We start from the raw sequence: 69,730 nt of genomic DNA, 5'->3' as shown, positions 1-69,730 counted from the left end.
GGCGTCACATTCCCCCTTAGCAAAATGCAGACCGTCCGCGGGCTGCCCGTCCAACACCGGTTTTATTTTTCTGCAAAAAGATAAAAAGACACAAGACAAGTATAATAACTTCATCCCACAGCGGGAGGCACTTTTCTTAAACGTTACGGTAACATTTTAAAGGTTGCTGCTGCCACTCTCTCCCACCCAAGTAACCTGGCTCTGATGCTGCCTCTAAGAAACAGGCAGCACCCCTTGACCCCAGTCCTGAACCAGTTACCCGAGCGGGATCTGTCTTTCCCCTCCAGAGGGTAGCCACCGGTTCCTGTGGCTGGGCCTCAACCTGCTCCACTGCGGGCCCTCCCTCCAACCTGCCTCTCCGGAGGCGGTAACGGTTAGCTGCAACAAACATATTTTTATTTACATGCCACTAATGTTTGTGGTTGCCCTGCAAGTTCTTGGGCCTGTTCATAGAGAGTTCCCTATGCAACTTTTTGAAGGGTCCCCACGGGGACAGCAATGCCGGCAATGGCCGGTTCCAAATCACGGTGCTGACAATCAGGTTACTGTTCGGTAATCATTTACTTTCATTTTTCAAAACTTTTCAAACTTTCAAAACACACATACTTCTTCCCCCCCCTTTAAAGAACGGTTTCCCTGTACCTAAGTGGGGGCCTACCTAGGCTGGGACGGGTGGACCTCCGGGGTCCGGTGTCAGTGAGGCTAGGCAGTGGGGCAGAGGGAACAATCAGTTCCTCCTCCCTGCTATCGTGTGAGGCAGGCGGAGGCATAGGGGAGCTGGGTACAGGTTCATCCCTGGGCACTGGCACTGACTCACGGTTGACCGCCTCCATCACTTCTTCATCCACGGGTTGTGGGAACAGTATCACTGGAAGAATCACCGCGCCGTTCTGTGTAGGCCAGTCTGCTGGGAAGTCACCCATCACAGTGTGGATCACCTCTTTTGCCTTCTCTGCTGGTGGAGGAACCGGTACTTCAGCCGTCGCCCTTAATGCTGGTGGGCACCTTTTCAGATGGTCCCGGGAAACCGTGGCCAAAGTGCCCCCTTGGTCACGACTGATTTGGTAGGCCTTCCCATCTTTCCATCCTGTGGGCTGTATGACGTATGGGGTTTGTTCCCATTGATCATCCAGCTTGTGGGTTCTCCTCTTCCGCTTCAGTACTACATCTCCGGGCTGAAAAGGGCCAGCAGACGCCTTTTGATTGAAGCGCTGCTCCTGCAGTTCCCGACTTCGACTCAAGTTCTTCTCGACATAGTCTTGAATTTGCCGGTATTGTACCCTCCGCCGAGTTTCCCATTCAGCTGTCGAAGGGAGTGTTTCTGGGGCCTCCAATCCCATGTCCAGATCCACCGGTAGCCGGCCGGGCCGAGCCCTCATCAGGTATGCTGGGGTGCACTTCGTCGAACTGGAAGGGATATTGTTGTACATATCGACCAAGTCGGGTAGCTTCTCTGGCCACAGGTTCCGCTCTTCCAGCGGTAACGTCTTGAGGAGTCCCAGGACCAAGTGGTTCATCTTCTCACACATGCCGTTGGTCTGGGCATGGTAAGGGGTGGTCCGGATCTTCTTGCAGCCGTACAACTGGCAGAACTCATGGAACACCTCTGCTTCAAAAGCCGGGCCTTGGTCGGTAAGCACTTTCTCTGGGTATCCATGTGGTCGGCAGAAATAAGCCTGGAACGCTCTAGCGGCAGTACGACCAGTTAGGTCCTTGACTGGGACAACCACCATGAACCTTGAATAGTGGTCTACTATGGTCAACGCGTAGGCGTACCCACTTCGGCTGGGGGTGAGCTTGACATGGTCCAGGGCGACCAGCTCCAGCGGCTGATGTGTAATGATCGGGTGTAGGGGCGCCTTCTGGCTGGCCTCGTCCTTCCTCCTCAGCGTGCAAGGACCGCATTCTTGGCACCAGGCCTCTACAGACTCCCGCATCCCACTCCAATAGAACCGCTCTCTCAACAGCATCTCCAGCTTCTTCCATCCGAAGTGTCCGGCACCATCATGGTATGCCTGCAGAACAGTGGGCACATCAGCTTGGGGAATAACCCACTGGCGGATTTTCTCATGAGTCTTCGGGTTGATCAGCTCACGGTACAACTTCCCTTGATGTAGATACAGCCGGTTACGTTCCTTCCACAAGCGTTGAGCTTCAGCTGGGGCGGCAGGGTCTATTCCAGTAGCGCCTTGTTCCACCAGGGTCTTGACTAGGCGGACAGCGGGCGCCTGGTTTTGAGCTTCCTGCCACTCCTGACTCGGCAGTGGATCCAGGTTCACCCGTTGTTGGTGGACATGTACCCTCTCAGTTGGTGGCTGGTGAAATGCAAGCAACTCGATCTCTTCGAGGTCGTCATCCTCGCACCCTTCTTCTGACAAGTGGGGCATCCGAGAGAGTGCATCAGCATTAATGTTGACACGACCAGCCCTGTATTTGATTGTGAAGTCATAGTTGGCTAGCCTGGCCACCCACCGCTGCTCTAACGCGCCCAACTTGGCCGTGTCCAGGTGAGTCAACGGATTGTTATCCGTGAAAGCGGTGAATTTTGCTGCGGCCAAGTAGTGGCGGAACCGCTCGGTGATAGCCCACACCAGTGCCAGAAGCTCAAGCTTGAAGGAGCTGTAGTTCTCAGGGTTCCTTTCAGTCGGCCGGAGCTTTCGGCTAGCATAAGCAATTACTTTCTCCTTCCCGTCCTGGACCTGGGACAGGACTGCCCCCAAACCCACATTGCTGGCGTCTGTGTAGAGGGTGAATGGGCAGCCGTAGTCAGGGTACGCTAGAACCTCTTCTCCGGTCAAGGCCGCTTTCAGCTGGCGGAAGGATTCCTCATGCCTTTCTTCCCACACCAGTGGTGCTCCGATGGGTCTACCACCTTTGGTCTGTCCCACGAGGAGGTCTTGCATGGGGGCAGCCATCTTCGTGTACCCCTTGATGAAGCGTCGGTAGTACCCCACCAGACCCAGAAACTGCCTTACTTCCCTCACGGTGGTTGGTCTTGGCCAGTCCTGGATGGCAGTGATCTTCTCTGGGTCGGGAGCGACACCTTCCGCACTCACCACATGCCCCAGGTACTGCACTCTGGGTTTCAGCAGGTGACACTTAGAGGGCTTCAACTTCATCCCGTATTCGGCAAGGGACGCGAACACCTCGGCTAGGTGCTCCAGATGGGCTTCATACGTCTGAGAGTACACAATCACATCATCCAGGTATAACAGGACAGTCTCGAAGTTTAGCAGTCCCAGACAGCACTCCATCAGCCATTGGAAGGTTCCAGGGGCATTGCACAGCCCAAACGGCATACTATTGAATTCACAGAGCCCCATTGGGGTGGTGAAGGCGGTTTTCTCCCGGTCCTCCGGTGCCACTGCCACTTGCCAGTACCCACTGGTGAGGTCAAGGGTAGAGAAGTAATTTGCAGTCCTCAGTGCGGCCAAAGACTCTTCGATACGGGGCAGTGGGTAGGCATCTTTATGTGTTATCTGATTAATCCTCCGGTAGTCCACACACATCCGCATGGTGCCATCCTTTTTCTTGACCAGTACCAACGGGGCGGCCCAGGGACTACAGCTGTCCCGAATAACCCCTGCTTCTTTCATGTTCCTCAACATATCTTTGGCACATTGGTAATGTGCAGGGGGAATAGGCCTGTACCTCTCTTTGATAGGGGGGTGCTCACCGGTGGGGATGTGGTGTTGGACCCCTTTGATCTGCCCAAAGTCTAGTGGATGTTTGCTGAAAACTTGCTTATACTCCCGCACCACCCTGTATACCCCTTCTTTGTGATGTGTAGGGGTATTGTCAGTGCCCACGTGTAGCTGTTGGTGCCACTCATTTAACTCCCCTTGGGGCGGGCGAGTACTGGTAGTGGGTGGGGAAACTGGGGGAGCTGCCTCGTGGATGGTGTGGGGATCCAGGGTGAGCAACTTGGCAAGGGTGGCATACCGGGGGAGCCTGACTTCTTCCTCCTCACAGTTCAGCACCCTCACGGGCACTCTCTCCTTCTTTACATCTACCACCCCTCGGGCGGCCATTACGGTGGGCCAGTGCTCGGAGGGCATGGGCTCTATCATGGCCGGGTAGTCACGCCCCTGAGGCCCCACTGCTGCTCTACACCAAATCATCATCTCACTCCTAGGGGGTACAATCAACGGTGCAGCATCCATCACTCTCACTCCACCAATCTCTCCTCCTGTTGAGTTTACATGCTGGCGGTACATCAAGGCTCGGATCTCATGCTGCACAGCTCTCTGTCGGCTCCCCGCCGCCGTGGCGGCCAGCTGCTGCAGTAGGGCCAACACATCACCCATACAGTGCTCCATCACATTGGTTCCTAGCACTATCTTCGGGTTATGATCACTGGGTTCATTCATGATCACAATCATACCCTGGTGTTGCAGTTCAGCTCGCCCCACTGTCATAGCCACTTGTTTATACCCCACTTGGGTCAATGGGAGTCCATTAGCAGCAATCAGTGTTATACTAATATCTGGGGGTGCCAGCTCGTCTGTCCCCCAATACCGCTGGTACAATGTGTATGGTATGGTGGTTACCTGTGATCCAGTGTCCAAGAGAGCCATCACCGGTATGCCGTCCACAGCCACGGGGATGATTGGCTGGGCCCCGATATACTGGTCCCGCCAGTCTGGGGGGCCACGGGGTTCTACTCCTGAGGATTGGCCCGTGGCCCCAGGGGTTGCTCGTTTAACGGGCACTGTCGGAAGTAATGACCAGGCTTGCTGCACTTGTAGCAGGTTGGAGGTCTGCTCCGCGAGTTGTTAGCACTTCTCCGCTGCATCCAGGGAACATCCTCAGGGCTGTCGGCAAGCTGTATCTTTGCTGGAGGCTGGGATCTGGTCAAAGGTTGGAGTGCAGCGAGGATCTTGGCGAGGTCTCCGTCCATGCGGCGGACCTGGGCTGCCAGTTCTTCCATCGTGCTGCTTAGGGCTGTAGGTATTGGAGAGGTTGGTAGGGCAGGGGCCACCACGACGGGGGCCGTCTCAATGGGCCACGGGGCTGGCTCCAAGATTTCTGAAGCTGGGGGTTGCAGTGCTTTAATGGCCCGTTCCTTTAACACAGCGAAATCCACATCAGGGTGTTCCAGGGCCCACAGCCGGAGTTGTTTGCGATCCTCAGGGGACCTCATCCCCTGCACAAATTGCTCTACTAACATCTTGTTGCTGTCCGCCTCATTGATAGTGTCCACCCGCTTTAGTGTGCGGAGGGCGGTTTGCAGACGTAAAACATAGTCCCGAATGCTATCCACAAACCATTGCCGGCACTGGTAAAACTGCATCCTCAGCTCAGCTTCGGTACGGGTCTCAAAGGCAGTCTGTAGCTTCTCAAAGATGGTGGCTACAGAGAACCGGTCCCCCTCGGCCCAGGTCTCCGCCTCCTGCTCAGCTGTGCCGGTTAGCTGGCCTAGCACTACCGCTGCACGTTGCTTATCAGTCAGGGGGTACAGTTCTAGCAGCGGATTAAGCTTTCTCCGGAAGACCTGTAAAGCATCAGGTTTCCCGTCATACTGCGGTAGCCAGGTAGCTCCAGGCACATAGGGCAAGGAGAACGGCATCACCTGGGCGAGAGCGGGGGCCGCGGCACCTCCGGCCAGCACGGCCGGGACCTGGGCAGGCCCATTCCCATCCACGGGTGCCACTGCGGCTGCGACCACCGCTCCTCCAGCGGCTCCGTCGGGCGCAGACATCTTGTTTCCGTCCCCCTTAGCCTCTTTCCGGCTCCTCCTCTATCGGGGCGGGGTCTTGGCCTTCGCGCCTCCGCTACTCGAGAAGACGCTCGAGCGGGAACTTTTCGCGCCAAAGATGGCGGCTTCTGAGATTTTTCGGCCGGACACCTCCGGCGGTAACAAGGCGCACCTCTACCCAACGGCAGAGCGGTAAGATCCTGTTCGTGACGCCAAGTTGTCGCGGGCGGAGGAGGGGACGCCACGCTCTCCCACTGCTCGGGTCCAGCTGCCGCTGCTGCTGCGGCCTGCTACTGCTCGGTGGCTCGAGCGATGGGCCGGATCCCGGGGACTCGAGCGGCGCTCCTTGCCCGTGAGTGAAAAGGGATTGGTTTTTGGGATTGTTTATTGTCCGTGACGCCACCCACGGTTGTGGTGATTGTATGGACACCACCGCTGCTCTGTATGGGGATCCCGGGAGCGGTGACAGGGAGCAGCAAAGTTGTTGGTTCTCCCCTCCGTGGGTAGGGGGTGGTCGTCCCGGGGCCCAGTGATGAGTTGGGGGATGAGGGATGGCGGGGCCGGTGCAGGGCTTGGTGGGGTGCAGGGACGCGGGGGCAGCGCTGTGCCTCACGGCACTGTGGTACTCACTCAGCCTGAGATGGGGACACAGTTCTCGGTAAAACACACGGCTGGAAAGACGGTTCCCACGGACGGCTACTGTTGCTTTTCCCCAGTAGTTGACGGTGACGGTCCCTTTTCCTGCACCTAAGATGATGTTGGTAGCGATGGGTTCCCACCGGTAACCCGCTCCCCGGCTTGGATATGGGCCGGAGGAGCCCCTCTTTGCCCGCAGGCGCTGGCCCTGAGAAACTGGTGCCTTGGCGGTGGCGGTGTCTCTCTCTAACGGTTGGACTGTTGCCTTCAATCGGGACTTGGTTGTTGGGAGACCCAGAGGTCCCCTTCACTAACGGATTTGGCAAATTCACGGTGACTCCTAGCCTTGCCGGGGTCCGAAAGGCCCCTGCCAATGGTGCTGGCTTCTCTTCGTATACCGCTCCGGTACCGCCGGGCCACCACCCGTCCACGGTCCTTTCAGCAACCTCCAAGCAGCCTCTCCTGCAGACGGTCACCGCCGTCTGCTAACCTTGCTGTTCTCAGTCCGGGGCACACACCCGGACCAACTTCAGGCTTTTCAAACTGTCACTTTACTTCACCTCCTCCTACTTCTTCCTTACTCCTTTACTCTCCTAAACTGATCTCTATCTCTCCCTAGTCTGACTTCAACTGCCTGGTTTTCCCGCCTCCAGGGCTGTGAACTCCTTGGTGGGCGGAGCCCACCGCCTGGCCCACCCCCTGGTGTGGACATCAGCCCCTGGAGGACGGCAACAAGGATTTTTGGTGTAGCTTTGGTGTACCTATCCGGGGTGTAGGGTGTGGTGGTGTCATGATCTGTGACCCCTGGCTTGCCCAGGGCATCACACGGGGACTAACGATAGTGTGCCACGGGCAAACGACGGGGGCGGATGCTTTCACAAGCGACATCGCTAGCGATGTTGCTACGTGTAAAGCAGCCTTAAGGCTTAGCTCACATTTCTCTTGTGCTCTATGCTGAGCACTTACACCAGGGACTACGTGTAAATCTTTGAAAAACATGATTCAGACAAAATTGCTAATGGAAAATTCACTGTAATGAGGCAGATGGAGTCACTTTGAACTCCCGTCTGGCCTATGATCTGGCAGTGTCCAACCTTACGTGTCTTTTTAGGTGTGGACAAAAGTGCGGTCAACAACAGTTTTGTGTACCTGTGAAAAAAAATGGACACTGAGGAACAGAGGCCAGACAGAGTCCGAAGTAACTCTGCAGGCTCATTAGTGAATTGATCCATTGGAGGTTTCACCTAAATCACATATTTTGGAGGTGTAGATGGGAACTCTGATGCAAATGCTCAGCATAGAGCACAGGCTACATGTGAATTGATTAAAAATGTGTTACAACCGAAATTGCAATCAATACCATTAAAACCTCACAAAAACACAAGTCCCCATTCAAGGGCGTCATTTGACAATGGAAATATAGGGGGCTTCAAAGTTACTGGTAACACAAAGGTTCTGGAAATCCGCTATGGCTCAACCACCCAAAAGAGAAATCCAGCAAAATCTGTGATCCCAAATTCAAATGCCCCTTCTGAAAAACACAGGGTGCCTCAAGTTGACATACACGTTTGGCATTGTTGTAGTGAGGAGAGCCCGCTTAATTTACGGGTTGTGTGTCTCCAGAAGCACTAGCTGAGCACAATGTACGGGCACTACAATGTACTGTACATTACATGGGCTTATTTGCTATTTTTAACTCTGCACCATTCACTGCATTTGATTCAATGGGAGTTTTCTAGATACAAAATTGTCACTAGACCCATGAATAACTTCTCAAAGGTGTGTTATTTCCAAAATGTGGTCACTTTACGGGGTTGCTGCTTTTCTAATTATTAGGGTTGGGACTGTGCAAATGGATTCCGCAAACTATCCTAGGAAAATCTATTCCTCAAAAGTCAAATGGTGCTCCTTCCCTCCCGAGCCCTGCGGTATGGCCAAACAGTACTGTACAGTCACATATGGGGTATTGCCACATTCAGAAGAAGTTGTGTAACACATTATGGTGTCTCTTTAAATATATTTCCCTTGTGAAAATTGGAAGTCTGGAGCTCAAACAACATTTTAGTGGTAAAATGTAATTATTTTTTCTTCACCGCCCAATAGTGTAAAATTTTATGACACACCTGTGGTGATAATATGCTTACCTCACCCCTGGATGAATTCATTGAGGGGTGCAGTAAGTAAAATGGGGTCACTTGAGGGGGATTTCTGCTGTTCTTGCACCTCAGGGTCTCTGCTAATATGACATGGCACCCGCAAACCATTTCAGCAAATTCTGAAATCCAGTATGGCACTAGTTCCCATCTCAGATTGCACTGTACCTCAAAAATACCCTGAGGGTATGTGCGCACGTTGCTTTTTACCTGCTTTTTACCTGCTTTTTTGCTGCTTTTTCTTCTGCGCTGTTTAATGCCAAAATGGATGTGTTCTTCTATTCAAGCAAAGTCTATGGGAATTTGGGTTTCTTGTTCACACTATGTTGTTCAAAATGCTGCCTTTTTGTGGCAGAACTTTGGTCAAAAACTCAGCTTTTCAAAGAAGCAACATGTCAATTGTTTTTGCCATTTGGGTTTTGCACTGCAAAGCTGAGTTTTTGACCAAAGTTCTGCCACAAAAAGGCAGCATTTTGAACAACATAGTGTGAACAAGAAACCCAAATTCCCATAGACTTTGCTTGAATAGAAGAACACATCCATTTTGGCATTAAACAGCGCAGAAGAAAAAGCAGCAAAAAAGCAGGTAAAAAGCAGGTAAAAAGCAACGTGCGCACATACCCTTAGGCTATGTGTCCACGTTGCTTTTTACCTGCTTTTTACCTGCTTTTTTGCTGCTTTTTCAACTGCAGCGTTTAATGGCAAAATAGATGTGCTCTGCTTTTCAAGCAAAGTCTATGGGAATTTGGGTTTCTTGTGCCCACTATGCAGTTCAAACTGCAGCCTTTTTGTGGCAGAACTTTGGACAAAAACTCAGCTTTGCAGTGCAAAACCCAAATGGCAAAAACAATTGACATGTCAATTGTTTTTGCCATTTGCGTTTTGAACTGCAAAGCAGAGTTTTTGACCAGATTTCTGCTAGAAAAAGGCTGCAGTTTGAACTGCATAGTGGGCACAAGAAACCCAAATTCCCATAGACTTTGCTTGAAAAGCAGAGCACATCTATTTTGCCATTAAACGCTGCAGTTGAAAAAGCAGCAAAAAAGCAGGTAAAAAGCAGGTAAAAAGCAACGTGGACAAATAGCCTAACATGAATTCCTTGAAAGGTGTAGTTTTCAGAATGGGTTCACTTGTAGGGGGTTGCTGCTGTTTTGGCATATCAGGGGATCTTCAAATGTGACATGGCGTCTGCAATCTATTCCAGCCAAAATGCGCTCCAAAATTCAAATGGCACGCCTTCCCTTCTGAGCCTTACTGTGCGCCCAAACAGTAGTTTTCCACCAAACGTGGGTTATCTGTGTACCCAGGAGAAATTGCACAACATATTGTATAGTCAATTTTCTTGTCTTAGGCTATGTGCCCACGCTGCGGAAAATGCGCGGATTTTGCCGCGGATTTCTCGCGGAAAAGCCGCGGATTTTCCAGAAATCTGCAGCACAGCTACTCCCCAGCCATTTCTATGGCATTTGGGAAATGCTGTGCTCACGCTGCGGATTTTTCCGCAGCGGAAATCGTGCGGATTTTCGTGCGGAAAAATCTGCAGCATGTCAATTATTGTTGCGGATTTCTCCGCAGGGTCCCATATACTTACCTGCCTTGATAGACACCCGAGTCACTTTCTCCGTCCGGTGTACAGCAGCGCGGTGGATCCAGCCAGGTACAGGAAGGAAGAGGTGGGCGGGGCCTGCACGAGCTCCGGTCATGTGACAGCCGGAGCTAGTTCAGGCCCGCCCACCTCCAGCACAGTGCACCAGACCAGACGCTAACAGTGACCCGGCCGCCGGAAAGCGAGGTGCTGCATGATGGAGGTAAGTATGAGCACCCCGATCACTGCAGCACTTGTTCTGTATTGAGGATGCAGTGCCGAAGCCATGGTACTGTATCCTCAATGCAGAATGCCCGCACCATATCCGCAAGACATTCCGCTGTATATCCGCAGCATTGAAACAGAGAAAGTTCTGTTGCGGATTTCTGGGAGCACCTGCGGAATGTCTTGCGGATATATCCGCAGGACAATGTCCCCGTGGGCACATAGCCTTACCCTTGTAAAAATTAAAAATGTGGGGTTAATGCAACATTTATTTAGATAAAAATGTATTTTTTCATCTTCACGGCTCAAAATTCTGTGAAGCACCTGGGGGTTCAAGGTGCTCACCACACATCTAGAATTAATTCCTTGAGGGGTGTAGTTTTCCAAATATTGTGACTTGTGTTTTTTTTCCACTGTTTAAGCACCCCAGGAGCTATGCAAACACAACATATCCGCTATTTATTCCAGCCAATTTTGCCCTCCAAAATCCAAATTACGCTATTTCCATTGCAAGCCCTGCTGTGCGCCAAAGCAGTAGTTTTCCACCATATATGAGGTATCAGAAAACTAAGGGCAAATTGCATAGTCCATCTTCTCCTACAGTTTCAAAAAAATGTGGGCATAAAGCAATTTTTTGTTGGAAAAAGTGAAATTTTAACTTTTTCCTTCCACATTGCTTTAGCACCTATGAAACATCTAAAGGGTTAATGTGCCGCCCCCGTGCCAGCAGCCGGGATGCTCCGATCCGGATCCGCGGTGGCTCGAGGGGTCTCCGGACCCAGGGGTGGTGCGGCCACTCAAATGAAGGGGGTATTTACAGTGGATTGTGTTAGAGTTTGTGATGCCACCCGTGGTATGTGGTAATTTGGAGTACCACCGCTGCAGTTGGGAGTACCCGGGGGTGATGGAATGGGGCAGCCAGGTGTTAGAACCCTCCACGGGTAGGGGGGATGCCCCGGGACTCAATGATGGTGTTTGGGGAGTGCCGTGGGGAACGAAGGGGTCACTTGTGTACTCACTCAGTCCATTAAGCTGACATCGACAACTGGATAAACCAAAAGTTCTGGATACCGCTACCGCTGAGGGGAGCTAGTTCGGGTCCCGTCCCCAATGGTGCTGCCTGGTGATTCGTGACCTGCCTCCTGGCGCTAAGTTTACTTCTCTGTTGGTCCCGGTAGTATGAAACTTGCCGGGTCCCGCTCCCCAATATGGCTAAGTGTGGGAACTTGCTCTCAGGGTTCATGCTTGGGATTTTCTGGACGTTTGAGTGGAAAGTCCTATACCCCTCGTTGCGCTAGTACCCCAATTTTGGAGTGGGTGGAGAACGGATCTTGAAGGCTCCGTTCTCGTCGGGTAAATTGTCAGGTTACCTGAAGCTACTCCCTGCCCTAGGGTCCACGTACCCCATCGTGCCCTGGTCCCAGCCCGGTGATGGTGCAAGGCCGCCGGCTGTCCTTCTCGACAGATCCGTGCCCCTTGCCACGATCCCTTGCGACCGGGGGTCCAGCTCCTCTAGGCCCAGACCACCGTCTGCCACCTAGATAGCTTCCTAGGAGCCCTGCTCCTGACCTCCTCTCTCCTTCACTTCCAACACACTTCTCCCTCACTCCTGACCTCCCCTAACCAACTCCCCAAATGGGCGACCTTATTCCACTCAGGCCGTCCACTGGTTTGCTTGGTGGGTGTGGTGCAAAGTGTACCTATGATTTAATTTTAACTGATGTAGGCAACACCATGTAGTTGAGGACCCATAACCAAGAAGGAGGTGGATATTGCACAGGAGGGTAGATCGTGCAATACCCTGTGATGACCTGATAGTCCAGGGGCGTCACATTAATAATCTTCTTGAAAGTGGTTTTGAGCACTTTGAGGGGTGGAGTTTTTAAAATGGTGTCAGTTTTTGGGTATTTTCTGTCACATAGGTCCCTCAAAGTCACTACAAATGTGATGTGGTCCCTACATTTTTTTTTACATTTTGGTTGGAAAAATTAGAAATTACTTATAAACTTTTAACCCTTCTAACTTTTTAACAAAAAAAAAAAGTTTTAAAAAATGGTGCTTGTGTAAAGTAGACATGAGACAAATGTGCGATACAACTATCTGGTTTAAGGGCATAAAAATTCAGAGTTCAAAAATTGAAAAATATTTCCCTTTTTTGTAAGATTTTTGTTATTTTGAGATAGAAATGCAAATTATATCGACCAAAATTTACCACTAATATGAAGTACAATGTGGCACAAAAAAACAGTCTCAGAAATATTGAAGTGTTCCAATGTTAAAACCTCATAAAGTGACGTTGGTTAGAATTGTAACATTTGGTCTAGTCAGGAATGTGAAAAGAGGCTGGGGTGAAGGGGTTAACTTACGAAATTACCATACTTTAGAAAGTTGAATTTTGGCAAAAACGTAAATGATCAAAAATAGATTTATTGGCATAATCATCTGTATTCCATTTTTTCGATTATAAAGTATTTAGTAAGAAATGGCACAGACCTCTGAGTGTAAAGTTTTCTTTCTCATCACATGGCTCCAGCTGATTAGTTAATTTGTAACTCCTGCAAGTAGGACAACAAGCAAGAAACCAAATAGCTTCACAGAGAGCCGGCCAGCGAGCTTTCAGTGAAGGAGCAGGTGACTGCTAGTGAGAAGATGTCCAAACTTGTGGAATGTGTCCCGAATTTCTCAGAAGGAAGAAACAAAGAGGTAATTGTGTTAGCGCTGCAGCAATGTTTATGAAGGCATGTGCTGTGATATGTGAACGGTTCGGCTGAGGCCACACGGGGATTAGTGTGAGTCCTCGTATCACACTCAGCACATGCTCGCAGCACAGCGGGAGCCGAGTGTCATGCGACTGTCGTCCGATCAGACCACAGCTGCGGGGGGGAGGACCGGCGCTGCGGAGGATAGGGAGGGATTTATATCTCTATCTCCTCCGTTGGCGGCTATTGCCATTCTCGCCCTGCACTCGCATTACACCGGTGTACCGCGAGTGCAGTGCCATGTTTCATAGACTTGAATGGGTGCAAGTGAAACAGGATTACATTGGACCCGCAGCATGCTGCGATTGTTTTCTCGGTCTGATTAGGGCTTTCTTTTCTTGTTTCACCAGACGTCATGCCCTTTTATGAAGTAGACAGAAAAATGTTTTATACTTTTTTTTTTTTTTTTTCCTTTCCCTTGAGACTGAAATATATTTATTTATTTATTTATATATATATATATATATATATAATGTGTGTATATGTATGTATATATATATATATATATATATATATATATATATATTTGCAGTATAACCCTTCATTCAGCTTTTTTTTTTTTTTTTTTTACCACTGTGGAAAGCATTGGTGAAATGCAACCCCCCCAACGGTTTTGGTGACTAAATCCCAATTTTTATTGAACATGCTGCAGACAAATGTCCCATAATATGCAGGAAAACCTGCTTTTTGTTAGCAGCTTCTTTACTGCCAAGACAGTAGGGACCTCCTGCAGTCCAAAAAAAAAAAAAGGTGCGGACAAGGCCTAAGGCCATGTGCACACGTTGAGTATTTGGTGAGATTTTAACATCAGTGTTTGTTCCACTCCTGGTTTTGGCTACAATCAGAGGAAAAGTATAATAGAAAAAACGGGCACCACTCCTGTATTCGTCACCCACCCCAGCTTTTAGCTACAAATACTGAGGTAAAAACTCTCCAGATACTCAATGTGCGCATGTTCCTGTATACAGCGGTCACCGGCCTCTTAGGCCTTGTGCACACAATGAATATTTGGTGAGTTTTTTACCTCAGTATTTGTAGCCAAAACCAGGAGTGGAACAATCAGAGGAAAAGTATAATAGAAACACGGCACCACTTCTGCTTTTATTACCACTCATGGTTTTGGCTACAAATACTGAGTTAACAAAAGTCAATGTGTGCACGTGACCCAAAGCTATTTTTACACATTTGGTGGGTGTGGTGTGTGTTGTTTTTGTTTTTTTTTCTATTCCATTCACAGAAAACAAAGTTGAGATGGAAACAAACAAAAAAAAGAGGTGGGGGGAATGCTAATTCAGTCATAGACGAAAAAATAATTGTGTGCAGGCTGAAATCTCAGAGCTTTTGCTGCTACTTTAGAGCAGCTCCTAATTTGCATAATCAAACCTGCTGCATAAAAAAAGCATGTGAACACGGCCTTAAAATAGAAGACTGCTCACGTCTGAGTTGCTTGCGTTCCGTCGGGCAAGAATTTCACAGCTTGTACTAATAATGTTCCTGCTGTTAGAAACCTGACTGGTTATGTATAAATTAATAAAATGATGATTTTGTTGGTATTTGTTTGCGGTGATCTAATCCGCTCTTATTATATCCCTGTTTCCCAGATTATTGATGCACTGGCAGCAGCTATTTTTCAGACTGATGGATGTCGCCTATTGGATGTGGACCCTGGATTATCCACCAACAGAACAGTGTTCACCTTTGTGGGTTCACCAGAGGCAGTCGTTGAAGGGGCTCTGAACGCGGCACGAGTTGCTTTTGGAATGATTGATATGAGCAAACACAAAGGTAGATGTTTCCTTCTCTTGTTAACTAATCTTTTATTTCTACAGCACAAAGGGAACCTGTCAAGTGTGAACAGTATATCCATCTATGCGCAGCTTGCCATACAGCAGGAAAATACCCACCTGGCAAATTATAATGAACCCCCACCCCACAACACAGTATGATGCCTAACTATGACCTCCACACAGCCCTCCATGAAGTATAATTATAATAGCTGCCACATGACCCTCCACACTCTATAATGGGCCCCACAATGTTCTCTTTTAAAAAAATAAGAAATGTATAATTTGTCCCCCCCCCTGCAGATGAATCTTGTTTGGTGGGTCCAGCAGGAGTTAAAAAATAAAACAAAAACCTGGTTCAGAACCGGACGTGAACATGAACATCTACCCGGATGCCGATCCCCATAAAAGTCTATGTGGACCCGAACAATGTGCTTTAAAATGGTCTTGGAAAGGGCTGGGGGGGATTAGAGCAGGACCATAATACTTACTGAGTCTCTTGCGAGTTAGAACAATACTTCCAGGCACGCTCATTAACCTTCGTACATATTCACTGCTTCCACTGGCAGTCTCTGCGTCTGTAATTGGTTAGTCAGATCATTCTCCCCCTTTCCCCCTTTCCCCCTTTCCCCCTTTACCCCGTGTGGCAGCATCTGTGATTGCTTGGAATCACACAAGCTGTGTGTGATGCGCCCACAGGGTCTGGAGTTGCCCATCACCAGGCCGCGGTTTTTCTCCTAGGTCGCCGCGGTTGCCTTGCCTGGTTCCGTGACCCCAGCGGTGTCAAAGCTGGGGATGGGGACGATGGGGGTAGTTGTTTGTGACACCACCTGTGGAATGCAGCCAGTTATCAGCCACCGCTGCGGAAAGTCTCTCTCTCTTCTGGGGCGGATGGTGATGCAGCTCCGGTGTTGCAGCTCTCCACAGGTAGAGCTAGGCTCCAGGGAGGATGTTGGGAGTAGTAGTCACCTATGACGCAGGGGCATGATGTTGAGAGCGCTGGCAGGCAGTAATGGGACAACACGGAGGGTGCAGTTGAAGTTCTTTACTCACTGGAAGCACACCCCATTGGAGTACCAGGCTGCGCTGTGATGGACTTCGGCCGATCCCGGATACTTCGAAGATCAAGGCCGGTGTTTCCTTCTGTGCATCACCTTTCGACGGTTTCCCTCCACCCCAGCTCCTGGGCCGTGGAACGGGTCATGGGTGCCATGGGTACACTGTCCGTGTATTTGTTTATCTCCTCCTGAGTGCGACTTGGCGCTTGCTGCGCCCGGAACTAACTTCTGACTGACTTGTGTGTGAGATGGCTCCTAACTTCCCCTGTTGGTGCCTCGCCTCCCGGGTTGCTGAACTAGTGGGTAAGAGGTCCCATACCTCATGATAGCCACCCCAGCACCCACCCTAGCCCAGTCCCAGTGGAAGAGCCCCCGTGTTATGTGTTGAATGAGTGTGTTTGTGGTGATTACCGGTGACGACTTCCTCCGTATTCAAGATCAATACTGCACCTCGGATGAGGTGCAGTACCCTGTTGTGCCTGAAGCCGCAGGGGAGCCACATCTGCGTCTCTATAGGGATGCCTTCCATTATTAATCTAGGGCTTGGTGACAGCTGTGAGCTGTCATTAACCCCTTTATATAACCCTGATTGCCATCGCACCAGGGCAATCAGGATGTGTCGGGATGATGATATTAATAATAATAATATTAATAATATGTTTTATTTCTATAGTGCCAACATATTCCGCAGCGCTTTACAATTCAGAGGGGACATGTACAGACAATATGAGACATTACAAAATAACAAAATTCAGATACCAAGTGGAGTGAGGGCCCTGCTTGTAAGCTTACAGTCTATGAGGAAATGGGGAGGCACAAAAGGTGAAGGGGGGGGGGGGGGAGAAAAGCTTGTCATATATGGTCCAGCCATTGATTTTAATAGGGGATTCAAAACCAGCTGCGTGGACCGGTTGCCAGTCAGCATTTATACAGGTAGAGTGTAAAAAAAAAAAAGTACATGGAGAGGGGTGGAGTTAGAAGATACAGGGGACAAGAATTGGAAGTAAATTTTATGAAGGGCAGAAAGGGACTAGATTAGATCAGGGTGGTGAGGTGATAGGCTAGTCTAAAGAAATGCATTTTTAGGGCCCACTTAAAGGTGTGGATGTTGGGAATTAATCGGATTGTTCTTGGTAGTGTGTTCCAGAGCATAGGCGCAGCTCGTGAGAAATCTTGAAGATGGGAATAGGAGGTTTGAATTGTTAAGGATGTCAGTCTTAGGTCATTAGCAGTGAGGAGGGCATGGGTGGGGTGATGGACAGAGATGAGGGAGGAGATGTAGGGTGGTATGGAACCATGGAGAGCTTTGTGAGTGAGAGTGAAGAGTTTATGTTGGATTCTGTAGCGGATAGGCAACCAGTGCAATGACTGGTAAAGAGCAGAGGCATCAGTGAAGCGGTTGGAGAGGAAAATGATCCTGGCTGTGCCATTAAGAATGGATTGGAGAGGGGAGAGTTTAGTAACATGGAGACCAATTAGTAAAGAATTACAATGATCCAGGCGAGAATGAATGAGAACAGAGTTTTTGCAGCGTCAACTGTGAGAAAAGGACGAATTCTAGAGATGTTTTTTGAGATGGGATTGACCTGAACAAGCGATTGAACGAATATGGGGAGTGAAGGCGAGATCTGCGTCAAATATAACCCCAAGACAGTGGGTGTGTTGCTGGGGCATAATGGTATAGCCACACACAGAAATGGTAATATTGGGTTTGGGAAGGTTATGAGAGGGAGGAAACAGGAGATTGTTGCATCTAATAGATATGACAATTCTGGGTGGCTGCAGGCTATTTTTAGGCTGTGGGGCCCAATAACCATGGGCCTCCCCAGCCTGATAATTCCAGTTCCCAGCTGTCAACTTTATCGTGTGTGTGTGTGTGTGTGTGTGTGTGTGTGTGTGTGTGTGTGTGTGTGTGTGTGTGTGTGTGTGTGTGTGTGTGTGTGTGTGTGTGTGTGTTGTTTTTTTTTTTTTTTTTTTTTTTTGAAAGTCCCTCTTATTTTAATCCACAGCCAAGATAAGCACATGGCTGGGGACTGCCACCTGTAGCTGTATACTTAATTTGTGCTGGGTACCATTAATATGGGAGACCCTACGCCAATTTTAATTTATTTTTACACCACTATAGAGACTCACAGCGTCTGTGTGATTCCAAGCAATCAGACGCTGTCATTTGGGGAAGGTCTGTCTGACTGCAGACCTTTCTACCACCATTTTAAAGTGCAATGTAGGGGTCCTCATTGATTTATATGGAGATCAGCAGATATTTGGGTTCAAGCATGGTTGCGTGTGGTGTTTTTTTTTTTTTTTTGTTTAATCTGGTCGGACCATTTGAATATCTGTGGGTTCTCCCATCTCTATTCATGACCAAACTGCTCTAGGATCGTTGAGTCGTTTTTGGAGGATGTCAGATATAATGAATTAGAGATGGAGAATCTATAAACCTCCTACGAATCTGATTGTCTATGTGTGTTTGTATAGATAGAATGCATGGGTCCTAACAGTCAGATATGTTATGTCCCTGCTCTTCAGGTGAACATCCTCGTATGGGCGCTCTGGACGTGTGCCCATTTATTCCTGTTCGAAATGTGACCATGGATGAATGTGTTTCCTGCGCAAACAACTTTGCTGAAAGACTGGCGAATGAGCTTCATGTCCCAGGTAAGAAATAAAAATTTGTAGCCTGTTGAAATTTGATACAGAATCATATTACGGTGGCTTTAGTAATGCCTAATTACATAAGGACAGAGACTTTGTTTATATATAAACTTGAAAGACACAAGTGGTGGGAAAATATTTAGTTTGAAATGAAACTAGGAGAATATCTCATTTTGGTGTAGCCATTTACCCAAAATCCAGGAAAGTCATCCATACCTTGTGACGCTAACTGCAGGATAACAGTAGTACGACATATCGGAAAAGAAAAACTGTATACTGTACATCCATAGCTTTCTTTCGGCAAATTTTGGACACACCCCCAACCACACCCATTTGGCAGTGAGGGATGTTCATTCATGCATAGCGGCCAGAAATTTCTCATATTTATATACGTTACGTTTTTGTGTCTAAGGCCATGTGCACATGTTGCATAAATCCTGATTTTTTTTTTTTTTGTTTTTTTGTTTTTCTGCCACCGTCCGCACCAAATACAATAACAATCGTCCATGATTATTGCATCTTTGCTGCTTTTTTTGTTTTATGCCTTTCCCCAATTTTTATTGCGTTTTTGGTGCAGATGTGAATGTTTGATACAGAAATTTTGCACTTATAAAAGTTTTTTTTTTTTTTTTTTTTTTTTTTTCCTAATTTCTTTAGTAGTTTTATGGGAACAAAAGAATCTCACTTCTTCCTTCAGCTACATGGAAAATGTAGTGTATATCTAAGGCTGGAGTCACACTTTCGAATCCCGCATTGCTCTCGAGCCAATGTTAATCAATGAGGCAGCTCTGATCTGCATTTTTTTTTTTTTTTTTTTTTTTTTTTTTTTTTTTTTTCCTCTGCTCCAATCAGACTGAGGAAAAAAAAAATCGCAGCATGCTGCAAATGCATGAGTATCTTGAAGTAACCAGCCAGGGAGGCCTCTGGCTGTGTAGTCGTGGCAGCACTGTATTCAAGGCACATCCCTGGCTTCATCACTTCTTTAATGTTGAGAGAGTGTGTGTCGGTATCTTCATCGGCCGATGCACAAAGAGGCTGCAGGCAACAGTCCAGATGCAATAAAAACGACATTTATTCACAAAGATAAAAACACTCCGGTCAGCGGATTCCGGCAATATTAGTGGAGCTGGGGACAACCTGCCCAAAGTACTCCACTTCCTCCGGGCTCCCACTCTTCAGCCAAGCATACACCGGACCCACACCGGCAGAATAGGCTCTGAGGTTGCGTCCACCTCCTGATCTCCGGTGTCCCTTGATGGTCCGCTCACACAATCGCACTTGCCGCTGCAGATGCTCACTCTCCGCTGACCCGGAACCTCTCTCCCACACACATTCAGCCCTTGCCTAGATATCCGGCCGACTCCTCCTCCCCGGTGGCAACAGCCGTCCCACCCGGCCACTAGGGGGTGCCCTAACACATCATATAACAATAGTAAAACATTTTTAATAACAACAGTGCCGGGTTATCTATGCTAGACTAGTAGGGGGTAGGCCCACCCACTACAATCTCACGCAAGACTCACCAATGCAAGTCTATGGGTGCGAGAAAAAAATCGGATGTCACATGCACGGCACACAGACCATCCTAGTGACATCCGTTTTTATGGACACCATTCTAGCATGTTGCAGAGAACACTGTAAATGGTCCTGTAAATGACTAATAGCTGCTGAGAAAAAAAACCGGATTGTATGCTGACAGCACACGGATGACAAGTGAGAAAAAATCGTCCTACTCTCCGGCATGAGAATTGGACCGATTTCTCATACGAATGTGTGACTCCAGCCTAACTATAGCTCTATGTAGCTGAATAATTTTGCTTCTGGCTTCTCTGTTTGCAATACAAGTCACAGTTACCAAATCCTCCTATGCCTTTCAGTACTGGCAGTAACTGAATGGTAGAGCTGCTGCCTATGGCACAAAGAAGTGACAACCTCGTGAGTTCTAGCCCCATCCTGAAAACCAGAGCAGATGAGAATTTTAATTTATGCACCTCTCTTCTTGAGTTAACTTTTTTCACTGCACTGAGGGAGGAGCTGGGACAAGGGCTGTGAACAGCGGGAATGAGCCCTCAACTCGGGACAGTTCCGCTGAATCCGGGACGGCTGGGAGGTATGTATTAATGGTTCATTTCAGTGTATTTGCATTCTAAATGATCAAACCATGTTTCCCTTTATTCTAGTATATCTTTATGCAGAGGCTGCCCGCACTGAAAATCGCAGGACTCTCCCCGCTGTGAGAGCTGGAGAGTATGAAGCTCTTCCCACCAAGGTAAACTAGATTCTATGGTATAATCTTATTGAGAATTTTCTAAACGTTCACCATATAATCCTGTAATATCAAATGTAGCATATTTGTCATGCATTTATCTAGCTGTGCATGTTCAGTAGGAAAATATAGTCATGACCAGCTGCTTTTAATCATTTGTAGGTCAATTTTAATGTGGCCCTTTAAACTACCGCTAAGGAGCAGCATGTTTGGGTTGGGAATAATAGCCACTTAGATGAACCTGACTTCAGATGATTCTGTGTGCATGGCCTGCCATCGGTTTCTGGAGCATAGTCTGATGGGTTGCCAAGAACAACTATCTTTTGCGCAAACCAAAAGATAACTTCACTGAGTTTTTTTTTTTATTAAGTCGTCAGGTGTTCAGCAGTCTGCTGGCCTGTATGATTATCATGAAACAAGCGTTCATTGGAATGCTTAACAAAGCTGTATAAATGGACCCTAAGAACCACTTAATCTTTAACTTTTGGTTTAGGCAACTACAAAATAAGCAGATGTCTCTACATATGGAATAAAACTATTAGGATGCGTGCCCACGGTCAAGGTTTGTAGTGGTTTAGTTTGTTTGTTTTTTTTTTTTTTTTGTTTCTTTTCGCTGGGCCCAAAACGCTGCATTGTACAGTACAAACACAGTGGATGGGATTTCTTGATTTGCCCACAGATTAAACTAACCTACAGTGTGGCTTTCAGAGCTGTAGCATTTCAATTCATGCTGTGGATACGTGAGTGTTCTCCACAGTTAGAATAGAGCTAAAGTTCCCAGCAGTCTGAACCCTGATTGGATGTGTAGCACCCACGAGGCAAGTGTGACGCACTGGACCCCAGGGGTCACAGGTAACAACTTCTACCACATTACACCCCCCCCCCCCCATCCCTTGTGAGGACACAGCCGTCACCCGAAAGGGAGACCTGATGACTTCCTCAGGGCCAGTGGAGCACACCAGGTGGGTGGAGTCAGGTGGAAAGACATGCCCACCGAGGAGACTACTGTCCTGAGGCAGGAAATACAGAAGAACTGTGTAGAGTGACAGTGACAGGAGGTGTAGTGGAGCAGAGCTGTCAGGGACCCGGGTTGGAGCCTGGGATCCCCGTAACGTCAGGCAGGCAGACGGTGGTGGCCGTCTGCAGGAGTACCGGTACAGCAACCGGCAGAACCGTAGGGACCGGGCCAGGGTTGGAGCCTGCCAACCCCGAACCAGGGAGTCAACTGTTTACCGGTGCACCAGAAACCAAGTACTCAGACCCCGTCCTAGCTTAGAAGCCACGGAGTATAGGCAAATTAACTGATTGCAGTCTGGACCTCACGGGTTCATTCTCACCCAAAGTCCCAAAAGAAGGCAAAAACCCACTGATACCGGGTGAGAGCCACCGCCAAGGGCCAAACATCCGACGGACCAGCGCCTGCGGGCAACCGAGGGCTCCTCTGGCAGCTCAACGCCGGGGAGCGGGCTACCACTGTCCAGGCAGGGGAGCCAACAGTCAAACAAGAGGTGCAAGGGAAAGGGGCCACGATCAGCCTCACAAGGGACACAAGCAGCCGGCTGCGGGACCCGACCAGATCCGAACTTTGGTTTACCAGTGACTCTGATTGTGAATTAATCGTGAGTACACCAGTGCCATCTGGGCATGACACTGCACCGCAGCACGGCACCCTGCACCCCGACAATGACAGTCTCCAGTCCCCATCGGGACCCAGGACACACTGCCCCTACCCACGGAGGGGCTGACCTCTAGGCTGCGGCCACAACACCAATCCCGGGAGCCCCCTTCACTCCAGCCGCAGCGGTGGTGCATCCCTTCACCACAACCCGTGGGTGGCGTCACGACCCGTACGCCGACAACGCGGCCCCCGGCTGCGAACCTCATCCCACACCACCACCCCACTGCCTCCCCTTAACAGAGCGACGTGGCCCCCGGTCAGGAGGCGCTCGTGCCACCGACAACCCGAGCCCGGACCTCGAGCGGCTCGGCCCGTGCAGCGGAGAGCGGTCGGGCCCCTCTCAGGGCGGTTCACAAGGGGTTACATATAATCATCGCCGGACTTGATGAAGTCTGGTCTGGGGATGTCATGGGGTGGCCCTTTCTGCCCGGTTTCGTGACCCAGAGGTGTACAATAAAAGAGGGGATGATGGAGGTTGTTTCCATGATGCCACCTGTAGTATGCTGCCAGGGAATAGCTGCCACTTCTGTTGCTGTCCTCCGGGGCGGGTGGTAGTAGCAGCTAAGGTGTTTCTGCTCCCCACAGGTTGAGTGGGCTACGAGGAGGATGATGAGGGGAGTAGTGATGGCGGGTGCCGAAGTAATGGCAGGCGGACACAGTTTCTGCGGGTTCCAGGTGTCTTACTCACAGTTCTTTAAGTAACCCGGTTGCTGCTTCCGAAGCACTGGCCACCGCTGTGATGGGTCCCAGCCAATCCCGAGCAATTCGAGGTCATCGCCGGTGTTCCCACTGTGAGCCCTTTCTGGTCGGGGTCCCTCCTATCCCAGTTTAGGTGGAATATGGAGCGGGTTGCGGGTGTTTCCTGCACTTGCCGCAGACCTTGGAATCCCGTGTAGCTGTAGAGAACCTGGGCTGAGCTGGATGCTCCAAGCCACGGGTCCTTTTGGCGCTCTCAGAAGTATGAGGAGAAATTGGACCGAGGTCCTAGGTGCGTCTCACACCAAGCTGTGCCCGGGGCTAACTGACTGTGTGAAGATGCGCCTGCCCCCAGGTGGCTGTCCTAGTGACCGGGAAAGTCCCATGCTTCGTGATGGCCAACCCCCTGCCTACCCTAGGCCACTAAAGCCGGTTTCACACATCCGGCTTTTTGCCGGTTTGCCGGATCCGGCGCTCTCCCGTACAGATAATACAGTACAATGACAGCGCTGTAACTTCCGGGTCACATGCGCCGGTCACATGACAGCATGTGACCGGTGCTTGTTGCGCTGTCATTGTACTGTATTAACTGCACGGGAGAGCGCCGGATCCGGCAAAACGGCAAAAAGCCGGATGTGTGAAACCGGCCTAAACCCCCCCCCCCCCCCTCCTCTCCCTCTCCCCTTTTCCCAGTGGAAAGGCACCTAACTGTGTGTGGTTGTTAATGTGAGAATCACTAGCGATCTCCTTACCCGGGATGACTACTACATCTTAAGGGAGATGCAGTACCCTTTGGCGACTGAAGCCTCAGGGGCGCCACAGATCTATAGATATAGATATAGATATAGATATAGATATAATTAATAATAATAATATAATATAATATTAATATAATATAATATATCTCTATCTGATTATAAGGGTATGTGGACACAGCGTGTATTCTCCAGCGTGTCCACGAGACTTGTCTGCAGCTGCACGTGCCCACAATCATAGATTTGTAGTGGGTCTCGCACACCGATACCGTACTGCTTTGGTGACCTGGGAAGCATTGAGGACCTGCGATGGAACACATCATTGCGTTGCACCGCAGGTCTTCACATTCATTGTCTCAGGTCCCCATGGGTGTGTGTCAGGACTGCTGTGGAGTACCCGCTGAGGACCTGGGAGCGATGCAGATGTCCGGAGTCTGGTTAGTATGAGATTCGGGGGGGGGGGGGGTGTTTGTGCAAAAAATGTGACAGTGTCTTATTTTTGGGGAAATTCTGTGCAGTATTCATAGCTATACATAACTTTGGCATCCAGAGTTGGTAACATCACCTTTATGCAAACTTTTTAGTTTGATTCTGGTATTAACACTTTGTCCTCCACTTGAATGACACTAAGATGCAATTGTAAGCACCGCTCCTACAAAAAAATTGTGGCATTATGCAGTAGGTAATGGTATAAATGATGAGTTTCCTCAATAGACAGCGGCACTTATCCAAGTATCACAGACCCTTTCAACCAGCTGATAGATTGATGGGAGTCGGATTCCCTGCACCTACAACAAGTCTTGATCGCCTTTCCTAAGAATAGGCCCTTTGTTTTAAAAATCTAGAACTGTATCTCCTCTATAAATCCAACTGAATTCAAGTTTACTTAAACCTAATATTTTGTTCTTTTTCCTCTAGCTGCAAAACCCAGAATGGAAACCAGAATATGGGGAGCCAGTTTTTGTTCCAAGTTGGGGGGCAACTGTGACGGGAGCCCGGAAATTTCTCATAGCTTACAATATAAATCTATTAACTACTAAGGAATTTGCTCATCGTATAGCGCTTAACATTAGAGAAGGAGGTCGTGGGAAAGGTCAGGTGAGTAGAAATGGTTCTGATGCCGTAAAGCGTAATTAAATCTAATGGACGTCTTCTAGATTGTAAATTGTTTGCAAGTGTGACGCCCTGGACTAGCCTGGTAGTCACAGACCCCCGCACTTCACCTGTCTCCCAATAAGGTGTCATCAGCCAACCATTAAACCCTAGTCACCCCTCTCAGTGCTTGATGGACACACCAGGGGGCGAAGCCAGGCGGTTGGCCACGCCCACCAAGGAGTTCAGAGGGCCTGAGGCGGGAGAAAGTTGAGTTGCAGATAAGAGCGTGTGTGGTCAGTAGTGGAAGCAGGCCTGTGCCCAGGTCTGCAGCAGTCTGACAAGTGTCAGGGTTGGAGCCCTGGTACCTTGGCTAGGATGCAAACGGTGGCCTTAGTCTGCAGGAGCCGGGAAGACGGCTCGGTGGAACCGTGGTGGAACGGGACAGGATAGTGGCCCGCCAGTACTGACCCGGGGAACCGACTCGGAAACCGGAGCACAAAGGGGGGTACTCAGACCCTGAAACGAGGTCCAGAATACACTGGACTGAGTTAATTAACTGATTGTGGTCTGGACTATAGGTCCTTTCCCACCAAAGTCCCGACTGAAGACAACAGCTCACCGAGGGGGATAGAAAGCCACCGCACAGGCAGAGAGATCCCACGGGCCATCATCTGCGGGCAAAAGGGCTCTCCCGACATCTACCAAGCCTGGGAGCGGACTCCTGACGCTGAAGCGCAGGCAGCCCAAGTAGACAACACTGTGCAGGAGAAAGGCCAAGACCACCTAACCGGGTGGGGGACCAGACGCAGCCGGCTGCGGGCACCGACCACAATCAACTTGATTTACCAGAGACTTGTGTGTGTCAATAACCGTGAGTACAACAGTGCCATCCGACCGCGCACCGCCCAGCTATCCCCAACGGGTCCCGGGGCCATCATCCCTACCCACGGAGGGGTTAACATCTTGCTGCACTACCATCTCCCCCGGGGTGCCCAGTGATCGCAGCGGTGGTGTCCAACTTCACCACAACCCGTGGGTGGCACAAACTCAAACGCGGCTCCGGCAATGCACCTACCTACCCCCATCCAAAAGCGCCAGCACCCCTTTCAGAGCGAAGTGACCCCGGGTCCGTAGGCGCTCTAGCCACCCACCAATGAGCCCGGATCCGAGCGGCTCGGCTGCAACAGAGCGCGGGGCGGTACACAATCTGAATAATTAGGGAAAAGCTTTAAAAATAATATGATTTGTAAGACCCGTCGCAAATATCTGATTATTTCTGTGGACTAACCATTGGTGTCCTGGCCAATCATAGCTATATGATACCAGTGGCCGGTCTGGACAACACTGTCCATATTCTGACCATAAATGCTGATCTTGCACATACTTATTCACATTACGATTTTCCATTTTTGGTGATTCTGTATCCAGGTTTGTATTGAAGGGTATCAAAGGGTAATATAAATTAATGACAGAAACCCTGATTCCAATAGTCAATGTAAGATGTGTTGTGTCTTTTCATAAACTATAGATTTATCTGCTGCAGCATGCTCTTGATTTAAAGGGAATCTGTCAGCAGGTTTTTTTGCTATGTAAGCTGAAGATAGGATGCTGCAAGGGTTAAAACATAGGATTCAGTGATGCCTGTCTTGTCACTGTTTTTAAGCAGCAGGAACCTTATCACTGCAGGACTACAAAGTCACAAGCAGAACACGCCCCCTTCAGTGATTGTACATAGATAGTGAGGTGTCAATCTCTATTGAAAGCCTGGGGTGAGCGGGGAAGATCACTGGGCTCTGTTGCATGGCTAAATCTAAAAATTGTGTCAAAACGGCTGCACCCAGTAATTTAAGTGATACATCACTGGATTCAGAGTTTCTTTGCCTAAATCAGATGAGATAGCAAAAATCTGCTTAAAGGGAATCTGTTGTGTGCTGTGGAGTACATATTTGTGAGTGGCTGCTTTTCTTACTGACGCGCCCACGGGGTCGGGGGCTTACCCGTCACTGGGACACTGTTCTTCTCCTGTGTCACCACTGTGGCCTCACTCAGTTCAGTGACCCCGTCCGGTGTCAATAAAAGGCTTTATGGGGATGGGAGGGGGGTAGTTGTTCGTGATGCCACCTGTGGTGTGCGGCCAGTATGAGCGTGAGTGATGAGCGATTCTCTCTTCTAGGGCGGATGGTGACGCAGCTCAGGGGTTTCAGCTCTTCACAGGTAGAGCTAGGCCCCAGGGAGGACAATGGCGGGAGTAGTAGTTGCTATGGCGCAGGGGCGTGATGTTGAGAGCGCCGGCAATGAGATGACGACACGGAGGGTGCATTTCAAGTTCTCTTACTCACTGAAGTCACTCTGCCCTTGGTGTGCCACGTCCCGCTGTGATGGACCTCAGCCAATCCCGGATACTTCGGAGGTCGAGGCTGGTGTTTCCTTCCGCGTGTCTCCTTTTGATGGTTCCCTCCACCCCAGCTCCTGGGCTGTGGATTAGGTCACTGGTGCCTTCGAACCCGGGTCGAGCTCCCAGCTCCAGACCACTGGTCCAGAACTATCCGTGTCCTTTGCTGGCCTTTGTTCCACAGAGTTCCTCTAGACGCTACTGCGCTCGGAGCCAACTCCTATCTGTGTGAAATGGCTCCTCACTTCCCCCTGTGCAAGACCCGCCTCCCGGATTCCTAAGCTAGTGGGCAAGAGGTCACATACCTCATTATGGCCACCCCAGCACTTACCCTAGCCCGGTCCCAGTGGAAGAGCTCCCATGTTGTGTTGGTTAACAGAGAGCAAAGGAGAGAGGTGTTCAATGCCGCGCCAATAGATCACTTCAGCAGATGTTCAGATCAATGTCACTTTATTGTCATTCAGGTCGACGCGTTTCTGGAGCATCTGCCCCCTTCATCAGGACCACCAGGAATAGAAATAACATCCAATCTGTCCAGGTCGGACAACACATACAATATATAATCATAATGACGTCATAGGAACATCCCTCAAAAGAAGAAAATGAGCGGGAAAGGATGCCATGTTGTCAATCGTGACGTCCTATATACCCTTTCCACAAATACACAAAAAAACCTTACAATTGAGTGCTCCTTCGATGTATTATTTGTATCTCTTTAAAAAAAGGGAAAAAGTGGCAAAAAATGAAAATATAAATACATCCCAATATTACCCGTGTAAAACATCAATATATAAAACCATTGCTTTTGTATACAATTACAATTTTGTAAGTGTAAGCCAGTGAGTCTCATATTAGTTACATGTGCGGAACATGTGAGTAATCTCCCAGGGTCAGAGAGGGGAGAAGAACCCTAAATCCTCTGGGTTTATTTGACATAGTATAGACCGAAAAACCGGCATAGACACGTGCCGCCACCAGAGCCTGTATGCCTTACACCCGAAGTATGAGGGTACAAGTGATGTGAAGGATAGGGGAAACTTTACTAGAGCAAAGAAAAACCTAGAAACACGCTTCTGATCAATGAACTCAGACAGCGGTTCATCCAAGGGAAAGACCGTGGGAAAAAAAGATAAGCGCATGCGCCAGAACCCAGTATAGATCAGGAGCCAGTAATAGTTCACTGGAGGGCACAGGCGTGGGAAAAACCCCCACTGCGCATGCCTAGCAAGTATGAAGCTAGACAACCCAGTGTACAAAGTGTATACACGTCTGACCCTAGCTAGTGAAAGATACGTGATAATGATACCGATCCGGCACCAGTCGGGGTTACTAGCATAGTCGTAGATAAATATTCATGGAATAAATGGCCACACACCGGAGCCAATCCTATCTCATGAAAATACGTGATAGCTTATACTGGTGCCGGGTCTGTATCACTAATACCATAGTCATAAATATACATTCACGGAATCAATGGCCACACACCGGGAAGAAACCCTACGTATATAAACGTGTGTAGTGAAGTGAACCGTGGGGGTGCATAGGGATATGGAGAAAACAAGGACAAAAATCACCTTGTCCAGATAGACCCAGAAACAGGGAGGAGAAGGGAAAATAAAGGGCCGCCTGTAACACCAGGATTCCTAAGCTAGTGGGCAAGAGGTCACATACCTCATTATGGCCACCCCAGCACTTGCCCTAGCCCGGTCCCAGTGGAAGAGCTCCCATGTTGTGTTGGATGAGTGTTTTGGTGGTGGTTACTGGTGACGAGCTCCTCCGTATCTGAGATGAGCACTGCACATCAGGTGAGGTGCAGTAACCTGTAGTGCCTGAAGCCTCAGGGGCGCCACATTACCTCCTGCTCCTTTGAAAACTTTCTCCTCTGTACTAGGGAATAAAGGAAAAGCTGTTATTTAGTCGCAGGGAAAGGTGACTAGCTTGCACTAATGTGGATAAGCAAACCATGCTAGAATTGGGGCCTCTCAAATAGGGCTGCATGAATTTTGGCGAGATTTAATTTATCTCCCATAAAACTTGTACCTAAGATGTTGCTTAATGAATTGAATTTGACATTTGACTCCCAAAGCTTCAAAAGGGTAACACTGATGGTTGTTGCAATTTTTCCCTTCTCATTTCAGCCTGGACGTCTCAAAAAAGTGCAGGCGATTGGCTGGTATCTGCAAGAGGAAAACCTTGCTCAAGTGTCTGCGAACATATTGGATTATGAAATTACTCCACTTCACATGGTGTATGAAGAAACGCGCAAAGATGCCAAGGTGATTAATTTGCCTTGTGTCTGTAAACAGAGCAAGCTATGATTTTGGTTTAGCTAAACTGCTTTTGTTTTGTTTACAGGAGTTAAATCTTCCCATTCTTGGCTCACAGTTGGTGGGTTTAGTGCCCCTTCAAGCATTGTTGACTTCTGCAGAATATTATATTAAAGAAGAAAACCTGTTTATATTGGAAGAAGAACATAAAATACGACTGGTAATCTTCGCCCCCCTTCACTATTGAACCAGTTCCCCATAAGCAGCTATTCTAACAGTTTACCATTCCCATATTTTAGTATATGGGCATATATTATATTTTTGTTTTGGTTTTTTTTTTTTTTTGTTTTTTTTTGTTTTTTTTGTACCACAATCTTGATTTCTCAATCATTTAAACATTGTATAAAATGTATTGACTCTGTCTTCTGATTTTTGCTATTTAACCTGATAGCAGCTTAATGTTGGACTGGGACCTTCTAGGGATGTGTCACTTGATCACTGTATTGAAACTACAGCACACTGTCTATTATCAGTAGGAGATTATCACTGCCTGACTAGGTCTTGTGCAAGCCAGTCCAGCTAATGTGTAACTCCGCCCCCACCACTGATTAGCAGCTTAGCTGTCAGTCAGTGGTGTGGGTGGGGTTATACACAGCTCAGCATTCTGAACATTGCTTCGTCACCAGCAGTCCAATAAGTGACACATCACTGGAATCTGGTTCTGTCCCTACAATTTGTTGTCAGATTAACTTTAACCTACTGATTCCCTTTAAGATGAAGGCTAACAGATTATTTTATTTTTTTTCTTATGTTCTGAACTGTATTTTTATATATGCTTTTTGAAGGTTATTAACAGACTTGGACTTGATTCATTGGCTCCTTTTGAACCTCAGAAAAGAATTATAGAGTGAGTTGAACTTTTTGCTTTTCCTTCCCCTGGTATTTTGCCTAGCAAACCCCAAATTTCTTCTAGTTGCGGTGAGCTGTAATTTATAAGATGTTCCTTTTTATGTATTACAGGTATCTAGTTCAGGATGACTTGTCTGGCTCGCTTATTACACAAACTTTGAAAGGCTTTGTGCACAGTGTGGGGGCGCGGACTGCCACCCCTGGAGGTGGCTCTGTATCTGCTGCGGTGTCAGCTATGGTAAGAACAGTGAGTCTGGGTAGGAATATTTCAGATGATGCTGTATGTTTTTGAGTGTTTTTATTTTGGAAAACCTAGAGTAGCACATGACCAGATGACCAAGACATTGTCATTTAGTTACTATATATTATGTTCTAGGTTAAGTACTAAGTACTGACCTTTTTAGAAATAAACGTTACTACTGATGGGCTGACCCGGACTGTAAAAGTTTGGATTCATGCGGGTTCAAAGTTTCCCAGGTGCCAGGCCCAGGGCTCTGGCTGTTTGATCTGGATCTGGCACTATATATAGATATATTTTTTATTTAAAAAAAAAAAAAAAAAAAAAAAAAAAAAGCAACAACTTCACACATTCCTGACTCTCTCCATTGCATTTCTATGCTGCTCCTGCTGCCTCTCTGGGCCGCTCATCATTGCTCATAGATATGCATGGCTTTTCCCGCCCACTGGCTGGCCTGGCCTCTGTTTGCAGTTAGATGCACCCCCAGCGTGTGTAACAGCGACCGACTGCAATCAGTCATCGTGGCTCATTCATTCTCTGTGGAGCTTACAGCGGGCAGCCATGCTCTATGGCTGCGAATGAGATGTAGCAGAGCTGGAATCGCCGTGGGACCTTGTATGGATTACGTCGGACCTGCAGGGTGTTTTGAGGTTAATAAAGTGGTGAAATCTTCTTCTTCTTCTTTTTTTTTTTTTTTGTCTGTTTTATTTACTTTCACTTACAGATTAGTGATGGGGTGTCATAGACGCTGCTATAACTAATCTAGGACTTAGTAGCAGCTGTGGCCTGTCATTAACCCCTAATTACCCCGATTTGCCACCGCATCAGGGCAATCTGAAAGAGCTGGGTAAAGCATCGGGCTTGTTGCATCTAATGGATGCAACAATTCCAGGCGGCTGGAGGCTGATCTTTTTAGACCGGACCTTCTTAGCCTGAGAATACCAGCCCCCAGCTGCTGGGCTTTATCTTGGCCGGGTATCAAAATTGGAGGAAACTGCAGGGTTGTTTTTTTTTTATTTTTTTTTTTTTTTTTTTTTTTTTTTTTTGTTTTTGTTTTTTATGATCATTTTATATAAATAATTTAAAATAAAAATAGAAGCCACATGCGGTTCCTCTTCTTCTTGTGATACACAGCCAAGATAAGCGCACGGCTGAGGGCTGTAGCCGTGGCTTTATCTGTGCTGGTATCATAATATGGGGACCCTGCGCCAATTTATTTTTACTGTACGGGTGGGGTCTTGCTGATGTATGACTCGCACGAATGCAGTGAGAAAATCTTGCATTGCACTCTGCCCCATGTAAGATAATGCTGCAGCTCAGATCTGCGAGTTTTTCGGATGTTATCAAAGTGCAGTGTGATATACGCACAGGCTGACAATGGTGGACATGGGAGGGATTAACCCCTTCCTCTCCTATGCACCTGTCATCCGATCTGGTCACCTGACACTCGGATCACGCTCGCAGCAGAGACTGAGCCGAGGGTCATTAGCATATCGGATCCGATGCTGTGCTCTACGCCAGTGTGAACCCCGGAATACGATATACACGAGCATAATGCCTGTGATTGGTTGCAGTCAGCCACGCTCTCGTGCTGAGTGGCAGCTGACTGCTTCCAATGACAGACACTGGTGGGTGTGGAAAGCCGTGCATATTCAATGAAGGCTACCCCAGAAGTGAATGCGTGACCTAGAAGCAGCTTGCTGCCATGGTAGGAGCAGGCGTGCTGTACTCATCCATGCTATATCTCCCTATCCCTTTCTGCCTTTTCTACCAACATTTGTAATCTCTGGTTTCTGATCCCCATTGACTTATATGGGGACCGTATTCCGGATTGGAACCGGGTTTAAAAAAAAACAAAAAAAAAAAAAAAACCTACTCTTCACATATTGGACTCATAAAGAATTTGTCCGCGCCTGCCTAAAATAGATCCGTTGCTTAAGGGAAACAGAAGCCAAGTAATTTTTCTAATTGCTATAGGGTCCGTCAGGTTTTCGTTTGGTGTCAGAATGTGGAACTTTTTTTTAATTTAAATAAAAATTGACTCTTTACACCCCATTGATTATCTGCTTCCATCTACATTAAGTAGGAATGGACCTGATCTTAACCTTGAGGATTAGACAAACTGAATTCATAATTAAGTTACCATGATGAGGTTTTGGTGCATTTTTGACAGTCTATGTTCACAATGCAAAAACAGAACACATTTCTGGAACTGTAAGATGCGAAGTGAATGAGATTGATAAATACAGGCACAGGGACATGAGATTTCTAATTCCTTCTTAACTGACCTGTGATGCACATTTGAAATCCACGTTAGCTTCTCTTGTGAGTATGCTGAGTTTTTTTATGTGCAGATTTTCCCTATAGAATTGCATTTCATGAAAACAAAAGCAAGAAAATATCTTAAAGGAAAGATGTCGTTTAAAAAAAAAAAAAAAAAAAAAATGTAAATTATTTAAAGTGTTAATTTTTTTAATGTTTTGATATATATATATATATATATATATATATATATATATATATATATATATATATATATATATATATATATATATATATTTATTTATTTATTTTTCTTTTTTTTCCTGTTTTTAAAAGTTTGATATTTTCCACTCTTAAACACTAGGGGGAGCAGCTGCTGAAATCCTACTGTAGAACTAGCTCACATTACAGCTGCAGTAATAGTGGGCAGAATCTGCTCTCCTGTGTGTGATGTCACCTCCCCCTCCCATTCTGTGTGTTTCCAAACAGGATAAGGGAAGATTAAGTTTAGTGACACAGTGCAGAGCCATTTTGTTGGTGACTGCAAAGTGATCTGTGTCGCCCAGGAATAGGGGGTACTCAGATCCGGGCCAAGGGGTCGCTTCTGTAGGTATCACAGTGGCGTGACCCGGTCTGTGATCCCAGGCTCCACAACAAAAGGGGAATATGTAAAGGGGATTGTCTGACGCCACCCGTGGGTTGCGGTGATGAGATGGTGGCACCGCCGCTGCCTCAGGGGACCGTGCCTGGGACTGATGGTGCGGGGCAGTAAGGTGGGATCCCCTCCACGGGTAGGGGAAGTTGTAGTCCTGGGGCCCAATTGGAAGTTGTGGTGGTGGCAGGGAGCAGGAAACTCCAGTTAGGTTGCTCTGGTGTTAGATGAGGCTGTTTTCATGTGTAGGGTCAGGAAGCACAGAGTCCAGTACTTAACCAGAAAATGCCGGTGTCCGTAGGCCTTTGGTACGGTGCTGTTCAAATCCCACACCCGGTACACGAAGCAGGGCCCTCTCTCTTCTGCACTCCAGCTAAGAGTCACCTTCTCTGTTTCAGACGGGGGAAGTCCTCTCTTTGCAATAAGTCCGGGGTCCCATGCACCCTACCGGCGGGCCACTACCCTGCCCCGGTCCACTTCAGGTGCCCCTGAGCTTACTCTCTACTTCAGCTCCAAGACTCGGCCTTCTCCTTTCTCCACTTGCCCAGCAGCCCAGGAGCCATAACCCCTGACTGCTCTCCTCTCCTTTGCCTTCCACTGACTGACTCAACTCCTCCCCTCCTGCTCCTTTTGTTACACTGGGGTGGGGGGGGGGGGGGATGCGGCTGCCTCACTGTACCAGTGCGGGATCAGGTGGTACCAAGGAGGTTTAACGCTTTCTGTGACTACCTGGTCTTCACAAGGGCATCACAGATCCTTAGGCTATGTGTCCACGTTGCTTTTTACCTGCCTTTTTTTTTTTTTTTTTTTTTTTTTTTTTTTTTTTTTTTTTTTTTTGCTGCTTTTTCAACTGCAGCGTTTGTTTTTACAATCACTTTGAAGTTTTGCCCATTGAAGATTAGACAATCCCTGTTTAAAGATTTACAGGTTTGGTGATGATTGAATGAAACAATGTTGCAATTTTACAATGTCACATTCTCGTTGTAGGGAGCAGCGCTCGGATGTATGGTGGGACAGATGACTTATGGAAAACGGCAATTTGAATCTTTAGATGGAGTGATGCGAGAGTTGATTCCCTCTTTTCATCATGCAGTTGATAAGTTGTTGGGTCTTGTAGACTCTGACTCCAATGCATTTGGAAGCTACATGGTAATTTTTTTTTTTTTTATCATTATTTTTTTTAATTTTTTTTGCAGCAGGTATTTGCTTTGTGTTACCAATACCTGACTTTAGCGGTTTTAGTCTTCATATAGTGTTCTTTTACTACCTGCTTTTCCATTTTATCAATTTTTCTCTCCTTCTCCAGACTGCACTAAAGCTTCCCAAAGACACCGAAGAACAGCAACAGAAGTGAGTATAAATGTTTTACGTCTGTAAAATTCAGTATTTTCTAATTTCAATAAGAGAGTGGTAAACCAATAAATGGGCAAGGGGTGGTGTGTGAATTAGGAAGCCTCTTGAAGGCGAAAAAACGTTATTTTATTTATTTATTTATTTATTTTTTTTTAAACCAATGTTTTTTATATGGACTCCAGCTATCCGCATACGGCTTCCATTTGGATGTCTCCTTAATTAGGATATTTTACTAAAGGCATTGAATTTCTCTGTGCTTTTTCTCTAGACGTTTCCAGGCTCTACAGAATGGCCTAAAGGAGGCAGTGGGAGTGCCCTTAAGTCTGGCTGAGAAAATAAGCACCTTATGGAAGCCACTGTTGGAGCTCTCTAAACACAGCAATGCAGCATGTATATCTGACTTGCAGGTACTGACATGGAATTCAATTTTCTTACACACACATACACACAGTGTATATATTTTTATGTAATATTTTAGTACAGACTAAAAGTTTGGACACACCTTCTCATTCAAAGATTTTTTTCTTTTTCATGTCTCTGAAAATTGTAGATTCACATTGAAGGCATCAAAACTATGAATTAACACATGTGGAATGAAATACTTAATAAAAAAGGTTGAAACTGAAAATATGTTTATATTCTAGATTTTTCAAAGTAGCCACCTTTTGCTTTGATTACTGCTTTGCAGACTCTTGGCATTCTCTTGATGAGCTTCAAGAGGTAGTCACCGGAAATGGTTTTCCAACAGTCTTGAAGGAGTTCCCAGAGATGCTTAGCACTTGTTGGCCCTTTTGCCTTCACTCTGAGGTCCAGCTCACCCCAAACCATCTTGATTGGGCCTTTTTTCACAGAATGTGAAAACAAACTTTTTTTCCACTCATGCTTAGTGGTTAGGTGAAGCAATTTATTGTCACACTATTATTTTCTCTTTTTAAATCATAATGACAACCAAAAACATCTAAATGACACTGATCAAAAGTTCACATACTCTCATTTTTGGCTTGATAACAGGCACAGAAGTTGACACAAATGGATTGAAATAGATAATAAAGGTAACATCCTCACCTGTGACTTGTTTGCTTGTAATCGGTGTGTGTGCATAACAGCTGAGTGCGTTTCTGGGATCCAGACAGACTCTTGCATCTTTCATGCAGCCATTAATGTTTCTGGATTGTGAGTCATGGGGAAAGCAAAAGAATTGTCGATGGATCTACAGGCAAAGATAGTTGAACGGTATAAAACTGGAAAAGGATACAAAAATATATCCAAGGAATTGATAATGCCAGTCAGCAGTGTTCAAACTGTGATTAACAAATGGAAAATCAGGGGCTCTGTAAAAACCAAACCACGATCAGGAATACCAACAAAAATTTTGGCCACAACTGCCAGGAAAATTGTTCAGTATGCAAAGAAAAACCCACAAATAACATCAGCTGAAATACAGGACTCACTGAAAACTAGCGGTGTGGCAGTTTCCAGATGCACAATAAGGAGGCACTTGAAGAAAAATGCGCTGCATGGACGAGTCACCAGAAGAAAGCCTTTACTGCACAAGAGCGTAGATCAGGGAGTAACTTCACGCAACCTGGTAATTCACCTGTGGAGGATGGTCTCTTTATGAACTTTCCCCAAGAGCTCAGAGATCAAAGGCACCAACACAACGAGGGGGATAGAGCTTTCCAACTTATATGCGGCCCACTGAAATCCCAAAAGGCAGCCATCGAGAGCCCAGCTCCCCTATTCAAATATAGGGAGCCTGACCGCTTCAGGCTGAGGGGTCACTCAGAAACATCTATTTACATGTGCATTGAGGCAGGCTCTGGACCACTAAGCAATACCAGCGGGGATGGATTCCCGGACGAGCTCCTCAGTGGCAGCAGCACCCAGAGACTTGGTTTACTCCTGTGTCAGTCTGCTTAATGGTTGCACCAACATCCACACAGCCTAACATAGCCTGCACAACGCTACCCGCCACCTATATCTCTAGAGTCCCGGGGTCTCCCCTACTCCTGAAAGGAACATCATCTGGCTGCCCCCACTCCATCTCCCTCGGGTACTCCCATCGGCAGCAGCGGTACCCCCCCCTTACCGCAAACCACGAGTGGCGTCACGAACACTTATCCCCTGTAAATACTCCTTCCTTTTTATTGTCCGCAAACCCCCCAGGTTCGGAGACCCTCGAGCCACCGCAACCCCGGATCCAAGTAGTCCGACTGCTGCAAGGGGCGGCACCCAAGAAAGGCCAGGAATTTGGAGGAACTGGAGGCTTTTTGCCATTAAAAATGGGCAGCTTTACCATCTGAGAAAATAAAGAGCCTCATTCACAACTACCACAATATATTTCAAGCTGTAATTTATGTTCGAGGGAGCAATACACGGTATTAAGAACTGGGGTATGTGAACTTTTGATCGGGGTCCTTTGGATGTTTTTGGTTGTTTATTATGATTTTAAAAAGAGAAAACACAGTAGTTTGACAATAAATGGCCTTACCCAACCACTAACCATGAGTGGGGGGGAAAGCTTTTCTTAGCCTTTTTTTCAGAAAATACGACTGATAAAGCAAAGGAAAACAAAAAATTAAAATCTGCTGGGGTATATAAACTTTTTGTGTGTGTATCATACAATCCATTGAGGACTGAGGTAGCGATGATGGCCTTTCACTCTTATGTGAAGAAGAGGGGGCGTCCTTGAGAAAAATTTTGGGGACAAAACAATTACTGCTGTTATTTAGCCAAATATTAAACCTTTCGAATAAATGTCTAGGGCTGTATTTAAGTAAATTTATTATTAAATGGTTTGTTCTGCATCAAGGACATGGGCATATATAGTAGATCACAGAATTTGAGTACACCCCTCCATAGTTTATCTTTTTCATAGGACAACACTGAAGAGATGACACTTTGATACAATGTACAGTAGTCAGTGTACAGCTTGTATAACAGTGTAAATTTGGTGCCCTCTAAATAACTCAACACACAGCCATAGTTTAAATCGTTGGTACGCAGTCTATGTGAAAGTGGCTAAATTGTACCCAAAGGATCCTTATTTTGTGTAGCCACCATTAGTTTGAAGCACTACCTTTTTAATTCTCTGTGGCATTAAGTTCACCATAGCCACTAGAATTTTCTTCCCTCCTCCATGACCACTTCACGCAGCTAGTAGATGTTTGAGATGTTATGAGACCTCACAGATGCTCCATAGGGTTTAGGTCTGGAAACATGCTTGGCCAGTCCAGCACCTTTTTACCCTGTTTCTTTAGCAAGGCAGTGGTCATCTTGGAGGTTTATTTGGGGTTATTATGTTGGAATACTGCCCAACTGTCCAGTTTCCGAATGGAGGGGATCATGCTGTGCATCAGTATGTCACAGTTCATGTTGACCTCTTATGGTTCCCTCAATGATCTGTAGCTCCCCATAGCTGGCAGCACTCGTGCAGCTTCAAACCATGACACTCCCACCACCATGCTTGACTGTAGGAAGGACACGCTTGTCATTGTCCTCCTCACCTGGTTGCTGCCACGCGTGCTGTACACAATCTGAACCAAATACGTTTATCTTGGTTTCATCAGACCACAGGACATTTATCCAATAATCCATGTCCTTAGTCTGCTTTTCTTCAGCAAACTATTTGTGAGCTTTCTTGTGCATCACCTTTCGAACAGGCTTCTTTCTGGGACAACAGCCATGCAGACAAGTTTGATGCAGTGTGCAGCGCACTCACAGGCAGACCCAAATAAATAAATAATACAAAAAATTATATTTCATTTTCAATATCATTGCATTTTATTCTAGTATATCTGTGACTGAATTATTTTATTCAATTAGGTGGCAGCTAAAGCTTTAGAGACTGGAGTGTTTGGAGCTTATTTCAATGTTGTCATTAACCTCCGTGAGATCAAGGATGAAGAATTTAAAAGTCAGGTAATCAGTTAAAAGGATTGTTAACTTTTTTTTTTTTTTTCTTTTTCACCAAATTTTGTGGAACTTCTATACATGTAGTACTAGGCCCCCTCTTTTGTGAAGTGCAGATTTTAATTTTACAAATAAATTCAGATGCAAGCAACAATGGATTCATACAAAATGGCTAAGTGAAATTATTCTGTTTTTTTTATTTAAATAATTAAAAATATGTACAATATATCAACAGCAGTAAACTAGACAACTAAAAGCTGCAAGCTATACAAATGGTATACTAACAAGATATGGCCCAATACACATTCATTTGCCTCCACCTCCATAATTTTTACCTAGGGAAGCCCCTGAACTAAAACAACCCAGATTTTACTAGAAAATAAATTTTAAAGGTCATTAGATTTATAATGCTATAACCATGAGCAGTATGGATCTCATTGGTTTGTAGCCATGTATGTTTAATTATAAAATGCTGCAGAATTTACAGGAAGACCTATTTAGTTCCCTGCCAACTTTTGAAGCATTTCCGCTGACTAGTTATGGTGTCCGGTAATGATGAGCGAGTTTCAAAATACTTGGATTCGCGATACTCGTAACGAGTACTGATGAAAAAACCAGAGTATATAGCGAAACAAATTTTTTAAAAAAGAATTAATTTTATTGAAAATATCTTTTTTAAAAATACATTTTATAAGAGAGATATAGGAAAAAAGGGGGATTTTTTGCCACAAACCAATCCCTCCAAGAACCACTTGAATTCACATATGTGTGTATCACAGTAAACCACAAAATATTCACTAAAATTTGTAATTTCTCAATACATATAACATGCTAAAAGCAGGAAAACAAAACCCCTAAGAGAGAATTTTTGCACATCCGCAATGGGATATATTTTTTGTGCAATTGCAAGAAAAGGGATATGAGAACCAAACAGTGGTTTGTAGACCTCAAAAATATTAAATAGTGCTAGCACTTTCCCATAAAAAATATAGTATCAACAAGCAGATAAAAAATATATATATATTGCCAATATGGCTTTTCCAGACAAAAGCATTTATATTAGGATGGAATTCATAAATTTACTTGCCCATATAAGAAAAATAATGCCTATAAGGGAGATATACACAAGAGGGCAGTAAAATTCCAATACAACAATATGTAGCTATTTGTCTTAGAAGAAATATACAAATGCTTGTTTGAATATAGAGGGAAAAATGCCAGTCACAAAAAATATAAGAGGAAAACAAGATACCGGATCCACATGCAGTCAGGGAGAATACTGATACCAGACTGCCGAATACCAACGGAGAGTGGATGGAGGGATAATTACCCTCCATCCACTCTGTTTGGTTCTCATATCCCTTTTCTTGCAATTGCACAAAAAATATATCCCATTGCGGATGTGCAAAAATTCTCTCTTAGGGGTTTTGTTTTCCTGCTTTTAGCATGTTATATGTATTGAGAAATTACAAATTTTAGTGAATATTTTGTGGTTTACTGTGATACACACATATGTGAATTCAAGTGGTTCTTGGAGGGATTGGTTTGTGGCAAAAAATCCCCCTTTTTTCCTATATCTCTCTTATAAAATGTATTTTTAAAAAGATATTTTCAATAAAATTAATTCTTTTTTAAAAAATTTGTTTCGCTATATACTCTGGTTTTTTCATTGGTATCCTTCAACTCTAGAGTTAGCATTGTTGTGATTGGGCCAATAATTTGGTATTCGTAACGAGTACTGTCTAAAGGCCCCGTCACACAGAGATAAATCTTTGGCAGATCTGCGGTTGCAATGAAATCATGGACATATTGTTCCATTTGTACACAGCCACAAACGTGGCACTGATTGTCCACAATTTCACTGCAACCACAGATCTGCTGCAGATTTATCTCTGTGTGTAAAGTGGCCTTAATACTTGCCTATGCGTTCCGAATAGTGTGTGCAATGTAACAAGAAACCAGAATGTCATACTATTCGCTGCTCGCACGAATAGTGCGGCATTCAGGTTACATTGTGAGTATTTCCCATTGACTTGCATTGCACACACTATTCGGAATGTATACGCAAGTATTAGACCGTACTCGTTACGAGTATCGCAAATTTGAGTATTTCGAAACTGTCATTAGTGTCCGGCTGTCTTTCGGCCAGGTCCCACCTCTGGGATCTCCAGCTATCTCAGTCTATCTCAGAACAGGAGTTGCCCTGATCCTCTGTTACACCTGCACGACTCTCTGCATAAATTTACACCAAATTAATTAGGTCTGTCATGATACCTCAGTCTTGATGAATTCCCACCTGTTTGTTCGTTTCTGCATACAAAAATATCAATTTTTGGTGTTTATTTCCCTTAGACTAAGAAGAAGATTTCCCAGCTGTTGGATGAGGCTAAGACGTCCGCTGAATCTGTGCTGCTACTTTGTGAAGGACGAGAATAAAAATTAACAAAATAAAAAAAAATTGCCATTTGCTGTCAACACTTCTTACTGTTTTACCTCATTATTTGTGTCTAGTGTACTTTTGGTACAACAGAAATTCAGCTAATTTCAATTATTTAATTGATAAATTATGGACACTCTCTGGTTTGCTGTAGTATTATGTGGTGGTAGTCCATATTTACAATTTATTACATTGGAATTAAGGGTATAACATAAGATTCATAAGCCTTAGGCGATGTTCACACTTCTACAATTTACTGAAAAAAGACAAATCTATAATGAACATTACAGAAACAACCCCCCCCCCCCCACGCCAAATTTACCAATACACAACACATGACCCAAATGCACAGCTGGATGAACGCGGGCCCCCTCATGGTATAGGCAGGGACAGCCTAGGTGCAAAATACTAATGAAACCACTTACTAACCCGCCAAATATCTGTGGTTGCCTAGTATTTCAAATGCACACAGGCTTGAATAGGGTGCAATTCACACCATTATGTGTTATGCATCTCTGTCCAGATAACAGCCCATTACTAACACCCCTATTATGAGATCAGGTGGGCTGCCCTGCACCATATGTACATCCCACAGGACAGTGCTCCTGTACATTGTCTATGTATATGCTGATTATTCTCTTCTGGCTTCTTTCCATTCACCTGTGATTTATTTGGACTTTGCAAAGGCATTTGATACTATACCACATAATAGCCTTATACTAAAGCTCCAGAAGCAAGGACTAGGGGAAACTATATGCAACTGTGTAAGGAATTGGCTAAAAGATAGGAAACAAAGAGTAGTCATAAATGGTACATTCTCTAAATGGGCTATAGTCAGCAGTGGGGTGCCGCAGGGATCTGTGCTAGGACTAGAGATGAGCGAACTGGTCCCGGTTCGGCTCGAGGTCGGTTCGCCGAACGGAGGTCCCGTTCGAGTTCGGCTCGTCGAACGTTCGACGAACCGAACTCGAGCCAATAGGCTATAATGGGAGGCAATCACAAACACATAAAAATGCATGATAAATGTACACAAACAGTTAATAAACATTGCCATAACACTTACCGGTCCCCGCAATCCCTTCTGCACTCTGTCTCCTGCCGCTATTCCATCCGATGATCGCTGAATCCTCCCGGCGACCGGCACTGCCAGCAGAGATGCAGGACCTATCGTGACGTCAAAATAGCCATGTGACCAGTCACGTGGCTATTATCTCATTGGCTACAGACTGGTCACATGACTATGACACGTCATGTAGGACCTGCGAGTACATCTCTCCGGTACACGGTGCACATATGTGTATCGCCGTGTACCGGCGACATGCTCTACCACACGGTCGACTCCCCGTTCCGTTAGGGACCGGCTGACACAGCCGGTCATTAACGGAGATCACCGTTGCCATAGCAACGCAGTTAGCGGTGACGTCACCGCTAACCGCGGCTCCGAGAGCACCATTGCTATGGTAACGCGTCTGTCAGCGGTACCGCTGTTACCGCTGACAGCCAGCACTGTTCACTCACGGAGTGAAGGCTGCACGATTGTAGTGAGGATGAGGTTCCCCAGCCCCAAGTGATGAGCTGGTGCACCTCATCCTTCCTCACTACAATCGTCACTACTACTACACTAGAAAGAAGACAGAAGAGCAGGATCGTGGAGGGCTGACAGGGGGTAATAAAGATGGAGTCTCTAATGTGTCTGTGTATTTATTTCTATTAAAGTATTTTTTCTCTGTGTGGTGTTTTTTTTTTTTTTAACCCTTTATTGGAGATTCTTAATGGCCGGGTCAAACGTGCCTGACATTAAGAATCTCTGGCTTAATACTGGCTAGTAAAACAAAGCCAGTATTAACTCATGATTACCCAACAAGCCACCCGGCTCCAGGGCTGTTGGAAGAGTTGGATACAGCGCCAGATGATGGCGCTTCTATGAGAGCGCCATTTTCTGGGACGGCTGCGGACTGAAATCCGCAGCAGAGGCGCCCAGAAACCTCGGGTTAGCCTGTGCTGCGGATTCCAATCCCCAGCTGCCTAGTTGTACCCGGCTGGACACAAAAATGGGGCGAAGCCCACGTCATTTGTTTGTTAATTATTTCATGAAATAAGTGAAATAATTAAAAAAAAAACGGTTTCCCTATATTTTTGGTTCCCAGCCGGGTACAAATAGGCAACTGGGGGTTGGAGGCAGCCCGTGGCTGCCTGCTGTACCTGGCTAGCATACAAAAATATGGCGAAGCCCACGTCATTTTTTTGGTGGGCAAAAAAATTCTGCATACAGTCCTGGATGGAGTATGCTGAGCCTTGTAGTTCTGCAGCTGCTGTCTGCTCTTCTCCAGACAGACAGCAGCTGCAGAACTACAAGGCTCAGCGTACTCCATCCAGGACTGTATGCAGAAGTTTTTGCCCCCTGAAAAAATTGTGGGCTTCGCCATATTTTTGTATGCTAGCCAGGTACAGCAGGCAGGTACGGCTGCCCCCAACCCCCAGTTGCCTATTTGTACCCGGCTGAGAACCAAAAATAAAGGGAAGCCCTTTTTTTATTATTTCATGAATTTCACAACTAGGCAGCTGGCGATTGGAATCCGCAGCACAGGTTGGCCTGAGCTTTCTGGCCCCCACTGCTGCGAATTGCAGTCTGCAGCCGCCTCAGAAAATGGCATTTTCATAGAAGCTCCATCTTCTGGCACTGTATCCAACTCTTCCAGCACCTGCCTGCTATACCTGGCTAGCATACAAAAATATGGCGAAGCTCACGTCCTTTTTTTGTAGTTTTTTGGCAAAAAAAAATAAAAAATGCTTCCCTGGATTTTCCATTGCCATTGAAGGTAACATCAAGCAGTGGGGGTTAGCAGCCAGTAGCTGCTTGGATTACCCTTAGCTAGCAATACAAAAAATGCAGCGGGAGCCCATATATATTTTTTTTAATTATTTATTTAAATAACTAAAAACAAAATGGGCTTCCCTGTATTTTGATTGCTGGACATCACAGTGCTGTAAAAATAAATCTTTAAAAAAATGACGTAGCGCTCCGCGGTATTTTTGATTCTCAGCGCAGATAAAGCAGACAGCTATGGGTTGCCACCCCCATCTGCCTGCCGTTACCTTGGTTGGCAATCAAAATATAGGGAAGGCCATTAATTTTTTCTATTTAAAAAATAGTTAAAAAAAAAAAATGACGTTGGGTCCCCCCATTTTTGATAGCCAGCTAGGGTAAAGCAGATGGCTGTAGCCTGAAAACCACAGCTGGCAGCTTTACCGTGGTTGGGGATCCAATGTGGAGGTCCCCTCAGGCTCTTTTTTATAATTATTTTATAAATATTAATAATTACACAATAAAAGTAGGGTCCCCCCCAAATTGGATCACCAGCCAAGGTAAAGCGGACAGCTGTGGTCTGGTATTCTCAGGGTGGGAAGGTCCATAGTTATTGGGCCTTCACAGCCTAAAAATAGCAGGCCGCAGGCACCCCAGACGTGGCGCATCCACTAGATGCGCCAATCCTGGCGCTTCACCCCAGCTCATCCCGTGCCCTGTTGCAATGGCAAACGGGGTAATAAATCGGGTTAATACTAGCTGTAAAGTCACCTGAGATCAAGCCCAGCAGTTTGTGATGTCATGGCGTCTATTAGATACCCAACATCATAAACTGTCAGTACTAACAAAAAAAAAAAAAATCGACAAAAGAAATTTATTTGAAAAAACAGTCCCCAAAACATTTCCTCTTTCACCAATTTATTGTAAGAAAAAAAATAAAGGGGTCCCACGACGACTCTGGACCGTCTAGAATATGGGGGGGAGACACTCAGGGAACGTATCCCCCATTTTCTAGTAGTGCGGACCCTTCATGTGAGGAGTGTGGGTGCAATGAATCTGCACTCACTCTTCTCGGGTCCACAGCAGCAGAGTCCATGTCGTAATGGTTGCTACCAAAGCTGCAATGCCCTGCTCATGAGGTAAGGGCATGCCTAATCAGGAGAACTACTGTAGAGGAAGCTCTGCTCACTGGTATATAGGTGCTCAGAGGAAATAATAGATAAAATTAGTGAGTAACCTCGGCACTCTAAATCTCCCAGACTAAGTCAGTAAGTCACAACGGATAGTAATGCAAAATCACTCTTTATTGGTCGGTATTAAGAAAAAAAAATTTTCATAAGCATATATGTTTTTGTCCAAAACAAGTTACAAATGACGTTTCGGCCTGAGCCTTCGTCAGATTGGACTTATCTGCATGTAATCATGAAAAATGACAATAATCAGTATCACATAAGAGTGAGAGAACAATAACATAAACTCGAACAATGTAGAGGTACAATTGGGATGCAGCAAAAAAATTGCAACACAGCAAGAAATGAAACACATGATACAAATGTCATAATACAGTACAAGGACAATATAGTAATGACAAATATGGGGTCAGAGTAGGCTTAGACAGCTCTGGTACGAAAGAGATGTCAATCATAAAGTAACATGTGCAGTAGGTGTAGAGCTACAGTATGCATGGCAGAGCTAATGGGTAGACCGACCATAGAAAAAGTGGAGAAAAAGTGGAGAAAAAAATGGAGAAAAAGTGGAGAAAAAGTGAATGAAAAAGTGGATAAAAAATGGAGAAAAAAATGGAGAAAAAGTGGAGAAAAAGTGGAGAAAAAGTGGATAAAAAATGGAGAAAAAGTGGAGAAAAAGTGGAGAAAAAGTGGATAAAAAATGGATAAATGGATAAAAAGTGGATAAAAAGTGGAGAAAAAGTGGAGAAAAAATGGAGAAAAAGTGGAGAAAAAGTGGAGAAAAAGTGGAGAAAAAATGGAGAAAAAGTGGATAAAAAATGGATAAAAAGTGGAGAAAAAGTGGATAAAAAATGGAGAAAAAATGGATAAAAAGTGGAGAAAAAGTGGATAAAAAATGGATAAAAAGTGGAGAAAAAGTGGATAATAAGTGGAGAATAAGTGGATAAAAAATGGAGAAAAAGTGGAGAAAAAGTGGATAAAAAGTGGAGAAAAAGTGGATAAAAAATGGAGAAAAAGTGGATAAAAAGTGGATAAAAAGTGGATAAAAAATGGATAAAAAATGGATAAAAAGTGGAGAAAAAGTGGAGAATAAGTGGAGAATAAGTGGATAAAAAATGGAGAAAAAGTGGATAAAAAATGGAGAAAAAGTGGAGAATAAGTGGAGAATAAGTGGAGAAAAAGTGGAGAAAAAGTGGAGAAAAAGTGGATAAAAAATGGATAAAAAGTGGATAAAAAGTGGATAAAAAGTGGAGAAAAAGTGGAGAAAAAGTGGAGAAAAAGTGGAGAAAAAATGGATAAAAAATGGAGAAAAAGTGGAGAAAAAGTGGAGAAAAAGTGGATAAAAAGTGGAGAAAAAATGGAGAAAAAGTGGAGAAAAAGTGGAGAAAAAGTGGAGAAAAAGTGGAGAAAAAGTGGATAAAAAATGGATAAAAAATGGATAAAAAGTGGAGAAAAAGTGGATAAAAAATGGAGAAAAAATGGATAAAAAGTGGAGAATAAGTGGAGAAAAAGTGGAGAATAAGTGGATAAAAAATGGAGAAAAAGTGGATAAAAAGTGGATAAAAAGTGGATAAAAAGTGGAGAAAAAGTGGAGAAAAAGTGGATAAAAAATGGATAAAAAATGGAGAAAAAGTGGAGAAAAAGTGGATAAAAAGTGGATAAAAAAATGGATAAAAAGTGGAGAAAAAGTGGAGAATAATTGGAGAATAAGTGGATAAAAAATGGAGAAAAAGTGGAGAAAAAGTGGATAAAAAATGGAGAAAAAATGGAGAAAAAGTGGAGAAAAAGTGGAGAAAAAGTGGAGAAAAAGTGGATAAAAAATGGAGAAAAAGTGGAGAAAAAGTGGAGAAAAAATGGATAAAAAGTGGAGAAAAAGTGGAGAAAAAGTGGAGAAAAAGTGGAGAAAAAGTGGAGAAAAAGTGGAGAAAAAGTGGAGCACCCTTTGGTGCCTTTCATGTGGCACTAAGGGGTGCTTAGCTTTGTATTTAGCCAAAAAAATGAAAAAAAAAATGACGTAGGATTCCCCCTAGTTTTGTAGCCAGCTAGGGTAAAGCAGACGGCTGCAGCCTGCAGACCACAGCTGGCAACCTCACCTTGGCTGGTAATCCAAAACTGAGGGCACCCCACGGTGTTATTTTAAATTAAATAAATAATTTAAAAAAAAAAACACGTAGGGGTCCCCCCAAAATTGGATCACCAGCCAAGGTAAAGCAGACAGCTGGGGCCTGATATTCTCAGACTAGGGAGGTCCATGGTTATTGGACTCTCCCCAGCCTAAAAATAGCAGGCCGCAGCCGCCCCAGAAGTGGCGCATCCATTAGATGCGCCAATCCTGGTGCTTCGCCCCAGCTCATCCCGCGCCCTGGTGCGGTGGCAAACGGGGTAATATATGGGGTTAATACCAGATGTGTAAGTCACCTGGCATCAAGCCCTGGGGTTGGTGAGGTCAGGCGTCTATCAGATACCCGACATCACCAACCCAGTCAGTAATAAAAAAAATAGACGACAAACACATTTTTATTTGAAAAAACACTCCCCAAAACATTCCCTCTTTAACCAATTTATTAGAAAAAAAAACAAATCCAGGTCTGGTGTAATCCAAGGGGTTGCCATGACGATCCACACTGTCCCAGTCAATGAAGAGCAGGTTGTTCCCCATTGGCTGGGAGAGCAGTGCAGTGACCTGAGCTAACATCAATGGGTCAGCCCAGGTCACTGCAGGGCATGACAAGTGCTGCTGTCAGCGAGGTACATTACCTGCGCTGATCTCCAGCACTGCCGTCAGCCCGTCACTGAGCTCAATGACCGGCGCCTTCACTCCAAGTCTCGCGAGAGGCCCGTGACGTCACCGCTAGTCAGTCTCGGGTCGGAAGCGAGAGAAGGGATGTGACAAGCGGCGGCCATGGAGGACAGTGACAGCGCTGAGGTCGGGATGGCGGGACTTCATCACCGCAGGTAAGCCGAGCAGGGCCGTGTGTGTGTGTGTGTGTGTGTGTGTGTGTATGTGTATGTGTAGTGTGTGTGTGTATGTATGTATGTATGTGTACATGCCGCGGGCAGGAGGGGGCGGAGCGAGCTGAGCGGGGAAGTGTGGGCTTCCTGCACATTACTAGGATAAACATCGGGTTACTAACCAAAGCGCTTTGGTTGGATACCCGATGTTTATCTTGGTTACCAGCTTGTGGCAGGCTGCCAGCGATGGCTCCTGCACACTGTAGCTGTAAAAAGCCCTGCTTTTTGCTGCTAGAACCGTTCTCGAACGTTTCTAGAACTATCGAGCTTTTGCAAAAAAGCTCGAGTTCTAGTTCGATCTAGAACACCCCCAAAAATCACTCGAGCCTCGAACTGGAGAACCACGAACCGCGAACTGCGCTCAACTCTAGCTAGGACCAATTCTTTTTAATCTCTTTATTAATGACCTTGTGGATGGGATTGATAGTAAAGTGTCAGTCTTTGCTGATGACACCAAACTATGTAGGATATTAAATACTGACCTTGATGGTACAATATTACAAAAATTTCTGGATAAGATGTCAGAATGGGCAGATACTTGGCAAATGAGATTTAATGTTGATAAATGTAAAGTAATGCACCTAGGACGCAGTAATCCTATAACTGCGTATACATTAAATGGAAGTAAACTCGGGACTACGGAACAGGAGAAGGACTTGGGTATTCTCATTACAAATAAGCTGAGCAGCAGCACTCAATGTCAGGCAGCAACTGCAAAAGCAAACAAGATTTTAGGGTGTATAAAAAAAGAGAGATGTGATCCCAACGTATTGTTACCCCTCTATAAATCATTTGTAAGGCCACATCTGGAATATGGGATCCAGTTTTGGGCTCCACATTTTAAAAAGGACATTAAGAAGTTAGTCAGTTCAACAGTTCAAAGGCGGTAACTAGACTACTACAAGGAATGGAAGGCCTCACATATGATGACAGGTTGAAAAAGTTAGATATGTTTAGCTTAGAAAAAAGACATCTCACAGGAGATCTCATTTATATGTATAAATACATCTGTGGTCAATATAAAGGACTCGCACATGACTTATTTCTTCCAAAGACAATACTAAGGACCAGGGGTCATTCACTGCGAGTGGAAGAAAAGCGATTCCGACAGCTAAATAGGAAAGGGTTCGTTACAAGTTAGAGCAGTCAGACTGTGGAATGCCCTACCACAAGAGGTAGTAATGGCAGATACTATAACAGCTTTTAAAAGAGAGCTGGATGATTTCCTCAGTACACACAACATTGTCGGTTATAAATGACTTAGTGACCAAATGTAGAACTGGTGGAGGAAGGTTGAACTAAATGGACCTAGGTCTTTTTTTTTTTTTTTTCTTTCAACCTAGTAACTCTGTAACCTGTATTGCAAGAAGTTGAACACGTTTAATTTCTAATTTGCGCGTGTCAAGCCTGTCCACTTATGCTGGTAGAAAAATATGATGTAGCTTTGACAAAAATTGAGACCATTGCACAGTTTTATAAAAATAAGCTTCTCTACATGTCTGAGCCATTCCATTCCAGTATCAGTTGAATTCCATCCAGAGTACACCTCATTCTACTTAATGTGCTTCAGATTAGGTGATCACCTGAACCAAATCTTATTTAACGAGGGAAAGTATAAAAAAACAAAACAAGTGCTAGTAATATCCCAAGAGTAATAGGAATGAAAAATAACTTTTTAACCATGCCAAAAGAGTTAATAAAAGTCTTGAGTGAGAAAAAGAAGGGCTGAATTCTGGCTTTACTAGCAGAGGGATACAGTGAGCGTCATGTTGCCGCCATCCTTAAAATGTCTAAGACGGCAGTCCATTACAACAAGGTCAAGCAGCAGATATTGGGGACAACAAAGCTACAGACCGGCAGAGGGCGAAAGCGACTCTCCACTGACCGGGATGACCGTCCTCTTATTTGAATGTCACTCAGCAATCGCAGGATGACATGAAGTGACCTACAAAAGGAATGGCAAATGGCAGCTGAGGTGAAGTGCACGGCAAGAACACTTTGTAACAGGCTCCTAGAGGCAGGGCTCAAGTCATGTAAAGCTAGATAAAAGCCTTTCATCAATGAGAAACAAAGGAGAGCCAGGCTGAAGTTTGCTAAAGACCATAAGGATTGGACCATGGAGGACTGGAGTAAGGTAATCTTCTCTGATGAGTCTAATTTTCAGCTTTGCCCAACAACTGGTCATCTAATGGGTAGATGGAGACCTGGAAAGGCGTACAAGCCACGGTGTCTTCCACCCACTGTGAAATTTGGTTAAGGATCGGTGATGATCTGGGGATGCTTCAGCAGGGCTCTAATTGGGCAGATTAAACTTTGTGAAGGATGAATGAATCAAGCCGCATAGAAGGTTTTATCCTGGAAAAACAGTTGCTTCCTTCTGTTCAGGCAATGTTCCCCAACTCTGAGGACTAGGTTTTTTTTTTTGTTTTTTTTTTCCCCCCAGCAGGATCGTGTGCCTTGCCACACAGCTAGGTCAATCAATGTGTGAATGAAGGACCATCAAATGAAAACCCTGTCATGGCCAGCTAAATCTGCGGATCTGAACCCCATTGAAAACCTCTGGAATGTAATCAAGAGGAAAATGGATAGTCACAATCCATCAAACAAAGAAGAACTGCTTAAATGTTTGCACCAGGAATGGCATAAGGTCACAAAAAGCAGTGTGAAAGACAGGTGGAAAGATGTGTGTCGCCCGGGGACCAGGGGTACTCAGATCCGGGCCACGGGGTCACTTCTGTGGGTATCACGGTGGCGCGACCCGGTCTGTGATCCCAGGCTCCACAATAAAAGGGGGATTAGGTAGGGGAGATTGTCCGTGACGCCACCCGTGGTGTGCGGTGAGGTAACGGAGCACCGCCGCTGCCGGTTAATGGATCCCGGGGATGGTGGTGGGCAGCAAGGTGGTGATTTCCCTCCACGGGTAGGGTGTTGGTGTCCCGGGACCCCGGTGAGGTGGTGCTGGGAGGAGATGGAGACGGTCTGAGAGCTGTGCGTCCGGTTGGACCGGGGGATGTTGTTACTCACAGTTCGCTTTGCAAGAAAATTCACACAGAGTCAGGAATTAACCAGAAACTGCCGGAGTCCGCAGCCTTTGGTACGGAGGGTGTTAGTGTCCCACACATGGTGCAGCAGCCCCTGTTCTTTCCCTGCAGCCAGGTGCCACTCTCTCTCCACTCTCTTCCTCTTTCTCCTCAGCTGGGAACGGGGAGTCAACTCCCCTGCAGTGATCCGGGTCAACCTAGGTACCGGCGGGCCGCAAACCTGCCCAGGCTACCTTTGGCCCCTTCCTCACTAACAGCCTGTCCCGGCCCTTTCGGAGCACGCTTCTGTAGCAGCCCGGGAGCTACAACCCTGGACTCCTCTCCTGTCTGTCTCTCCACACACTCTGCTCCAGCCCCTCCCCTCCTGCTCTGTTTTGTTCTTACACTGGGGGATGTGGTTTGTCCTGCTGCACTGGTGTGGGATCAGGTTACCAAGGAGGATTAACTCTTTCTGTGACAACCTGGCTTTGCCAGGGCGTCACAGATGCATGAAAGCTGTGATTAACAATCATGGTTATTCCACAAAATATTGATTTATGAACTCTTCCAGAGTTAAAATATTATTAGTAATGTTGTTTTCTAAATGATTATAAACTTGTTTTCTTTGCATTATTTGAGGTCTGAAAGCACTGTGCATTGTTTTGTTACTTTGACCATTTCTCATTTTCAGAAAATAAATACAAAATTTATTGCTTGGAAATTCGGAGACGTTGTCAGTAGTTTATAGAATAAAAGAACAATTTACATTTTACTCAAATACCTAATAAAGAGAAAAATTGAATATTTTGCAGTGGTCTCTTAATTTTTTGCCAGAGGGGGGTGTGTGTCAAACTTGAACAGCCCCTTTTAAAATGTCATCAACTGACATACGTTCTGCTATTTTATATTCAATCCTGATCTAGATAAAATATTGGAAAATAACTTCAGACTACAAGAAACATATTTTTTTCAGAGGAAAGATCAGACAAAAGAAAATAACCTTTGTGATGGGTCAAGACAATATGATCAGTGTGACTAACATCCCCCACTCCCTGCACACATGACTCGGGTGCAATTTTGTATAGAGGGACTCCACTTCTCACACTCACTCCACTTGTAAGAGGGTGGAATAGGCCCATATGTTCCTGCCCTCAAGACACCAATCGTTGTTGAATTAATATGAACTGTGTTTATGTAGCTATTATACACTATGCATGAACAAATTACTTACAGAAGTTTAGCCATCTAGTGGCCGATTTAAAGTAATGTGCTCTGATGCAAAGAATACAGGTGCATCTCAATTAAAAAAAACTTTTTGATGAAAACCCAAGTCATTAACTCAGAAAATTAGAATATTCTATAACACCAACTGAAAAAATGATTTTAAACTCGGAAATGTTGGCGGCTACTGAAAAGTCTGTACAGTAAATTCCTAAATACTTGGTCGGGGTTCCTTTTGCATGAATTACTGTATCAATGCGGCGTGGCATGGAGGCGCTCAGCATGTGGCACTGCTGAGGTGTTATGGAAGCCCAGGTTGCTTTGATACCAGACTTCAGCTCGTCTGCATTGTTGGGTCTGGTGTCTCTCATCTTCCTCTTGACAATACTCCATAGATTCTGTATGGAGTTTAGGTCAGGGGACTTTGTTGGCTAACAATCAAGCACAGTGATACTGTGGTTAGTAAACCAGGTATTGGTAGTTTGTATTTTTGGCAGTGTGAACAGGTGCCAAGTCCTACTGGAAAATGAAATTTCCATCTCCAAAAAGCTTGTCGGCAGAGGGAAGCATGAAGTGGTCTAAAATTTCCTGGTAGACGGCTGCGCTGACTTTAGTCTTGATAAAAGACAGTGAAGCTACTCCAGCAGATGACATGGCTCCCCAAACCATCTAGACGTCAAGCAGCTTGGATTGTGGTCTCTCCACTCTTCCTGTAGACTCTGGGACCTTGATTTCCAAATGAAATGCAAAACTTACTTTAATCTGAAAACACCTTGTATCACTGAGAACAGTCCAGTTCTTTTTCTCCTTGGCTCAGGTAAGACGCTTCTGCCGTTGTCTATTGGTCATGAGTGGCTTGACACAAGGAATGTGACAATTGTAGCCCATGTCCTGGATACGTCTGTGTGTGGTGGCTCTTGAAGCACTGAGTCCAGCAGCAGCCCTCTGCTTGGTAATCTCCCCCAAATTTTTTAATGGCCTTTTCTTAACAATCCTATCAAGGCTGCGGTTGCTTGTGCACCTTTTTCTACCACACTTTTTCCACTCAACTTTCCATTAATATGCTTGGATACAGCACTCTGTGAGCAGCCAGCTTCTTTAGCAATGACCTTTTGTGGCCTACCCTCTTTGTGGAGCGTGTCAATGACTGCCTTCTGGACATCTGTCAAGTCAACAGTCTTCCCCATGATTGTGTAACCTACTGAGCCAGACTAAGGGACCATTTTAAATGCTTAGGAAGCCTTGGTAGGTGTTTTGTGGTAATTATTCTACTTTTCTGAGATGACTTTTGGGTTTTCATTGGCTGTAAGCCATAATCAACAACATTAGTAGGGGCCAACATTTGAGTTTGAAATCATTTTTTCAGTTGGTCTTATGTAATAATCTAATTTTCTGAGATAATGACTTTTGGGTTTTCATTGGCTGTAAGCCATAATCATCAACATTAACAGAAATAAACACTTGAAATAGATCACTCTGTGTAATGACTCCAATATATGCGTTTCCCTTAATTTAAGTAATTCTCTACAATAACTTTTTGATCTTATTCTAATTTATTGAGATGCATCTGTAGATTCTGCCTTGCGACAGGAGTATTATAGGGAGGGAACAGTTAAGCTCTGTGGGTAGCCCACTGGAGCAGGAGCCAATTGCAGGATATAGGCTGACTCTATCTTGGTTTAAAGAGTAGAGATTACGGTAGTTAGTAGAAAGCTCTACTGTAGTCTAGTGAGTAGGAGCAGTGTGTAAGCTGGATAGATATATTCGGCTGCAGTAAGTGGGTGTTTTTGGCACTGGGCAACTGCAGTGGGAACAGAGCACCCGGGATGGACTCTAGTCAGGGACATGTAGAGGGTGATTCACGTAACTCAGTCGTGAGCTCCAGGGCTAAACTATACCAAAGTTCTCCAATGAGTGGATTGACTAAAGCGGTATGAGTCCTTGAGTGGAGATTTGGCATCAAACTGGGCAAATAGGTCAGCACAGAAACCTACGTTAAAAGAGGCGGGTCACTGTAGGTGGAATGAGACCTTGGCCAGGAAGGACTATATGACTTTAATGTTCGGGACTATGGTGCCAAACAGTAAGGAGGAGGAAGGACGAACAGCAACTGTAGGACCAGAAATGATGGAGCAGCCTGAGGTAAAATTGCGCCTTTAAAGCTAAACGTGCTGTAAAGAACTTGTTCATGTTCTGTGCACTCAGTGGCTGTTGTGATTCCACAGCGGAAAAATCCTGTCCTGCACGATGGCCTAATCACAGGTATGGCTTGTCCACACATCCAGCCAAGATCAGAGATCTATTCCTTCTCCCTTTCTCTGTGGGGGGTGCAGCTCCCTTGCTCTGTAGGGGTACAGACTACCGAAGGACTGAGCCCCTCGCCAACGATTACCAACCCTGCACACGAACCTGTTAGAATAGGCTGACGGCTGTGTGCACCCCACAGAACGTTTACAGCAGCAAAGAAAAAACTTACATTTTAGATTTAATATATGAAAACTATGGTATAGTGCTTAAAAGGATACAAAGATGAAATAATAAAAAGACACACATTAGGCAAAAACTGCAGAAATGAAAGGTTTAAATATAGAAATGACTTATGGCTGAAATCTTTGAGAACTTCTGGTGGAGGAGAATTTGATGAAAAGTTGGACAGATTCATAATGCATGTGGTTTTTCCCGCGTCGAACAGTGAATTTTTCTGGAGGAGATATTATAAAGGTTCTCATCCGCAAGCCCCATCCCTTCTCCTGGTCAGACCAGAGGAGAATGGCTAATTGCATGGAAAGATCGGTGTTAGGACTTGATTCTAATTTTGTCATATTTTCCTACAGGATCTTTCTCGTGAAATATTATGAGTGTCATATTTGTGAGCATTCTTTTGTACCGCCCCGCGCTCGGCCGCAGCCGAGCCACTCTGATCCGGGCTTGTGTGTCGGTGGCTCGAGCGCCTCCGGACCGGGGGTCACTTCGCTCTGCAAGGGGCTGGCGCTTTGAAGGGGGTTTTATAATAGAGTTCGTGACACCACCCATGGGTTGTGGTGAATGTAGACACCACCGCTGCTGTTTACTAGGCACCCCGGGGAAGATGTTGATGCAGCTCTTTGGTGTTAACCTCTCTATGGTCAGGGGTGGTGGCCCCGGGACTCGATTTGGTGTGATGAAGAAGTCTGTGCTCGGTGGGGCAGGGCGGTGCGTGGCCCGAAGGCACAGTGGTACTCACTCTGACAGATACACCGGAGTCTCTGGTAAACCAAAGGGATGGTGATCGGTGCCTGCAGCCGGCTGCTTCTGGTCCCCCAAACGGGTTGGTGGTGTCCACCTTTTTCCTGCACCTTTTTGTAGTTGTGGACAGCCCGTGCTTCAGCAACGGGAGTCCCGCTCCCCGGCGTTGTGTGTCGGGAGAGCCCATTTGCCCGCAGGCGCTGGCCCCTTGGATCTCTTGGCCTGGGCGGTGGCCGTTATCCGGAATCTGTGGGTTGTTGCCTTCTTTCGGGACTTGGGTGGGAAAAGACCTAGAGTCCAGACCTCAATCAGTTAATTGACGGCGTCCGGTAGTTTCGGGACCGCGTTTCAGGGTCTGGTACCCCCCACGTGTGCTCCGGTTTCTAGTCTGCTCCCCAGTTTGGTACCGGCGGGCCCCTACCCTGTCCCGGTTACCTACGGTTCCACCAGGCTGTCTTCCCGGCTACTGCAGACGGCCACCACTGTCTGCCTCCTAGCCACAGGTGACTGGGCTCCAACCCAGCACCCGCTGTTAGACTGTGACAGACCTGGACACAGTACTGCACCTGAACTTGACTCCTCCACTCCACATCACTGTCAAAACTCATCTACTCTGCTCTTCCTGCCTCAGGGCATGTGAACTCCTCGGTGGGCATGGCCAACCACCTGGCTCCGCCCCCCTGGTGTGGACATCAAACCCTGAGGGGGATGACTAGGGTTTTGTAGGTTGGCTGTTGTCACCTTATTAGGGGATGGGTGTTTGTGTAAGGGCCTACCTGTGACTACCTGGCTAGTCCAGTGCATCCACACTTTCACCATCCTAGACACACAAAACACAAATATGAAATACAGTGGAACCTTGGTTTAAGAGTAACTTGATTTGAGAACATTTTGGAAGACAAGCAAAGCTTTTTAAAAATATGTAACTTGGTTTAAGAGCAATGCTTTGCAATAAGAGCAAATTCCCACCGTGCACACGTCTGGTTCTATCCTTTCACCGTGCTCTGACCTGCTCTGGTGGTAACTTTCTGCCCATATGTACTCTTTACTGTATATAGTATACCATTGCACAGTACAGTATATACTATATAGAATTTCTAGCAATTTTTCATTTGTGGATATAGTATTATACACTCTTTTGGCTAACCAGTGCAGCACATTTCTTGTACTGTATCTCTCACACACCAACAATTCTATTGAAAGCTAATTTGCAGTTTAATTTGTTTTGTTTACTGTACTGTACAGTACAAATTATTACAGTATTAGGCTACTTTCACACATCCGGTTTTTGCTCTGCGGCACAATACGGCGCTCTGCAGAAAATCCGCAACCGTTTTTTTTGCCGCCGGTTGCGTTTTTTTTTTTGCATAGACTTACATTAGTGCCGTATGGACTTGCATTCGGTCCGGTTTTTGCCGCATGCGGCAGATTTAGCCGATGCCGCGGCCGGATGGAACGTTGCCTGCAACGTTTTTTGCTCCGGCAAAAAAAACGCATCGCGCCGCATCCGGCCGCTGTGGCACATTTTTCAATGCATGCCTATGGACGCCGGATGCGGAAAAAAACGCATCCGGACGCCGCATGCGGTTTCTTCCACTGCGCATGCTCAGTAGCATGCCGCAACTGGAAAAAAATGGACGGGCCGCATGTAAAAACTTATGCAAAGGATGCGGTGTTTTCGCCGCATCCGTTGCATAGGTTTCACAGCCGGATTGAGCCGCACTGCTCAAACCGGATGTGTGAAAGTAGCCTTAGTGTACTGTAATAATTTTATATGAATACAGTACATTATATTGTATTACTATAAGTTTGTATAAATACTGTAAATATTTTTGGGTTGTGGAACGAATTGTCTGTGTTTCAATTATTTCCTATTGGAAACTTCGCTTTGATATAAGAGTAACTTGATTTAAGAGCACACTCCCGGTACCAATTAAGTTCATAATCCAAGGTTCCACTGTATCTGTAGCCTGGTTTGAGGATTGATATGACAGGTTTTTTTTTTGGATTTCTAAGGCCAAAAATCTTCAAAAATCGCAGCAGAGAGCAAGCGTCAGACCAGAAAGCAATAACACCCATCGGACCTGACCACCTCCTAGGTGAGTATTATAACGGTGATTTTTACGTTATACAGAGCGGCCTGGGCTATTATATACAGTATTCTGGAATGCTGTATATAAGGACTCCCTGGTGGTGGCTGCAGCTTATAGTCACCAAATCTACGGTAGTCACAGGTTCCCTTTTAAGTAAAAAAAAAATACTGAGGTGACAAAGGTATCTATATTTTAAATTACTGAAAAATGTACAATGTACCTGATATATAGACTGCTCTTGTAGCTTATGGGGAGCGATATACTGTAAATAATAGTTGCCATACATACACTATAAATATTACAAGTTACTATGTGTATATACTGCTACATGTATTAGATGCCGTGACAAGGAGTGGTCTGTCACTCCCTTTCAGACAACTCGGAAAAACCTGTTGAGTCTCTTTTCCACCCACCTCCCTTTCCATTACTATCATAAAATTAGCAGTTTGCTTCAATAGGACACAGAACCCCTGACTCCTGTGAGTGGTATGTACTGTATACATGTTGGCTCTTGGGTGTGAGCGGCTGATGCAGACTTCTTATCAGTAACTTACATTTTATATACTGGGCAGAAAGTAGACCGAATTCTTACTTGCAGGAGAAGGGAAAATATATGAATGCGGAGAGTGAATGTCTGAAGAAAATTTAGCTCAATTCCGTTGTGTTTTTTTTCCTTAAAAAATTATATTATGTTTTTGTTTTTTTTTTAAACAACAAGTTAGACTTGCTTATTTCACTGTAATAGATATAAAACTCACTGTACTTTACGGATTTCGGATGTTCACTTTCTGAATATTGTTTGCTTTTGGAAGTCATCTCTTTGGAAGCCCACCCTATATCTTAAATTGATTTTTACGTGCTTTGTGACATAGGCAAGTCCTGACGTGATAGTTTTGAGCATGTCCATGGTGCACATTTGTCACCGGGCACAAACAACTTTCCAAAAAAAGGCAATGGTTGCCACAAGGAATGACCTAAAAGCCTGAACACAGCAAAACAAATCCAGGAAAGTGTTCCTTTGGACGGCCAAATGTGATGTAAAATCGGTTAATAAAAGAAAATGTGTAACAAAGTAAGATAAGATACTATACATGTAGTAGGAAGAGAACATGTTGCACTTAAAGGGAACCTTTCACCAGGTTTTTCCCTTGTGAGCTGCAGCCACCACCATTGACCCCCTATATATAGCATTCCATACTTTTGTATAGAAGAGTCCAGGCTGTTCTGTACAATGTAAAAACATCTTTATAAGTCTCACCTAGGGGCGGTCCAGTCCAATGGGTGTCGCTGCTCTCGGTCCGGCGCCTCCTCTCTTCTTGCTATCGCCATCCTCCTGCCCAGCCCTGTGTCAACGATGCATCCTGCGCCATTCATAAAGAGTCCTCCATTGCACTCTTGCGCATGCGCACTTTGATCTGCCTGGCTGAGGGTAGAGCAAAGTACTGTAATGCACAGGCACAAGTGTAGCGCCCCTGAATATATCGGGGTGCTATAGGGAACTGCATCCTTTCCCTAGGGTGCAGGGCCTACCCCCCATGGTTCCAGGTTCCCAACAATCGGTGTCATTACTATCAGCACCACAAATCATGACCTGTCAGACCTGTCAGACACACCATCATGACCTGTCAGACACACCAGTAGGTTGGTCTAGCTGGAATAGGGCCACCCACCTAGGGGTCAGGCAGACTGGTCAGAGGGAAGGACAGAGAGTACAGCCCTCAAAGTGTGAGGAGCTGAGAGTAAACCAGGCTGTGTTCATAATCCTTATACCAGGAGTCCTAGCTGTCCAACATGGAGGTTAGTCCAGATAGTGGCATTTCAAGTTAGATTTTTAGTCTAGCTGCCCAGACATGGATGTTTTTAACCTAGATAGTGGCATTTTAGTTAGGTTCCCGGAATATTGAGATTTACCTTGCCGTTGGTTTCCGGGCTTACATGCATTGGCCAATTCATAAACTAAAAATCTCATTTTTTCAGTATATCAGTAATGCAGTACCAGAGTTCCCTTATACATTGATGGCATTTAGTGTGCGGCTGTATCCATTTTGTATTTGCTAGGTTTTTCAGCTGGCACTTATACACACTTGTAGGATGTGCGGGTCAATTTTTTGAAATATGGTCAGAGGGAAGGACAGAGAGTACAGTGAGAGCCCTCAAAGTGTGAGGAGCTGGGAGTAGTAGCTCCCGGGGAGCTAGACCAAGGTTGGGTCGCAGACGGTGGTCCGGGACCAGAGGAGTCGGGGACCGGTTACAGGGACGTTGGGGTGTGTGACGAACGTAGTCTTGGAGGACTGTCGGCACCAGAAAGCCCAATAACCGGACCAGTACAGAGCACGACTGGGTACAGGACCCTAGGTCAGGAACCAATTCAATGTCCAGATAATTAAGCTGGGAGGGAGAGTATCTTCACGAACTTCCCTAAGAGCTCAGAGATTGAAGGCATCAGCACAACGTGGGGGATAGGGTTTTCCAAATTAAGCAACCCACTGAAATCCCAAGTGCCAGCTATCAAGAGCACAGCTACACTACACATAGTGAACGGGGCCCTAACAGCTTCAAGCCAAGGGGCCGAAAACAGACAACGAAATTGTGCACGGAGGCAGGCTCCGGATTACCAAGAGACACCGGTGGGAGCGGACACCTGGACGGGCTCCCCGCACTGGCAGTGCTACACAGAGACTTTGGTTTACCTACAGTGTGTGTCTACTTTATAAACCTCATCCAGCACCACGACTACCGCAGTGAGTACCCTGATCCCTGCACCCTGCCTTCCCAAATCCACCAAAACCCCAGAGGCTGGGGCCTTCCCTACCTGCGGAGGGACTGACACCTTGCTACTCCACACCATCTGCTCCTCTACTCCTTCCAGCAGCGGCGGTACTCCCATTACCGCAACCCGAAGCTGGCGTCACGAACTTCTCCCCTGTAAATTATCCCCATTAAAGGATCGGAGTGTTTGCCGAGCCCAGGTCCAGACCCCTCGAGCCACGACCACCCCGGATCCGAGCACCCCGGTCTGCGCCGGGGTGGCACATAAGAAAAGGCTTCTCTGTGAATGACACAGAACGTATCATGCACACGAGTCTGGGCAGAAGGACAGCAATCGCAAGAAGAGAGGAGGCGTTGGACCGAGAGCCGCGACACCCAGTGGATTGGACCGCCAACTAGGTGAGTATTATAAAGGGGTTTTTTTTTACGTTATACGTATCAGCCTTGGCTCTTATATACAATATTCTGGAATGTTATATATAAGGGCTCACTGGTGGTGGCTGCAGCTCATAAGAGAAAAACCTGGTGACAGGTTCCCTTTAAAATATTATTATTGCCTAATAATAAAGTGAACCTGACTGCCGATGCATGCTGCTAGAACCATGGTCAGCATATATCAGGCACTGTATGATTACAGCTATGTATGTTTGACACGCCCTACTCCAATGACTGACAGGTCTCTCCCTAGCCATGTATGCAGGGAGCGTCCTCATACTCAACGAGAGCAGGTGTTGGGGGGGGGGGGGGACGTGGCTGCCCAACAAGTCACCTGTATGACTCAATCCCCAGACGGCTTTTAAAATCTGATTCTCTGAAACGCAGCAGGGTGTATGGCCTAGCTTGTATAGCCAGTGTCTCATACAGGATGCCCATGGTTTGGGCAGCCTGTATCAGCTGTTAGATTCCCTTTAAAGCTTCTAAGTTCTAAAAGTCTGAATTTTCTATGACACCATTGACAGTTTTTGATCATCGCTAAAAATGAAAATATGCTCCCAAAAATAAGTAACATAGACTAGATACGTCCCATTGGTTCAAATAATTGTAATTTACCAATATAAATAGTCTATGACTTGGTGGTTTCCAAACTAATCCTTACGACCCTAAACAGGTCACGTTTTCAGGAATTCCTTAGTATTGCAGAGTTGATGCATTGAGAATGATTCCATCACATCTTCAATAATAAGGAAATCCTGAAAACATGACCTATTGGAGGGTTATGAGGACTGGAGTTTGGGAAACACAGGTCTATGTAGTGGAACTTTAGAATAACTGTTGGATAAATATTTACTATGGTGATCCGCCAATAATACCTCTTATGTTGTTGTCATTTTACAGATTCCTAATAGAGTACCCAGTATCCCGAAATCTTCTCATTGTGTAAAGTTGTAGTCTTTCTTATAATGACAAAGATGTCAAAATGCAGAAAATTATTCTGATATACAAAATTTTAACTTGACACCTATGTATACAAATTCAGTGGCTTTTGTTGTGTTCAAGACAGAAGACTTGTCGCCAGATTAAAAGTGTCCAGTTTTTGCTCTAAGGGGAAAACTTTTCTCCTTCCAGAGACTAACAAACCAATCTGACCGGCAGTGGTGAAGAGTCTTATACTGTAGCTGCAATGCTCCTCTGGGAAATATTCAAATTGTCTCTTCAGGGAGGAAGGAGACAAATTCTAGTGCTACCTATTGGAAGTAGCAATCCTAAAAGTCAAAAGTGACCCTTTAACGCAGAGGTCCCCAACTCCAGTCCTCAAGACCCACCAACAGTGCAGGTTTTTGGGATTTCCTTAGTATTGCACAGGTGTTAATGTAATTACCTGCCCAGGTGCTGGCTCCAACAGCAGTGCAATTCTAAGGTAATCCTGAAAACATGCACTGTTGGTGGGCCTTGAGGACTGGAGTTCTGGAACCCTGCTTTAACGTGCCTATTCATAAGACTTAGGTTCTGATCTAGCATAAATCCTAAATTTGCAGACAGTCTTTTGGGATGATTGTCCCTCATCGGTGCAAAGTATGAGATCTGACCTGGCTGTATGAGAAGCTATAGTGCTATAGTGGGGTCTAAGAGGGAAAACGTTTCTCCTTGTGGAGACTGACAAACCAATCTGGCTGTCAGTGGTGAGGAATCTTATAGCTGCAATGTTCCTCTGGGAAATATTCAATTGTCTCTTCTCGGAGGAAGGAGACTAACTCTAGTGCCACCTATTGGAGATAGCCACCCGAAAAGTCAAAAGTGGCCCTTTTAACGAGCCTTTTCAGTTTTTTGCTCATGTTACATTCTTGCTGCTCCCCAGAGTATCTCAGTTTGTCTTGTTTGTTTTCAAACTGCCATATGGTTCCAGAGATTTGGGCCTTTTTATGTAACGCTACTAAGGGGGCAGTGCTCATATAGTAATTATGAAGAGTAGCCTAAAGACGCCCCAGAGAAGCCTGTTAGCCTGGTCCCCTTGGTAAAGACCCATCATAACCAGCACTAAATTAAAGACTTCTCTCTGGAACTGTATGGCAAATTTAACAAAAAAACACAAAAATAGGAAAACTCTGGGAGCATTGGAAGTAGAACACAAGAAAGAACTAGTTTCTTCACTTTATGTATTAAGAGTTAATTTTCTGCATTATGATTTCTCTCTTCTGTGTGAGTGTAAAAAGGACTAAATCTGTATCTCATATTTTATACTTGGTCATCCTTAGATTTTTTTCTGTGGTCAAAAAAACGCAAATCTATACCACAATGTGGATGCACAATCAGGGTTCCCAATTTGACTTTTTTAATTTTCTGCACAGCTATCATGAATTTGGCATGGCATGATGTGATCTCAGGGTGATGTGGGATCAGAAGGTCACAGTGCATTGTGGATCATCAGGTCCACTTCCATGCCCACTTATTGCTTACCCTGAGTCAGAGCATATTTAATTCCATCTGGCACTGAAGGGGTTAAGGTTAATTTCTATCCTGCAGTCATCTAACAGGTTGTTGTAATCTCAGGTGCAGACACTTCCTTTCTCCGCTCCTCACTCCACTACGTGTCTGCTATGGCTCAAACCTAAGGCTGTCCGAGTGGAAGGAGTTTGTCCCTGCTTTTGCTGTGGTGTTGGTACAGTTGCAGCTGCGAAGCTCCTGAAGAAGAAACCTTGGAGTTCTCATTGTTATGTTTTTCCCCACCTGTTTGTCTTACCTACCTTGTGTTGTCTTGTGTCAGTAGCGAGAGTAGTATCCTGCTGGTCCTCACTAGCCAGGGTGAGTTTAGGGTCAGCGAGGGCCTAGGCACATGATCGGCGATTGGGGGAAAGAACCCTTATAGGGACATTAGGGAGTGCAGGGTTCAGCCTCAGGTGAGTTTCAGGAGGTGACTCCACTCCTCTCTCTAGTGCCAGGACCCTCCATTGTATTCTGTTCCTGGTGTACCCTTTGAGTTGCGTTGTTCGCCGGGAGTTCCATTATACCTGGCGGGACCCTGGTAGTCACTGCATGACAACAGCTTAACACAAAATCATGGAAAAACAATTTTTTTTTTTTAAGTATGTAAGTTATACATGTCTACAGCCCATAGTTCTAATATAAAGAGAATGTTTATGTGACGCCCTGGACTAGCCAGGTAGTCACAGGTAGGCCCTTGCACAGCACCTGTCCCCTAAAAAGGTGTCATCAGCCAACCTTAAAACCCTAGTCACCTCCCTCAGGGTTTGATGGACACACCAGGGGGCGTGCCCAGGCGGTTGGACACGCCCACCGAGGAGTTCATAGGTCCTGAGGCAGGAAAAAGTAGTTAGATAAGTTGTGGAGTTCAAGGAGTGAGGTTCAAGTGCAGAGGCAGACCTGTGCCCAGGTTTGCCGTGGTCTGACAACAGGTGTCTTGGTCGGAGCCCAGTCACCTCTGGCTAGGAGGCATACGGTGGCCTCGGCCTGCAGGAGCCAGGAAGACGGCTCGGTGGAACCGTAAGGGACCGGGACATGGTAGTGGCCGCCGGTACCGAATCGGGGAACTGACTGGAAACCGGAGCACAAAGGGGGGTACTCAGACCCTGAAACGAGGTCCAGAAACCAGTGGACCACGTTAATTAACTGATAGGTGGGAAAGGACCTAAAGTCCAGACCTCAAAGTCCCGACTGAAGACAACAGCCCACCGAGGGGGATAGAAAGCCACTGCACAGGCAGAGAGATCCCACAGGCCAGCGTCTGTGGGCAAACGGGCTCTCCCGACATACACAACGCCGGGGAGCGGGCTCCCGTTGCTGAAGCACAGGCAGCCTAGAGCTACAGTACAATGTGCTGGAGAAAGGCGGAGACCACCAACTCTAGTGGGGGACCAGACGCAGCCGGCTGCAGGCACCGACCACCATCATCTTGGTTTACCAGAGACTCTTGTGCATCAATCATATTGAGTACAACCGTGCCCTCGTGCCGCGCACCGCCCTGCACCGACATACCATCCCAATCGGGTCCCGGGGCCATCGCCCCTACCCACGGAGGGGTTAACACCTTTGCTGCGCAACATCTACCCCGGGTGCCTAGTAAACAGCAGCGGTGGTGGCCACCTTCACCACAACCCGTGGGTGGCGTCACGAACTTAACCAAAACCACGGCCACGGCCGTAAACCTAACCCCTTCAAAGCGCCAGCCCCTTTCAGAGCGAAGTGACCCCGGGTCCGGAGGCGCTTGAGCCACCCACCGACGAGCCCAGATCCGAGAGCCTCGGCTGCAGTTGAGCGCGGGGCGGTACATTTACATTGGTTGTAAACTATAAAATTATGATAATTACAGTCAAAATCTTCTATTATATAAAGCTGAATATATGTGTGTGTGTGTGTGTCTGTGAAAGGAATCCGCACTGTTGCATTTACAATCACGAAATTTTGTTCAGCCATGTCATTTGACACAGGGAACGTCATAGACTATGTTTTGAGGAGAAAATTTAACCCCACACTTTACAGTTATTCACCAAAAACCTGCTTACATTAAAGTCAATGGAGCTGGGAGCTACAGGTCATTAATAGGAGCTCAGATTGGTTGCTAGAGGCAACAAAGGACATTCTTAGTATAAGAAGCTTATGTGTGAGGTAATATGATATCGGTGGAGACAGAGACACCCACCGACACGCACACACACAGATACACAGAGACACACAGAGACAGAGACACATACACAAAGACAAACACACACAGACATAGACACAGAGATAGGGACACACCACACAGAGACACACACACAGAGACACGCAAAGTCACAGACAGACACCCAGAGACACACAGAAACACAGAGACAGATACACAGACACAGAGACACACAGTCAGGACACACACACAAAGACAGACACACAGACAGACATAGAAACAGATACACACATACAGACACACAGAGACACACAGGGACAAAGACACACAGAGACAGAGACACATACACAAAGACAAACACACACAGACATAGCCACAGAGATAGGGACACACCACACAGAGACACACACACAGAGACACACAAAGTCACAGACAGACACCCAGAGACACACAGAAACAGAGACAGACACACACAGACACAGAGACAGTGACACACAGTCAGGACACACACACAAAGACAGACACACAGACAGACATAGAAACAGATACACACAGGGATAAAGACACACAGAGAGAGGGAAAGAAAGGGAGACAGAAAGGGAGACAGAAAAACCGACATGGAAACACATAGTTACTAACCCGGGCAACGCCGGGTACTACAGTTAGCATTTTATATAAATTTCTTCAGCTTCAAAAAAATCAGACTCCTTTTATTTATTTATTTTTTTCCAGACCGGGCAAAAAAGTGCCCTATTTTTACAGACTGTCCTGGAATTTCTGGACAGTTGGCAACCCAGCAAACAATACTTTTAGTTGGAAATACAATGCCGCACTAGGGGCCATACAGTGTCTAATTGACTACACCACACCTGATTTAACCCTATATGCTGCTGATGATATATTGTAAACTATCAATAAATTGCTCTTTCAACCAAATTGGCATATTTATTTAGGAAAATCCCTCCTATTTCATCCTGGCTTCCACAGAAAGCCATTCAAATTTGACATCTGTGGTCAGAATTTACAGAAATTCTGTTTATTGTAGGACAGGTACACATCCCTTATTTTCCCTTTATCTGTGAAACCATTGCTGGTAACATGATATGTGAAGCCCATCCCTGCACTCCTCCTGTACATTGACCTTATAGAGATGGGGGTTTACTTAAATTTCATGCTAAAGGAATGAAACAGAAATTCCTTGTGTTATAGGAGGGTTTGTATACAAATATATTACATTCCAAGGGTGTGGGTTAGACAGAGGATTAACTGGTTTGGTAAGAGATTGTCAAACACAAGGACTCAATAGTCAGTATAATGGTGGCTTATCTGAGATATGATCAGCCATCCGGTGTACACGATACTTAGGATTTGTGCAGGATATTGCCCGCTGATGTTGTCCATGTATCATTTCGCACTAACTTACATAATAACACAATTAAATACTATTGTTAATATGTTTTCCTAATTTCTCATTACTGGTATTTATCCAGTGTTTAGAAGTGGATCTATGAAAATACATGTTCCTTCTAATCAGATACATGGAAAGAATATAAGAACAGTAGGACATGTTCTTTATGTGAAACCTGTGTCCTATAACATTCACTCCAGAGGTTGGACCTCCTAAAATTGTGTGGAGCAAAGTATTAGGAATTTTGGGGGTCTATGTTATGGCTGCAATTCTCGAACCTCTTGCCGTTTCATTGGCCCAAAGTTAAATTATCACAAAATCTTATGATGATCCAAGTTTCGTTCAGCAGTAGAGATGGGCGAATACATTTGAGTTTTTTGAGATTTTACAAAAATCTTTATTCTTCAAAATACAGATTTTTTTTGTAATTCACGCCATACAAATTCATAAAAATGGTGCTCAGCTCAAAAAGTTAAAAAAAATGAACAAAAGAACCAATACTCCCCCTCATTGGTCTCCTCGGCACATCTTCTTACTGATGCTATGTGCTGCATCTTCACTCTAGCTTGGGACCTTCAGCCACAACGCGGCCCAGAACGACCTTACGCATGCACACTCCTAAATATTGCACCATCACCTGTAAGGGGTATTATTGAAAAGTAGAAGAAACTGCGACAACTCAGCCACAAAGTGAAGATCACATAACTTACAGCAGGGGTGGGGAACCTTTTTGCTGCCGGGGGCCATTTGGAAATTTCTGCCAACCTTCGGGGGCCGCACAAAATTATCAATGTGAAAATGAACCAACTATATTTGGTCAAACAGTTAATTAACTCACCCCTATTGTGGTGGCCGGAGCGGATTCTCTTTGGTGCGGCTGTGATGTTCGGTGATACTTATGTTGCTTCTATCTTTTCCAGGTTTGTCTCGGTCTGGAGCGCAGGCAACTCTTTGTGATAATAAGATTGGTAGACTATATACATCACACAACAGACACAGGGACTGGAGTATATAAATCACAGGACACATACATCACTGAAGGGGCTGTTGGCATATACATCACATAGGAGACGCAGGGACTGCTGTATATACATCACATAGGAGACGCTGGGTCTGCTGTATATACATCACATAGGAGACGCTGGGTCTGCTGTATATACATCACATAGGAGACGCTGGGACTGCTGTATATACATCACAAGAGACACCTACATCACAGAAGACACTGGGGGTACATACATCACACACGGGGCTGGGGACATTTATATGCTCCCTCCTGTGATGTATATGCTTTCAGCCCCTCCTGTGAGGTATATGCCCCCAGCCCCTCCTGAGAGGTATATGCCCCCAGCCCCTCCTGTGATATGTACAGCCCCAGCATCTTCAATGTGATGTATATACCCGAGTGTGTGATGTATATATCACAGGAGGGGTTGGGGCATACACATCACAGGAGACACTGAGGCATATCCATGACAGGAGGGGCTGGGAGCATATACATAACAGGAGATGCTGGGGAACACACATTTACTAGGTCACAGGGAGGCATAAGCATTGCTGTGGGGCACACACATCACTAGGGCGGCACAGAGAGCACTAGGGGGGGCACAGGCATCACTAAGGGGGGGGCACACAGACATCACTAAGGGGGGCACAGAGACATCACTAAGGGGGGCACAGAGACATCACTAAGGGGGGGCACAGAGACATCACTAAGGGGGGGGCACAGAGACATCACTAAGGGGGGGCACACAGACATCACTAAGGGGGGGCACACAGACATCACTAAGGGGGGGGCACACAGACATCACTAAGGGGGGGGCACACAGACATCACTAAGGGGGGCACACAGACATCACTAAGGGGGGGTACACAGACATCACTAAGTGGGGGGGCACACAGACATCACTAAGGAGGGGGAAGGGGCACACAGACATCACTAGGAGGAGACTGGGAGGCACAGACAGAACTTGCAGAGCACAGACTTCACTAGGGGGTACACTGCACTTGGGGTGGGAAGGAGCACTGGAGAGAACTCAACAGTGGGGGTGATCCACATCGCTGGGGAGTCTGCACACAGCACTGCAGGGGGCACGCTGCACCGGACAAGGGGCAGAGAGCTGGCAGTGTGACGCCCTGGGCAAGCCAGGGGTCACAGGTCATCACACCACCACACCCTACACCCCAGTTAGGCACATCAGCTACCCAAAAATCCTTGTTGCCTTCCTCCAGGAGCTGGTGTTCACACCAGGGGGTGGGCCAGGCGGTTGGCTCCGCCCACCGAGGAGTTCACAGCTCTGGAGGCGGGAAGAACCAGGCAGATCAGCTAGGGAGGTGAAGGAGTAAACAAGCTGATGAGTTTAGGAAGTGAAAGTAGAAGGAAGTGAAGTGGTAAAGGAGGAAAGTAAGAACAGTGACAGTTTGGAAAGCCTGAAGTTGGTCCGGCTGTGTGCCCGGACCGTGACAGC

General features: G+C 46.0%; 1 protein-coding gene across 1 annotated transcript; it reads left to right on the top strand.

Annotated features, from left to right (window-relative positions):
* Positions 1–12,904: 12,904 nt before the first annotated feature.
* On the top strand, positions 12,905–41,505 carry FTCD (formimidoyltransferase cyclodeaminase). Its single transcript, XM_075318912.1, has 14 exons — positions 12,905–13,000; positions 14,658–14,841; positions 18,428–18,556; positions 20,734–20,822; positions 24,867–25,046; positions 29,574–29,711; positions 29,791–29,922; positions 30,548–30,609; positions 30,723–30,849; positions 34,751–34,912; positions 35,070–35,113; positions 35,385–35,523; positions 38,942–39,037; positions 41,381–41,505. The coding sequence occupies exons 1-14, from the start codon at positions 12,947–12,949 to the stop codon at positions 41,462–41,464; spliced, it is 1,620 nt and encodes a 539-aa protein (XP_075175027.1). The 5' UTR covers positions 12,905–12,946; the 3' UTR covers positions 41,465–41,505.
* Positions 41,506–69,730: the final 28,225 nt, after the last annotated feature.

Source organism: Anomaloglossus baeobatrachus, chromosome 7 (assembly GCF_048569485.1).
Source record: "Anomaloglossus baeobatrachus isolate aAnoBae1 chromosome 7, aAnoBae1.hap1, whole genome shotgun sequence".
NCBI classification, from domain to species: domain Eukaryota; kingdom Metazoa; phylum Chordata; class Amphibia; order Anura; family Aromobatidae; genus Anomaloglossus; species Anomaloglossus baeobatrachus.
This window is presented reverse-complemented; position numbering and strand designations above follow the sequence as displayed.

What these genes read in the sequence shown, in the direction of transcription:
- FTCD (XM_075318912.1), top strand. Translation starts at nt 12,947, where the DNA reads ATGTCCAAACTTGTGGAATGTGTCCCGAATTTCTCAGAAGGAAGAAAC. An exon ending in AAACGCGCAAAGATGCCAAG is followed by an intron (nt 29,712 to 29,790) that starts GTGATTAATTTG and finishes TTTTGTTTACAG; the next exon opens with GAGTTAAATCTTCCCATTCT. An exon ending in ACCGAAGAACAGCAACAGAA is followed by an intron (nt 35,114 to 35,384) that starts GTGAGTATAAAT and finishes CTTTTTCTCTAG; the next exon opens with ACGTTTCCAGGCTCTACAGA.